This window comes from Schistocerca gregaria, chromosome 3, assembly GCF_023897955.1.
Source record: "Schistocerca gregaria isolate iqSchGreg1 chromosome 3, iqSchGreg1.2, whole genome shotgun sequence".
NCBI classification, from domain to species: Eukaryota; Metazoa; Arthropoda; class Insecta; order Orthoptera; family Acrididae; genus Schistocerca; species Schistocerca gregaria.
Window position 1 is genome coordinate 599,847,089 of NC_064922.1, and position 60,948 is coordinate 599,908,036.

The window sequence follows — 60,948 nt, forward strand, 5'->3', positions numbered from 1 at the left end:
TACAATGCAAAATACACATATCAAAAAAAGGTTTGTATCTTATCGCTTCCAAGAGTTCCGGAATCTGTACAGAAAACTGGAATAGAGGTGAACATAAACATCATTTCCGCCCTTTTTACTGCTCATGAAAACCACACATTGCATGATCTACCACCATACAATGAGACCTTCAGAAGCGGTGGTTCAGATTGCAGTACACAACGGTGCCTCTAATACCCAATAGCACGCCCTTTTGCATTGATGCATGCTTGTATTCGGTCCGGTATACTATCCACAGTTTCATCAATTCATTGGTCCAGGTTGTCCCACTCCTCAATGGCGATTCGGCGTAGATCCCTTGAAGTTGTTGATGGGTCATGTCGCACAAAACAGCCCTTTTCAATCCTTCCCAGGCATGTTCGATAGGGTTCATGTCAGGAGAACATGCTGGTCACTCTAGTCGAGCGATGTCGTTATGCTGAAGGAAGTCGTTCACAAGATGTGCACGATGCGGGCGCGAATTCTCATCCATGAAGACTAATACCTCGCCAATGTGCTGCCTATATGGTTGAACTGTCAGCCAGAAGATGGCTTTCACGTATCGTACAGCCGTTCCGGTGCCTTCCATGGCCACCAGCGGCGTACGTCGATCCCACATTAGGCCACCCCAAAAAATCAGGGAACCTTCACCTTACTGCAATCGCTGGAGTGTGTGCTTAAGGCGTAGAGCCTGACTATGTTGCCTCCAAACATGTCTCCGACGATTGTCTATTTGAAGTCATAAGCGACACTCATCGCCCTTGGGCGGCCTGAGCGAGGCATGTCATCGACAGTTCCTGTCTCTGTGTATGTCCTCCATGTCCGCATAACATCGCTTTGGTTCACTCCGAGACGCCTGGATACTTCCCTTTTTGAGAGCCCTTCTTGGCCCAAAGTAACAATGCGGATGCGATCGAACCGCAGTATTGACCGTCTAGACGTGGTTGAACTACAAACAACATGAGCCGTGTAACTCTTTCCTGTTTAAACGTCTGGAACTGATCGACTGTCGGACCACAACGTCTAATAGGCGCTGCTCATGCATGGTGGTTAACATCTTTGGTCGGGTTTAGTGACATCTGTGAACAATCAAAGGAACTGTGTCTGTGACACAATATCCACAGTCAACGTCTGTCTTCAGGAGTTCTGGAAACTGGGGTGAACCAAAACTTTATTTTATGTGAAGAATCTGATGTGGCTTCGGCCAGGCTTCAGTCTTCCACAGGCTACCTTAGTCTGCGTTTGGTAACTAATAAAATATGGATCGAGTTAGAGAATTTCAGAAAAGGTAGGAAATTAACGAGAGTATATCGAGATAAGTTTATGAAACCAGAGATAGTTAAGAGCTACAAGGGAAGCAGTAAGCAACGCCTAACTGAATATGAAAAGGGATACAATATGAGATTAATAGATCGCCTTGAGTGATGGAAAACTAGACAGACATATGAGACGCAGCATAGATCATTAGCTACGGCGGCTAAAATCCAAACCCGTCCAGCCATACTTAGGTTTCCGTGATAACTCTAAAACACTTAAGACAAATGCCAGTATGGTTTCTCATAGAGGGCGCGATAGATATGCTTTCCCAGCTCGAGTTTCTGTTCCGTCTATAACGTGCTCGTCATAGACGGGACGTCAGACTCCATTCTACTTTCCTTATATCCACACCCGCACATTCCTGGGATTTGTCACTCCCCCCTCCAACAGGTCAAAAATTAAAAATTGCCGTCATTTCGTGGGATACAGGTCCCTATTAGGCTATGGCTAAACCATTTCTCCGACATATCCTTTCCTTCACAGTGCCAGTCTCACAAGGTATCTAGGGAAACGTTACAGAGGATAGGAAGGTAGAAGAAGAGGTAATTTTGGAATTAAAGCTGGAAGGGTGTGGCGTGAGTCAATAATTGATAACTCAGTCGCTATACCATTTGCCCACGAAAGCAAAGGTCGAAGGCTAAGGTACCAGTCTAGCATCTACAATTACACCAATATTCCGGGCCCCCCTACGCTGTTCCAAAGCGAGTGACGCATGGGAACAATGATTGTTGGTAATCTTCTGTATTAGCTCTTATTTCTCGAATTTTCTGATCGTGGTAATATCGATAGCGTATGTGAGAGGAAGCAATTTTAATATGTCGTCCGACTGTTCTCGAGAAGTACTCTCTCGAAATTTAAATAGTTAACCTCACCTTGATGCACAGCGTCTCTCTTGTAGCGTTTGCTACTGGAATTTGATGAGTATCCATGTAACGCTGTCGCATCGACCAGCCCGTGACGAAATGCGCCGCTCGTCATGGGTTCCTCTCTATGTCTCCTATCAGTCTAAGTGGTATGTGTGGTATCGATAGCTACGGTGCCACAATGTAGGTACAAGTTCTTAGGTTGACACTACGACACCGACACTGACGACAGCGCCCTGTAGCTCCAGATTCTATCCATCTGTTCGCGAGCTGACGGCCAACCAACATTGTTTCATCTTCTTATTGGACTACAGATTTTGCCTGTGTTAGCTTTAATACATCCGGCTTCGTACCTACGTGCTCATCTTTACCAGAGGTTACGTACATGTCATTAACCAATATTCTCTTTTAAATGCACTTTTAAGCTATAAACCGTACCGACATTTTTACCTCACCTGCTCCTACTCGCTTTCTACATTAGGCCGTCCCTTCAGTTTACAGGAGCACACCCACGCGCTGCCTTCCAGGCTTGATATGCAACAGTATGGGTCCCAAAGCATTTCGAGCCATTTTTTTCCCTTAAGATTCTTCTTATGAATCTCCCTGGCATCTGCTTTTCCTACTGTCTGCTTTGTGATGTCATTCAACTTAATGTCACTTTTGTAGAAAAAGCCGTAATTCTTCCTGAAACTTTTATTATCGAACAACCAAATTCGACGCTTCATTAGCATCGCCTTTAGAACCCTATGCGAGAAACAAAAAGAGATGTTATTTTGCACGTAGGGGCTTAAAGATGTCGCTAATGAAGCGTCGGAACTGGTTGCTTAAATAATAAATTTTCTAGGCAGGACTGCGGCTTTCGGTGTCCTTCCTCTATGAGTTACTGATCAGTAGCAGTAACCCACCCATATCTGTATTATGGATACACAAAAATTAAGGTCGCTTTGGATAGTTACCCGTACACATTGTACGTTAGGTACAGTTCCCAGAAATTTCTTGCCAATAGTGTAGTTGTACAGTAGCGGATAACATTTCCTATGTATGCTCAATATGTTGCATTAATTTGCCTTAAGGATCAACTCCCAACTGAAATCTGCTGGGAAGTTTTAAATGTATGCTGTCAGTATTTCTGAGCAGTTCAGCTGCGTTTCAGGAGCTTTTTTATCGATGCGCGGTGTTAAGAGTCTAAAAACAATGTTCATTCAAGTACACTATACTAAGCCATTCTACAAAAAATTTTGAACAGTTGCAGTTTAGTTCCACACCGAAAGTTTTGAAACTTTATTTTACAAATACAATTACACACTTTCAGGTTAACGGGCACAACTTAAGGAGAGCCAAATGAAAATCGCTTTCAGCATTCTTCTTCCGCTGTTTCCATTCATACCAGGAAGATTAACGTCTATTCTAGCGTTAGCAAAAGCGGATTGTAGGTCTGAAAGCATTCACCGCTTATTCAAAACCACCCAATACATTATTATTAAATAAGTACTGGAATGTTTATTATATATGCACTAGAGTGTCCAAATTGACAGTAACTCATAACCGTCTTCACTATTGACAGGACAAAGTGCTCAGTAGTATAAGAAGGTAGTCTTTTACGAGATAAAATTTCGAGCTTCAATTTTACAGTTTACATACAATCCGTAACACTCATGTAGAACCAAAGAGCACATACGACGGGGAGTCAAATGAGAACCATAAAGTGTTTTTTTTTTAACTTCTTTTATTGGATGAAAGTGGAACAGAAATGTATTATTGTTGACATGGGCTCCCTGTCATCCAAAACACTTCCTGTAGCGTGTATGAAGTGCCCTCATTCTTCTAAAAAAAAATTTGTCCTGTGTGTGGCAACTTGTGGACCGCCTGCTAGATACTTTAATGGGAAAGAAATTTCTTTCTTCCCACTGTCTCTGAGTGGTCCAGACACACTACTAATCACTCGTTGTGAGGTCTGGTGAGTTCTTCAGTGCCTCGTTCTGTCAGTTCTAGGGTAAGCTGACATGCTACTAACACTTAGCGAAAGTTGTGCAGTTTATGAATGACGTCATGTACTGAGCCATGGTTAATGTTTGCTGGGCCATGACTAATGATCAGATATTTCTGCTATTTCACCCAACATCACAAGGCGACTTTCCATCACAATGTCTTCAACTGCTGCATTAGACTCTGGTGTCACAACATGGTGTACCCGAATAGCTGGGCGTCTTTCACAGAAGTCACGAGGTTTCCGATGTTTCTACTGCACTCCTACACAAGCTGCAGTGCCATACTGTACCTTTATTCGCCGATGGATTTCAATAGTTTTATTACCTGAACTGCTCCGAAAATATATGTCAGAACGCTGTCTTCCTTGGGGCATGCCGGAAGTGGGGCAGCCATTTTGAAATGGTGTTGTGAGCGCATTTCGCTTGTCTGTTGTTTGCTTCCATCTATGAGGACATTGTAACAGCATTACAGATGCACAGATCGATGGGCCGAAATGTCGATTTTTGATTACAGTTTTAAGGTTTCCATTTGGTTCCCCCTCACAATTAAGGGTTTACAGAAATAACATTTTGTTGGTCGCATTTTATACACAGTTCTACTAAAATACATTTACATGAAGGGTGTCCCAAAAGAACGTATAACCTTTTTGAAACTAAACATGTCTTTAATGAAAGGGGTTAGAAATACAATTTTAGTGGTGTTAGGTGCCTCATGGCCCAACATAAAGTGCTAAATGTTCAGTGGTGTCCGTCCATCACAGAACACCGTTGACAACGACTTACGACTGAGCGACATGCCAACTTTATGATTGTTTCCAACGGAATAGCGTCACACGCTTGCTCAATTTTGCTCTCTAAGATCATCCAATGTGTGTGTGTCTCGCAGCGTAAACTGTGTTCTTGGCAGTACCCCACAGAAATAAGTCAAGAGGAGTTGAATCTGGAGATCGAACGGGATACTCCACACCCTCTCTTCATCCTATCCATCTGGCTGGGATTGAGAAATGTCCTCACATCCAGGTGAGAGTGAGGTGGCGCACCGTCCTGTTGAAAGTAATAATCTTCATATCAAAACACAACGCTAAGACCAGGTGTTATAATTTGCAACATTTCCAAGTACGAGTAGCCCCTGATAAATGGTTCAAAAGGCTCTGAGCACTATGGGACTTAACAACTGAGGTCATCAGTCCCCTAGAACTTAGAACAACTCAAACGTAACTAACCTAAGGATATGACATACATCCAAGCCCGAGGCAGGATTTGAACCTGTGACCACAGGGGTCGCGTGGTTCCAGACTGAAGCGCCAAGTATCGTTCGGCCACACCGGCCGGCTGCCCGTGACAGTGTTGTCAAAGACGTACAGCCTGATTAACCCTATAGAAGACAGACCACACTAGACTGTTCTCCTGGTAGATTAACATGCCACTTCCTCCGTTACGTATTGATTCTCCTTGGCCCAGTACGAGCAATTATGGCAGTTAATAGTTCACTAAGTTTAAAAGCCGCTTCATCTGACCGAAGAATTCGATCTCGGAAACGTTCTCTTCTTCAGATATGTTAATGAACTAACAAACTTTGCTTCACCTCTCAGGATCATCCTCGTTAAGAGCATGGAGAAGTCTTGGAATGAAAGGCTTAAAGTTCTGACACCGGAAAATTCTATGAACACTATTCTGCAGACCCCAGTCTCACGAAAGCATTGGCTCATAGGTTTCTTCGTGGGTCGTGTGTATGCCTGGATTACTTCATCAACAGTGTCATTGTCTTATAAATTATAGAATCAGTCGTCTTTTTTAGATTTTATTATGCAAATCAAGATTTCGGCTAGTAGCTAGCCATTCTCAATGTGCTATTTTTTTATTCTCAATGCATAAAAAAGTCCCTCTTGTTTGGGAGTGAGTCACAGTTCTTTGAATACTTTGAGTACCTTAGCACCCATTTCCGTTGTTCAAACGATAACGCCATGTTTACTGACAATACTGAAACAAAAGAAAGCATTTTTATGTTTTTCACCACCTCCTAAATTATTACCCGTAAAAATTGTATGTCTGTCTTCTGTAACTAAGGAGACATTCTGTTTCAAAAAATGTATACATTACTTTGGGACACCCTGTATTATTCGCATAGTGAATGAAGTTCATCTTTATAGGTACACAGGACACTTGCATGCCCGCAAGCAAGCATACAAACCCTCCCTCCTTCCCACCCACCCACCCACCTTTCCCATCCGCACAGACACTCACTCACACACAAACACACACACACATACACATACACATACACACACACATACACGCACGCACACACACACACACACACACACACACACACACACACACACACACACACACAATGCTCATTGAGAGTCAGCCAAGGAAAAAATTGGATGTTTCGCTACAAACTAATATATAAACAAAAAATGTGTGTGAGCACTGTAATACAGTCATCAACCCTGGACAAAAATTCATCAAGAAGGAACAGATCACAGTATAGTACAAGGCGTATTAAATTCCCTCACGTAACTTTTTCAACAAAAATTTTGGCAGTTTGCATCACACAAATTGTCTGAACACATGTCAGGCAAGGAAATCAAATTCAGTGAAGAAATCTGAATAACGTGGATGACGCAAATGCAGTAAAGAGCAATTTCCACGGAATGTATGACATCAAGGAAAGCTGTAACTAAGGAAATCTCACAAAGAAGGAGGAAGAAAGCCCTGACAGGTATCAATCACGATATCACCACTCAGAACTGCACATACAGAACAACATGAAATACAAACATCGTGCGCCAATGATAAATAAATTTCAGTGCACACCTGATCGCAAAGTATGTAAGCTAGTTATAGTTGAAAGAACAGAGACTACACAAACTGAAATCAGCAGTATAGCAGAAATTTTGCGGTAATACATCAACATTTATGGTGATGAAAGTTTCAAGTGCTGTAATGAACATTGCTGAGTTCATTTCGTGTAATTTTTCTCAAGAATGTGACTTTTTAAAAAATTTTTGGGATTATGCTGCGAAGATCGAACTGTGCCCATTCTCTGATTTCAACAACGGAAATATTTTGAAGTTCAGGTGTTGTGACATCTTTTATTTTGCTATCCGTTGGCTTTAATTACTGAATTTGTTCTTTGTCATACTGAATTAAGTGTAATTTATGTTGGCAATCCACCTTATATCGTACAAAACATGTGCTGCCAAATGTTAACATGTAAGTCAGACACAAAGGGCGTAATGGCTGGAAGTGCAGATGTATCTACTGGTGACTGAGGAGGACATTCTGAACAACATTACAGCATTATTTACGTCCTTTGCAGACTAATAATTAGAGCTATTATAAGTAGTATGTTTTTTAGGGTGGGTAATACCTCGAAGTACATGGGGGAGTATCCAACCATTAATGCTCATTTTCGCCTGGGCAGCAGGTCAGGTGTTGAAGTGGAAGTGTGGACGAAACGGTTAGTCTCTACTGACAGGCATAGCTCACTTAGCGGTGAAGTTATAGCTGTGAAGGAAACCTGGGCTAGTAAGGTTTTTGACATGTTTGTCGGGAACTACTCAATGAAGAGAAAAAAATCAAAGAAACAACGAATATTGATGTGTGTATATATCCAGGTACTGTACTCAAAAACATCTGCTCTTGTACCAGCTACACCCTGCATATAAAACGTGAAGTGCCAACAGAATTCCAAGAATTCCACGTTTCAGATACACATGTCGTAAAAAGGAACAGAATAAAAGCACAGATTTTCTGCACTTATTTGACATCGTGTGTCTAGAAAAATAGTAATCCTACGTATTACTGATGTTATCCGAAAGTGGTAAGAACAAGAATATTTTGATTATTATACCAAAATTTCACCATTCCTTTACCTTTTGCGAGTTTTAGTACAATGTTCAACATTTTACTTGGATGTTCAGCATCTATGTATTAATGTCAAGAAAGTTTGTATTTACATCCAAGATTCACCATTTCCAAACGCTAAATAGTGTGCACATAAATGTTACCTGATAACTTGTAACCTCCCCCTTCCTAATGGACCTACTGCATTGTGATATAACTGTGGTCCCACAAGCCTAATGAAATTTTGCAGTGAGTAAGGCTATCGTTAGCGAATGGTGTGGCAGGTGGCAGTTGACGCTAAGTAACGAAAAGTGTGAAGTGATCCACATGAGTTCCAAAAGAAATCCGTTGGAATTCGATTACTCGATAAATAGTACAATTCTAAAGGCTGTCAATTCAACTAAGTACCTGGGTGTTAAAATAACGAACAACTTTAGTTGGAAAGACCACATAGATAATATTGTGGGGAAGGCGAACCAAAGGTTGAGTTTCATTGGCAGGACACTTAGAAGATGCAACAAGTCCACTAAAGAGACAGCTTACACTACACTCGTTCGTCCTCTGTTAGAATATTTCTCCGCGGTGTGAGATCCTTACCAGGTGGGATTGACGGAGGACATCGAAAGGGTGCAAAAAAGGGCTGCTCGTTTTGTATTATCACGTAATAGGGGAGAGAGTGTGGCAGATATGATACGCGAGTTGGGATGGAAGTCATTAAAGAAAAGACCTTTTTCGTCGCGGCGAGATCTATTTACGAAATTTCAGTCACCAACTTTCTCTTCCGAATACTAAAATATTTTGTTGGGCCCAACCTACATAGGTAGGAATGATCATCAAAATAAAATAAGAGAAATCAGAGCTCGAAAAGAAAGGTTTAGGTGTTCGTTTTTCCCGCGAGCTGTTCGGGAATGGAATGGTAGAGAGATAGTAAGATTGTGGTTCGATGAAACCTCTCCAAGCACTTAAATGTGAATTGCAGAGTAATCATGTTGATGTGGATGTAGATAACTCCAGATAGTTGGAGAAGAGTGTACAACATACTCTTCTGAAGGAAGAATCCACTCTAAACTTAAGTTTAATACTGATGATAGTTTTTAAATGTGTGAAATATAGTGCAGTTGCTCACGAACCGCACAGGAGTAGAGAGGGAAGGGAGTAAGAAAGGAACCACATAATATTTGCTACAAAAATCACTGATAATTCAAAGAAAACACGGGATAGCCAGAAAAAGGGCATAATTAAACTGTCAATAGCCCGCTAGGGCAATAAATCTCCAGAAGTTTAAGAAAGGTAATGACATAGATATCCCAGCAAACAATCACTGTCGTGGTAACAGAAGGTTATCACCCTTTTCCACAGCACAACAGTCTACACTATCGCAAGCGTAGCTGCACACCGCGTCGGCGGTAGCGCCCATCAAACACTGCCTCACCCTTTCGTAACTCTGCTTCCTCTCGGCTCGAAATTCGACAGAGACTCCCGATACGCACAGATAACAACAACACAGCTACTGCCATTTCGTGGTTGCTATCGATACATTGAAATAAAGTTCATTTGTCTATTACTCACCAATCTTCAATATTTTCGTTAGAATTATATACAGTCAGAAATAAATACACTACTTCATCGATTACTATCAAATATAGTTTCTGTAAAACAGTTTACAGCTTCATAATCAGAAGCACAGCACAAGTTATCAAGTGATATAAAACGGCGAAACTTTCGTGTGGTGAAAAACGTATTTTATCTGCAATTTCGGTGTTACAAATTGTTGAGCATATGACATCCTTTTATTGATCCACTATAAGAGGCATCACTAGAAAATTCGGAAATTCATCCACATGTACCTTGGCAAGCTGTGACTATGAGTATCGTAAAAAAATTACGTTTATCAGACGAACTTCTGTAGGATAGCGGAATTAAGTGCTCGCATCGAGGTCACCACAGACATCGAATATGCTTGGGTAACAGTTCCCTAATGTTTTCAGTCTGGGCTCAATGGTGTCTTTTCTGAAAGTATTAAAGGCATTATCTAGTCAAAATACTTAATTAACGCTACACAGCAATCGATCAATGAATACAATATCGACATTTGGTGGAGCAACACATATTTACAGTCCAAAGGGCTTTTCTTCGTGGCAGGTTGTTGTTAGTTGCTAAGTTCTAAACAGACTTAACATCTGTAAGTCACACCAGGATGATGTGTGCGTAATACTTGTCCCAAGGTGAGTTCGCTTCTGGTTGCTAACAAATCGAATGGCATGATATTCCTAGTTCTGGTAGTTCCTATCTCAACTACTTCATGTTCCGTATTCAGCACTGAAACTGCTGCACCATGCAGACGGCACACAACGAAAGTCTTTAGGCAAATGACTGGAAATTGACAGCAAGTCCACAAAATAGGCAGGAGTAATGCCATCTGCACTCTGTACACAAGGTTTTTCATTCAGAAATCACGTCCGAATCTGGTTTGCACACGAAAAAATCGAGGCATGCCTTATGCAGAAGTAGTTACATCAGTCACTACACATCGGGAATCGGCAGCTTAAGGATCGTTGCCTGTAGAGATTTTGGTTTGCCATTTTGCGATATTGCTGCCCTCTTTGACCAGAACTGAATTACTGTCACGTGAGAGTGAAACTGGTTGGTTCAGAAGGACCACAGTCAACGCCATGCAAAGTCTTAGAGGCTCCGCTCCCGAGAAGGCATATGGATCGGTCGGCGATCCGCATCTTGAGTCGCGTCTCGTATCTTGAGTCAAGAAATGGTCTTGTTTGCGGTGAGGCAAGAATCCACAGAACAGAGAGTACAAAGAACAGAAAGCGAGCTGAAATTCATGCACCAAAATTTAATGCACCTGGGCGAAATCAGCTATACTGAAACCCAGTAAACAGCCGTGCTTGCATCCAACGGCGAACGGATACGTTTCATTTCTACTGGTAATCGTGCACTTCAGCTATTCTTCTTACCTTTAAGTAAACGAATGTTTGATGTACTGTCAACAAACAAACACAGAGGTGAATAACTAGCGGTCCCCAAAAGCAGCTTACAGCAGTACTTGAAAAAAAAAAAAAAAATTAAAAAAATGAGTTGTGTGATTTGCTTGCTGTAAACAATAAAAGCTCATTTAACTATAAAAAATACTTTATGTGAACCAATCAAAGCTACATCAAGTCCTGAAGGTAGTTTTTCGGTGGAGGTTTTCCTTCTCTTTTAAAAACTGAGAACTCTGGTTTCACATTAGCGCGTCAGCTTCACTATTGTATATTTTATCTCTCATTCGACAGCGAGGAAAGTAATCGGCTTATGAAACAGATTATTTTGCAACTTTTAGTTTCGTATCACACCTTGCTGATCGAGTGTCTGTTTTCAATATGGTTCATAGCTGCTGTGATTTGCAGTGATACTTCACGTTTGGTGCATTTTAGGTGACACGTTACTGTATACTAAATGTAGCTAAGGTATGGTAGTTGTTGAAAAGTTGGGAGGGAAGCCACATCTCATTACAGTATAGATAAAATAGATGTTACAGTATTGTATTTTATTTTGCCACGTGCAGATAGTCTGCAGCTCACAACGGTCCCGCACCTACTCGTCCGAATTTATGACATATACAGGGCTTGGTAACAAATGAAAATTGACAGATGGGGAAGCTCAGGTGGTCAGGCGTTTAAAAAAAAAGAACATTCTTGTCTGGCCTCGGGAGAAACATGAGCCGCTTATTGTATCGTAGTTTACAAGCATTGATTGGTACAATAGTAAGACTGTAAAACAGCAAGCTGAGGGTCGCGGTTTGGAGTCCGTCGCTGTAAACTATTTCATTTTTATGTTCTCAAGTTTTACGTCACTTACATTGCAAAATAAACAGAAATAGTGTTTAATAAGTAGTAGTTATTAACAATTCCATAAAAGGCATGAAAGGGACAGCAAACAGAAATTTAGGATTCCATACAATTTTCCAAGAAGCGATAGTAAGCCGTTCACGAGAACTTAGTATATACAGGGCGATTGAAAAGTCCTTGGACACCTTCATAAGTTGGTAGATTAAAGGGAAAATTGAAATGTGATGTTGGTTTCACGTGGGGCCGCAACTTTTGGAGTGAATGTCAATCATGTCCGCCATCTTGAAATCCGCCATTTTGGATTCAAGTCTTTTTTTAATGAGAAGGAGGTGTATGACACATCAAATAACACATGCGTGAGCTCTGGAATTGAGTGGTGTAATTTGTTTTTCTCCATCTTGTACTGTTTAGATGTTATTAATGTTCAAAGTTACCTCGATTCCGACTCATGTCTCTCTTTGTTCCAGGTGATATAAAATAGGTCTGACACGTGAATAGAAGATCTAAATCATCCTTATATCAGAGGAAGGCATCTACCGAACAATAGCAGCTGATTACAACAGACATCACCCAAACAGAGAACCGGTATCGTACAGCACGGTGGCTCACGTGATCACCAAATTGCGGGAGCCGGGCTCTGTTCACGATAGAGCACGTAGTGGGCTGCCAAGGACTGCCACCAATGAGGAAACTGCAGCTGCGGTTGTTGTGTCGTTTGTGAAATGTCCTAGACGAAGTACCAGTCTTGTGGCCGTAGCATGTGGAATAAGCAAAACCTCCGTTATCCGGATATTGCACATCAATAAGTGGCATCCTTACAAGCTGCACATGCAACATTGACTTAACGAGGATGACCCTGATCTTCGGTTGGAGTTCTTCCTGTGGGCTACTGAACAACACGAACTGGCTCCTTCGTTTGCCAAGGACATACTGTTCAGCGACGAGGCGTATTTCACTTTGAACAGATGGGTTAATCGACATAATTGTCGATACTGGAGTGACGCAAATCCGAACTGGGTTTCCCCAGTTCGAGAACATAGTCCAGCGAAGGTGATGGTGCCATGCGGCATATGGGACACCCGTATCATTGGGCCATTTTAAATTTACAACACCTTAACTGCTCCACAGTATCTGATGCTGCTGCAGGACCTCGTGTTCTCTTCCACACTGAACGCTGATGGCATTTTCCCATCTTATTTTCAGCACGATGGAGCCCCTCCACACTATGGCATTGGTGTCCATGAATGGTAGGAGGAACAACTACCAGGGAAGTGGATTGGTAGCCGTAGTCCCGTTAAGTGGCTGCCCAGATCCCCTGTCTTAACGTCCCTTGATTTTTATCTCTGGAGACATATTGAGCAGATAGTGTACGCTCAGGGCATCCGTGATTTGAGACACCTGGAGGAACGCATACAACTCGTCTGTGACCAAATTGTCGGAGACACTCTCCTCCGTGTGCACTCAGAGTGATTGCGGCGACTGCAGTTGTGCACTGCAAGGGATGGTCAACACGTAGAACATGTGTTGTAGCAGTCGGCATGAAGGTAATTTCCCAACTTTGAACATTAATAACATCTAAACTGTACAAGATAGGCAAAAACAAGTTACACCACTAAATTCCATAGCTCAAGCATGTGTTATTTGATGTGCCATACACCCCATTTCCCATTAAAAAAAACCTTGAATCCAAAATGGCGGATTTCAAGATGGCGGCCATGAATGACATTCACTCCAAAAGTTACGGCCCCACATCAAACCTATGTTCCCATCATCACATTTCAATTTTCCCTTTAATCTTCCAGCTTATGAAGGTGTCCAAGGACTTTGGACTCGCCCTGGATATATTACATGTTTTCATTATTTTCGAGTTGATAATTTACACTTGCAGGGGTGACATTTACCTAAAAACAGGGGAAGCAGTAGTTTTCTCGGCATGTTGCAAACGTTATAAAAGTCGCAATTTCACAATTACATCGTTACATTAAAGTATTTATAGAAAAACAAACTTGGCTTACATTGACAGAAGGTACTCCCTCACCGCAGTTTAGCAGCAAACCACGCGTAATGCATCATGGCGCTAAACATATTCGATGGTAGCCCATGATGTGCAGCAGAAAGTATTTTGATGCGGTCTGCTCTGGATTTGATTTCCGTCTCTGACTCGGTGAGATAAGATTGTTTTCAAGGCTTCTGATCAAATTCGTTAACAGGACTACCGAGGTGCATTGTGACAGTCAATAACACTGCATTGTAACGATCCTTCGTCTTGAAAATCTCTTCGTATATTTATCGATATGTTTGTCCTCCTTACAGAAGAAATTGGTTCTGTACGTAGGTCTTTAACACAACAGAAAAACATTTTCTGTGTAGGGGTGTATATGATTCGCAGACTTGGAGAATTAATGACGACATTCCTGTATTTTGCTTTCTCCTTTCCTAATGATGCATTTAATGAAAATAATGGTAAATACATTATATTGAACAATAGTTCGGTCTAGTTTCGATGTAAGGAAGGCAGAAGTTGAAAATAAAAAAAAGATAAAACCGTTTTTTCATTGTGTCTCGGTCCCGCGACCCTTTGATTACCGTCCTGTAGTTCGACTGCGCCACCGGCAGCCTAGGAACTAAAGTAACTTAAAATGGCTCAGGCCTCTCCCGACACGCTCCAAAAATACTATTTTTGCTTAACGCTAGCCCATCTGGAGCTCCCTCGTCTGACACTTTCACCTGTGGTCAAACCTTGCGTATACCATAATTTTAGAGGAAGTCTGTGAAGGCGGGTAAATGGCGTCCCCTTGGAATTCGTGAACATTTTGCACACGCGCGGAGTGACCGCGCAGTTAACGGCACCGTGTTACGGACTACGTAGCCCCTCCCGCCAAAGGCTGGAGTCCTCCTTCGGGCGTGGGTGTGTGTGCAGTTCTTAGCATAAGTTAGTTTAATTTAATTTAAGTATTGTGTAAGTCTACGGCCTGATGATCACAGCAGTTTGGTCCCTGAGGAATTCACACGCATCTGAACATTGTTGAACATTTCGTGAAAGTTAATGCACGTTTCTCAAACTAGTGATCGCGATTTACCGAAGTAAATATTGCTGGATGAAACTAATGAGGCAGAAGACATTTACACACTGGAAAATCGGAATACAGTATGTCTCACATTTAGGACATCTACATCTACATCCATACTCCGCAAGCCACCTCACCGTGTGTGGCGGAGGGTACCCTGAGTACCTCTATCGGTTCTCCCTTCTATTCCAGTCTCGTATTGTACGTGGAAAGATGGATTGTCGGTATGCTTCTGTGTGGGCTCTAATCTCTCTGATTTTATCCTCATGGTCTCTTCGCGAGATATACGTAGGAGGGAGCAATATACTGCTTGACTCTTCGGTGAAGGTATGTTCTCGAAACTTTAACAAAAGCCCGTACCGAGCTACTGAGCGTCTCTCCTGCAGAGTCTTCCACTGGAGTTTATCTATCATCTCCGTAACGCTTTCGCGATTACTAAATGATCCTGTAACGAAGCGCGCTGCTCTCCGTTGGATCTTCTCTATCTCTTCTATCAACCCTATCTGGTGCGGATCCCACACTGCTGAGCAGTATTCAAGCAGTGGGCGAACAAGCGTACTGTAACCTACTTCCTTTGTTGTCGGATTGCATTTCCTTAGGATTCTTCCAATGAGTCTCAGTCTGGCATCTGCTTTACCGACGATCAACTTTATATAATCATTCCATTTTAAATCACTCCTAATGCGTACTCCCAGATAATTTATGGAATTAATTGCTTCCAGTTGCTGACCTGCTATTTTGTAGCTAAATGATAAGGGACCTATCTTTCTATGTATTCGCATCACATTACACTTGTCTACATTGAGATTCAATTGCCATTCCGTGCACCATGCGTCACTTCGCTGCAGATCCTCCTGCATTTCAGTACAATGTCTGACGAATGTTTCTTTACGACACATCTGAGCCGTTCTTTATCATACGAATATGATACATATAACGAAATATCACAGAGTAAACTTATAGATGTGGGCCTAATACAAAACATTTGTGTAAATTAAATTTAAATCTTAATCATTCTATTTGCTTCATTTTAGGTAATACTTACGCGTTATTTTCTGGTCGAAAACATGAATGAAAATTCCAGCACTGATGCAAACATGAGATTGCTGCAGAGTGTTGAGTAACGGCTGTCGCTCTTGGAAGAGAAGTTATCAGTTCACAGTACCAGAAAAGAAAAATTACGGTATGAAATAAAACTGCAGCAAGAAAAAGCCGATAGCTTCATTATTATTTTCCTTGCCGCTTACTTTCGTAAAAGTTTTCATTTAGTCTGTTAGATTAGTTCTGTTTCTTAACTATGTCCTTTTCGAGTCGAGGTAGTAAGTCGCTGTCCTTTCGCATTTAGTCGTTTGCAGCATGTTTTCGAACGCAGCGCTCGGCTGCCTACAAATCAAGGATGCGTCCTCTGGTTCCCTTTCTGTATGTTCTCTATTCTCTGACTACGCCATCTGTGCTTCGCTTTGTGAGCTCGGCGACTGCTGCTGGGGTTCCCTTTCCGGCGGCAGAGGCACGCGGAGAAGCGTGCTCACAACGACAAGGGACACACACGGCCGCTACGTCGCCTTTCCAAACGGATCACGATTTATGTGTATTGTGTCGCTGTGGAATATCCTAGAAGTGGAAGCTCCGAGGAGAACAGACGACAAACAGCTGCTGACGTAATGCTATGGGGTGCCACGGGCTACACAACGCGATCACCTCCGGTTCACGTAGCCGTTCACTTGTGCGGCGTTTATGGCACATCGGGGCCAGCGGCTGTGCTGCATCATCGAGGCCTGCTTGATGACGTTATGTGAAACACGATAACTTATGACCGCATGTCGCTCTTTCTGTTCTGAGCTACCTCGGTGTGGAAGGTGTTTCAAATCGAATATTGTCTTCGCTAGCGCGTTCTAAAGGTCTTTCGCCCACTGAAGCATCTGCTTGTCGGACGCGTGGAATGAAATACCTTAACCTCTCATCCAAGCTCAGTTAACTGACGCCCGACTGGGTTAGAGATATTGTCACTGATTTTTGTTCTAAACTTCGCACTCTACTGATTCCCAAACCACTTACAGATTTAATGAAGTACTGTTCCATCTTTATTGTACACTATAACGTCACGTGTCTGCCAATAAGCAGTATTTGTCTGAAGCTGATTTAATGTACTGTTGGAAGTAAGCTGTCTTGTACAATCTGGAATTCTAAAAGTTTGATGATTTGATGTGTCTGACTCATTCTCATCACTTGCTGCAGCAGGAGATGTAGCTATGCTATTTCGGTCTGGATTTGTCTCTGATACAAGGACCGGACGGAATGTGGAAACGCGCGGCCGCTACAGTCGCAGGTTCGAATCCTGCCTCGGGCATGGATGTGTGTGACGTCCATAGGTTAGTTAGGTTTAAATAGTTCTAAGTTCTAGGGTACTAAAGACTTCAGAAGTTAAGTCCCATACAGTTCAGAGCCGTTTGAATCATTATTTTTTTTTTTTTTTGTGATGCAAGGTTCTTGGGGTTGGAGTGGAGCATTAGGAACAGATGTAAGAGGAAATTGATAAATGATAATTTCCAGGATCTCCAGGTAGGCAGAATTGCGAAAATGCGTTATTATAAGTAATTTCAACGTGATTGTAATGTAGAGAGGCTTATTCTTCGAACAGAGCTTAATTTTTGGCAGAAAAACTTATTTTGCTGAATTCTGAATGGGACATGTTACGTTAAGTTTTGAATTTTATCAAGCAATAATCTGAGGCTTTGAAAATCATAAAGAACGTCATAGTCGATTATTCATGCTTTTGATACCTGTTTATCTTATGGTGGGTCAAGTTAATCTGTGATGTAGGCCCCCATTGTAGCTACGAACATTCACGAAAAGCTGTCTCCCTATTTTCTGTGATAGTCACTTCAATGTGGGATCGAATAGATTGTAGTTTTGGCCTTAATGGTTACCAATGCTCATTTTTACTGTAGTTAAATGACAATGAATTTAAATATTTCCACAACCGGCAATTTGTGTTTGGAGTTTTCTGTTTACTGTGCAATAATCGACTTTTGTGTTCAGTATCAACATGAACTCTGTTGAAACTGTTGTAAGCACTAAGACGAAAGAAAATCAGCAGGAAAACATAGCCACAAAGGAACTGGGGTCACCCAGACCAGCTCTGTTGGCTGAGAAAGTGACGAAAAGAGATGAACGTGATTGCAACCGAACAGTTAACCAAGAAATATCTAATAAGCGTTAGTTGTTATGTGGGTGCAACCTCACAATGTTCGATTTTCCGCCAGGGAGTTAACTCGTTAATAATACATTTGTTAGGGATACTTTACGTTTGTCCGAATAAATAAATTGTGAAAACTCGCACTTACGCAAAAATTCGAAACGGAGAGTAGCGAAGGCTTTAATATTATTTCATTATTTCCCTAAAGTGTATTTAATTAAATACGAAACAACAAAATTCCACATAAACAATTCTTTCTTTTTTCAGGCAAGCTATACATATCGTTATTATTACAGGCAGTGGCTGTAGCTGTATAAACATGTTATATGTTAGAAGCTTAACTGTTGTAAGCAGATACTATTAATTTCACACTCTCATATTTATATGTATTCAAAAATTTTAGAAAACCCAGAATATATGCTAACTATCCATTATTGTGGAGTACACAAAATGCCAGTTTGACCTATGTCACATGCCACTTTCAAAGATGTTGCAGTTTTTAACAGCCTTAATGCTGAACTTCCTGCTAAGTAGGTTAACTACGATATTCCGATAAATAGAGGCAGGTTTGGTGACTATTATTTTCCATTCTGCTGTCGCAAGACCACTTACTAGTTCCTTCTCTGTTGCTTATCTTTAACTAGGAACTAGTGTAACTTGTGGCACCTTCACAACGAAGCACTACATTTCCTTGCGATGATATGATATCAGCTGCTAGTGGCAGCCAAGGAATTACACTCTGTCTTTCCTCCCCCCCCCCCCCCCTCCCTCCTCCACCGCCCACAGTCAAGGCCTCAACGCAGTTATAGGGTCTTGCAGCATGGCAAGTATTGTGTTCGTCCCACTTCCACTGCCGCAGCAAGCATTTACAGCTATTTTTGTTTGAAACCTAAATGAAATAAAGTGATATATAAACTGTGGCTTAGCATCTGCATGATACTGATACAGATTACTGCAGTTGCTGAGAGATGCGAAAATGTGACATGTGTTTCCTAGATATTGTCTCGAACAGAAACTACAAAGCGTGCTGGTATTTCTTTGGAAAAGCTTAGCGTCACAGCTTCTGCGAAGTACGCCAGTACCCCTTGCAGAAATACCAGATCCCTGAGACAAATCTTGGGAGTGGGGGAAGAAAGATTTAAATACGCGCGAAAACATCAACGAGACGTATACGATATAAAATGTTTCTTAGGTGCGCTATAAACGACAGGAGTGTGAGGCAAGATGGCTCTTCCGATTGTTTAATGAACTAAAAGACAAAAGGCCGTGGGTGAAAGTAGGTTGGACTGGTTGCTGGAGAACGTCTGCACAATGGTGTTTCAATTGACAGCAGAAGCACATGTGGTGCAAAAGTTGCCGAGTTGATAGCATACTCCTATCAAGAGAATATGGTAGTTTTCATGTATCACATTTCCTGTACTCCCAAATGGAACGATTCTTCTGATAGACGTTGGAGTCAACGTGTTCCCGTATCAGTAACCTCCCCAATTCAACATGCTACACCCCACAGAGTTCATTCTTCACGGGGCCAAACAAAAGGTAGACAGAAGGGGGCAGATCCAAGCTGTGGAGTGGATGAGGAAGAGCAGTCCAAAGAAGTTTTGTGAGCTCGTCTCGGCTGCGCAGACTTACGTGAGCTTCTGCGTTGTCATGAAGGAGAAGAAGTTCGTTTGCATATTTGTGGCGACGAACACGCGGAAGTAGTCTGTTATGTACCTCTAGCAGGCATGCATTTCGGATAGGTTTGCGCAACGACCAACCTCGCTTTTGTTCACTGTCAGGTCTCCGCAGACATTCAGCAAGCACCCATGAATATCTGCGATTCTCTGGTGTTCTACCAAAAGAAACTCAATGACACCTCGCTGTTGGAACTAACATCCGTTACAGACGCCAATCTGATAGCTACATATCACCACCACCGCGTGAAACTATAGCGGATGAAGCGGGAATATTTTCCTGGCCGGAACTACTGTTGTTAGCCAAGAAAAATCTGAATTGCATTACTTATTGAACGTCCCTTATAGATCACGCTCCACAGTGTTCGCAGCTACTTTTAAGTCAAATACGATGGCTCGAGAACACATCTTCAGATTTCCTTCAAATCACTGAATTCGGCTTACCCGACAAACAATTAGTCATTCCCTTGAATCAGGATAACGCGGTCACATGATCCTAAACTTACGCTGTAATTCATGAGAGTTAGGTGGTGGTTGTAATGGTGGCATATGTTTTTTTTTTTTTTTACTTGAACTTTACCTTATTACGTATGAAACTGTCTGATATTTTTAAAATCAGCGCTGACCATCCAACAAATCTGCAAGGAGTGGTGTATCATTTGCAATGCCGAAAATGGATTAAGTACAGTGTATTATAGTTCAAGGTCCTATGTAACGTTTTTAGATTACAGAACTTACGTTACCTCCTTATTTGGAGACCTGGTTAAGTCTGTTTTCAGATATACAGAATATGATTCATATTTCTGGATATTTGTCCAATGTTTTGCAGTCTGGCGAAGTTATTCCGTACATAAAGCGCGTTGAGTTTATATGTCGGTATTTAAATACGTCACCGGACTATGCTACAAAAATTAGATTCCTATAAATACCATAAATAACTGAAAAGTATTTATTAGTTTTCAATTCTATTTGATAAATTTTAAATATCCTCCCTTGTGATGATTTATTACATTACTCTCGCTTATGAAAAATTGTTCCTTAATTTTTGATTAGCGTACCAACATAAAATGTGATGATTTTTTTGGGCAACAACTAACAGTTTCGTCAATATCTTTTACATCTATAATAATTTTAAAATATTGTCATGTGTGAAACACATTAATTAACACGGATATGTATAACTTATATTCTGAATCCAGGTGGTTGCAGAAGCTTCAACAGCATTATCTGTTTCATATATCCTGCTACTGGCGCCGAAGTCGCCAACAGTTGCTCTCTAAAGTCGAATCGACGTAAGTTTATCCCTAACAGCTATTACTGCTGCTGCCAATTTCCAAGTGCAAACTGTGAACGGCTGCTGGCGGAAAGAAAAGCTCCGGCAAACTGAGGAATTGCCATAAAGGTGTTCACAAAATCGAGCTACGTGATTCTATGACGCGAAATAGCCGCCTAGACCACTGCAACTGTCAGTGAGCTTATTACTCCGAAGCTTTTGCGCCTGTGCTGCACACAACATTTTCTGATTTGAGTGTCTTATAACAAAGAGTTATTAAGCACGAAGTTTTTATCACTAAAAATGTGACTTCTTTTCACGGCGAAAACATTAGTGATATGTTTACTGGCTTTGACGATATGGAAATCAAAAGTGGATAAGTCGAAATTAAAGAGCAACACTTCAGTCTCATTAGAAAACCACCAGGGACAATTACACATCTCCATTAAGGTTTTCTTCGAAACAAGAGCCCCGGACACAAACGCCAACTGCAAGTTCTGATTTCATTATAAAGTATTCCTCTTAAGTGCTTTCTAAAACTATTGCTGCGGCACAATAGACGCTGAAAGCAATTTGGACTAATATACCGGATAATCAAAAAGTCAGTATAAATTTGAAAACTTAATAAACTACGGAATAATGTAGATAGAGAGGTAAAAATTGACACACATGCTTGGAATGATATGGGGTTTTATTAAAACAAAAACAAAAAAAGTTCACAAAATGTCCGACAGATGGTTCGTCGTTTGGTGATTATCGTGGTCTCAGCCGCCACTTTCGTCATGCTTGGCCTTCCAGGTCCCCAGACCTCCGTGCGTGCGATTATTGGCTTTGGGGTTACCTGAAGTCGCAAGTGTGATCGACCGACATCTCTAGGGATGCTGAAAGACAACATCCGACGCCAATGCCTCACAATATATCCGGACACGTTTTACAGTGCTGTTCACAACATTATTCCTCGACTATAGCTATTGTTGAGCAATGATGGTGGACTTATTGAGCATTTCCTACAAAGAACATCATCTTTGCTCTGTCTTACTTTCTTGTGCTAATTATTGCTATTCTGATCAGATGAAGTGCAATCTCTCGGACATTTTGTGATCTTTGTATTTTTTGGTTCTAATGAAACCCCATGTCATTCCAAGCACGTGTGTCAATTTGTATCTCTCTATCTACATTGTTCCGAGGTCTAATCAGTTTTCAAATTTATTCTGACTTTTTGATCACCCAGTACTACGTAACATTGTTAAGGGGTAGTTTATAAGTGGTTGTTAAAATATCTTAACCGACAAGGACCGCAGTGTAACGCATTGTCCAAGATGGTCGGTTTCAAACTTCACAGGAATTGTTGCTGTCAATGATTGCAAGCCATGTCGGCGTTTCCGAGCGAGCATTGCAATGGCAAAAGGCTGTTGCTCACAGAAGTATGTTTTCACTGAATCAGACAACTCAGAAAGTGGACGGTAGGTGACTGAACGCATGAACTGTGATATGAATTTGATGCAAGGTGTCGAATACACCGACTACCCAATGACGATTGAAACCCGCAGTGCGTTAAGTGCAAAGTTCTGGCCGGAAGGGGGCCAGTAGTGATTTAGGGGTGTCCCATAAGTTGTTGGTTTGACGAACACTCAGGCATCCTACAGCACCTCCAATGGCCTGTAAACTACATCTCATAGCAATTATTTTTTTCTACATGGAACAGTGGATGAAACTTAGTAAGTCAATCAACTTCTGTGGAATTTTGTAGCTCTTCGGGATCTGGTCAGGTGTTTCAGCTGGGTATGGCACACCGGAGGAAATCTGTGTCATTCTTGGGCGAAGAGAGTCATTATAAAGGCTGGAGACCGCATAACACGTCATTAACGGAGCAGGTTCTGGGGTTTGTAATGATACTAGTCAGCACCGCTTTCTTGTCACGTAAAGGAGAGTACGACGCTCGCATCAAATTAATGACACGATCCGACTGAATCAACATCGTAGCTTTTATTTATTTATAATTCTTATAACACAACTTAATCTTAAATCTATATATACATATATAAATGAAAATCAATTGTCGTCACATGATTGTTGTCATCAGCTTAGAGCGACTTGATCGATTTCGTCGGTTTTGTTCTTTTGTTGCGCTCGTTATTGTCAGGACAAGATTTGTATGAAAGAAAGTCTTGGGAAAATGTAACGGGAACGTCGGAAATTAACATCAATTCCAGCATGTATGAAAAATCATCAGTTAGGAACGGCTGGATGGATTTGGTTGATTTTTGTTTTTGTTTTGTTCGTAATTCTCAGGACAAAGTTTGTATGAAGGAAACTTTCATGAAAATTCCGCGTAAAAGTCGGAAATTAAAACCAGTTGTGAAAGCTCATCACTTGAGAACGGCTAGACCGATTAGTTGACCTTGTGAATAGTACGAAATACGAAATAAAAAAATTATTTTCTTCAGTTTGACGGTGCTGCTGTCACGATTTCTCAGAAAATAGTTGTTTGACAGGTGTATATATAATACACAACAAAGGGGATAAGTTGTTACGGAAAATCTCAAAAAGTTCTTGACCACTTTACTAAAAACTTTTACATGGTGCTTTGACGGTCGTCCGGATGGACATAGGCTACATACTTCTGTAATACACATAATATCTACATATATATGAAAATATTAAGGGGGAAGCGTTGTTACCATGAATGTCGAAAAGTTCTTGACCGTTTCAGCTACAATTTTTACGCGATACTCAAACATTAACAGGGAAATGCATAGTAGCGAGGGGGACGGAGGAGACAGACAGAGAGACGTGGAGAAGGCTATGTACAGAGAGATGGCAGGAATAGGTGTACAGACGGAGATGGCGGATGCGAAGTTGGGTAGAGTGAGGGTTTAAGAGCACATTTGCATGCTGAGCTTTTATTAGCAGAGAAAGTAATTATAAGTAAAGAAATAAAGACATTATTTGAGCCTTAGATTTAGTGCACGGCTTTATAAATATTGTATGCACCCGTATGAAACATTTTAAGGCTTTTGACAGTCGTGTCTGTGGCGGAATAAGAGCACCTTTTGTTTTCTAGCTCTTGTCCAGCTCGGAAGTATTTTGGCACACCGCAATTAACACCACATTATTTTATTAATACATCCACGAGTTGCAATCAAACGGCACTTGCAATTCCGCAATGGAAGTCTCAATTTAAGTGTCGCTATTCAGTTCTGTTTTATGTCAGAATATACTGTTATTAATAACCTATGAATGTTTTACTTTTTATCTTTAGTCACTGTAAGATTGTTGGGTGACTTCGCATAGCAAAAGATTCCGTACTTGTAAAGGGTACAGTCGTCCTGCTCGATCCACCGTCGTCCTCGGATGCTGTCTTATTACGAATTCCAATTTTAATCAAAACACGGTTAAAACTTTTACGAAAACCATGTTCAAGCGCCGAGAGCTTGTATGTACTTAATATTCATTACTACAATTCATTGTATTGTTTCGAACAGGGACGAACGAGCTAAAATTAAAAGGGGGATAAGAATTTAGGATATATATAAGTGAAATTCCAATAGACACTTAACAATTACAAAGCATTGACATGTTCGCTACTTTTAGAAAAAGAAAGAAAAGAACCAGTTAACATGAGATTCAGTTTTTAGAAATCTGTAATATATTTTCATACTTCATATTTAATGCGAAATTCTAATAATATTTGAAACTGCCAGAGTCATTCTATAATTTGTCCTGTATAATAATTTGACGATATTTGTAAAGGGAATAATTTATTGTGTATTAATCTCTTTGGATGTAAAATATCGATTTATTATGCTACTGCTATTTCTTGCTACTTCTTGTAGCTTTCTTCTTCTTAAAGTTAGTAATTGTTAAGTAGCTGTCATGGAGTGGTAGTTGTTATGGAGTTGGCGCATGAATTAATAGCTCAAACGAGTTGAATGTCCCAGAATGGAGACGAAATGTGACGTGATGAAAATAAAACGTATCCTGAAGAAACAGAAACCTCTAGTGAAAACTTTAAGAGAAAACACTATCGCACCGTCTACATGATTATTTTTTTCTCCTATCCATGTTTCCGACGGGCCATAGTTAGAGGGATAGCCATAAGAACCAGGTCAGTGCTTAATTTTAAGTATTATTTCGAACACTCTACTCCCTTAAAATGGCTGCACAGACATAGTGTTATTCTACCTAGAAAGTGCAGAGGAATAACAGGTGATTTTTAGAATTAATATGGAGAGGGGTTCATGAATGGGTGACAATTTTTTTAGCCGATGAACCTATATTCAATGCAAAGTCGATATCGTGTCGACTCACTGGACGAGGGCAGTTTGCTATATTAAGTGTGCACGTCCCCATTCCTCTATGTTGTTGTTCTGAATTCGAAAAATTAGTGTGACGAAAACAAATTGGTACAAAATTGAAATTCACACTGATCTTACATGATGGTTGCACTACATAATTCTGCACATAGTTCCCAAAAGTGTGCATGGGACGAGTGACAAGAGTTGGACTCGTTAATCCTATAGGCAAAGATTGTCACGCTTCGACGCTTCATGAAGTGAACATCTTTGCATTTTTCACCATTACGAAATACTTAACAACATTTGCAGTCATTTTACTGCATTTTACCGAACTAAATATCATCATATACAACAGATATGAAGACCCGAGATTGCAACTAGCATTATCGACTAATTACTTACGTATGTCATGAAAAGCAAGGTTTCTGTTACACAATGCTGGGGCAATCCGTACTACGGTATACGTAAGCGGAAGACATCAACCATCTCATGGATGGTATCAGTTTGTCTTCGACAAACTCCCTAAGTGGATTTATTGTTTAACGTCCAATAGCCGACGAGGTTTAAACGGAGCACAAACTAAGACTGGGAAATGATGTGAAAATTGATAGGCCGTGTTGTTCTCATAGTAAACGTGCCGGCATTAGCCCTATTTTGTTTCACGTGATCATAAAAACCTTAATATGGTTGGTACTGCTATACTGATCGAGTGACACGTTGGCAATAGCCTTTATTGTTACGTAAGAAAATATCGGGTGTATTGTGCTATTCCATAGATAATGGCTTTTTCTTCAATATTTGAAACGCATTAAGCTTTATTTTCTTTTGTCGTAGTTTCCAACTATTTCAGAAGCTTCTTTATTGTTACTATCTTCCTTAGAGTCCTGACCAATATGGATAAATATTTGGAGAAGAGCTGTTCCGTTTAGCCAAGTGGTAATGCCGGTGAAGATTTCGAGCAATGAATATGATTCTGGGACGGACGTGGAGGAAAGAGGACGTATAAAAGAAGAGGGTAGTAGGCAGATTTCAAATTCAAATGTCCGGTATTGAATTTCCGTTAGGGCCCACGGCTTTTTATTGTCTCAGCTATGGAAAACATTTAGCGAAAATTATTTCCTATAAATATAATGGTTCGGAAAGCACGTTAAACTGTGTCTCTTCAACAGTTGGCCGGATAAGTCATTTCAGACGTCAGGTAAAAAGCAAGACGTTTCTATCATCAATACCTACGCTAGCACAGCACAATGGTGTTCAGTCCTCCTGAACTGTTGTAGACACTTATTACTACTTCGTTTTATAATCAAGTTCATGTGTTGTGGTACATGGCTCCTTGATTAACACAATTCACTGGTTATACAAAACTCAAAACTCGAAACAGTTCACAAGCATGAGACATGAAAATGATCATTCTCGTCAGCATGAGGCAAAGAGTATAAAGGATATCGCGTGGTAGGTCTACGTCTTTGATACTTTACGTCTGGTTGCATAATACCGTAGAACGAAGGAGTGCAACAGTTTGGAAGCTTGCCCATCGATGGAAAATTTCATTTTTCAGTGTACACTTTAGGTAATCTGTCAATGTATATTTGTATTAATTCTTAGAATGTGTCTAAGATGATAGGAAGTTAATCATAATCATCATTCGACAAATGTTTTCCATAGCTGAGAGAATAAAAAATCGTGGGTCCTAACTGAAATTCAATACCGGACATTTGAATATGGTTGGTTCTGGCCTAAGTTGCGATCGGATGCGTCTATCTGGGAAAGCGAGTTTAGACTGAAGAAATGGCAACTGAACATCGCGGATGACAAATTTAAATCTTAGCTAACTGTTTCGGAAAGCCTTTGAATAGGAGGTGTACATGGAAGGATAAAAGAAATATCTTATTGACTACCTTTTGGTGAAGTGTAGAGGACAGTAAGAGTTATCCATGTGCTGACATTGCCCGTAAATTTGTGGCAATGAAATCCCAGTGGCCATTCGAAACCTCAACGAAATCATCTGCAGCATTAGAAACGAGATAAGATCGAGAAACCAAAACCTAAGGCTACCTTAGTATAAATTACGAAAGTTATAATAACAATGTACGTAGTAACTAGTGCAGAAGCTTGTAGAAATTGTTTTCTAAAGATATAATAAATGTAGCAAAGAATCACGAAATTGCCAGCCGTGGATAAAAGACGAATGAAGGAGAAAACCTAAAAAATTTAACCCCGACAGCCACCACTTCCTCGGAAAGGGATTTAATCGAAAAAGTATGAAATCTAAGAAAGAACGGATGTAGATAAGATGTAAATAGAGAGATTAGAAACTGAAACAGGGTAACGTAGATCCCGGCATACCAACTTATAAACAATCCCTTTAACGAGACTTTAGGGACGGAAAAAGTAGTCAGCTTATCAAGTAAACGATAACACGAACTGACAGAAATTATACTCAGGAATGCTTTGTTTGTGGTGTCTCGCGAAAAACGCCAGGGAGGGCTCAGCGAGAGCGCAGCGCGTTTGCCGGCTGTTGCCGCTGCGTCTGTCGGTTGTTGATATGCGAAGTTTTTGGACACCAAAACCACGGGAGCGCCCCTGCACTGTGCGACTGAGTGAAGTGGTGTTTCCTTTTGAGTTTGTCCATCAAGTTTAATCACTTCAAATATTGTTGCTACACGTCATTATTGCAATAGCTCCGAGTCTGGGGGATTCGCTACCCGTAAGTCGCTGGGCCAAATACTCAGACAGAAGCACCGTGTGCATGTCTTCTATACTGTGCAGCTGTGTTCGAATGTTTTGTTTTGAGTTTCATGTCGAGTTTCCATGCGCTACGGCATACGCGAAGGATGTGTTTCTTGGGCTGAACTGTGCAAAAGCGAAATCACATGTTGAATGTCGGCTTGAATTCCTCCGAAAATTTCCCAATACGTATGTTCCCAATGATTCACCGACCCGCAGATCTGTGAAGAAATTTCAATGTACTGGACCTGTGTTATACAAACAAGACTTGGAGAACCTAGTGTTGTAATCTATATAAATTAGACGAGATAGAGGAGGCTTGGAAAGAACTCCAAGAAAATCTCTGCGCCCTTTGGCATTTCAGACTGCTGTGTCAACAGCATCTGCGCACAGAGCTGTACACAATCTGGAATTGGACCCATACAAAATAACGCTAATGCGTCAACTTCGGAACATAGATAATGGTGCTCGACATCGTCATAGCAACTGGTTGTTACACTCTCTGCCAGAAGGGGAAGTTGATCCTAAGAGACTTTATTTTCTGCTGCATTTCTCAGAGTAACTAAATTCCCCAAAAAAAAATCGACAGTGGAGCTCTGAAAACGCTCATGAATTACATCAAGAGCCTCTGCATGATGTTAAAACAGGTGTGTCGTGTGCAGTTAGTGCTAGACGAATTAATGGATCGATCTTTTTGCACGAAACAACGCGTTCCGATAGGTATGACGACAATATACTGCATCTTTTTCTACCCCCAGAACTAACACCTAAGGGAAACATGTTATTTCATCCAGTATAATGCAAGACTGTACGTCGCCAACGCTTCCATGGCAACAATACGAAGTGATTTTTATGACAGGATATTTGGCTGGAATCCTCGTTGTGCAGATATAAATCTGTGAGACTTTTATCTTTGCAGAATGTTAAAAGAGAAGGTGTATGCAATCAATCCCCATATGCTCGAAGAGTTTGAAGACAGGGTTCGGCTAGTCATTTCCCAGATTTTGGCAGTCAAAATTCGTCAAGTGTTTGCTAATATGTTCAGAACATGTCAGGCTGCTCTTACCACAGAGCGACATCATTTTGAGCATCTACTGCAAATAAAGGAAAGCTTAAATTAGTTATATGGAAACGTTCTTTATGTTTAACTCAGTGGAAGCGCGCTTGCAGGCAATTACAGGCAGAAAATGATTACTCTAGAAATATACTACAAGCTTCTACGTATCGTTGACACAGGAATTTTGAGGATAACATTGGAATAATTACTTCATTCACAATGGCATTCAAACAATTATTCTTCCCATTCTCCGTAGGTCATTGTAACGGGATACCTGATACAACGGGCTGTACCCACTAACATGCACCTCTCGGTGGTTTGTAGAGCGTAGCTGTAGATTTAGTGTTCGAGAATCGCGCCGTGGCGGTCGGCGGATGCGGTGTTGGCGGCCATTTGCCGTCCCGTGCGACCCGCGGCCCCTCCGAACCGTCTTTCGTGAGACACCCTGTAGCTGACCAGCAGCAGGTTGACCACTTAAAAAAGGCGACACTATTCAACATATGATAGGGGGTATTCAGTCCTTATACCAGAATTTAAAAAACGCCTTGGACAAACGTAGATGTGTATATGCCCAGGTACTGATGAGACAGTGGAACGCTTCGTGCACCAGAGCAAGCTCGTCGCTAAAGTTTATGCAATTGGGGAATTTTCATCAGATTTTGAAGTGAATGTCGTTGTTATAGTTCCGATAAAAGCAAGATCGGATACATATAAAAGTGCGGCACATGTTTTATTGTATTGCACGCATAAGAAAACAATAGTATATTTCCAACAAATGGAGGGGAGAGCTGAAAGTAGATTAACAGACGACGAAATTAGTTTTAAGAGCCGCTGGTGAACTCGAGAAGTTAATTTAGCGCCGTGGATGATAAAGGAGGGCTATTTTAGAAAAAAACAAACAAGAAAATATATATTGCGATAGTAGGTTTCAGGAAAGATTTTGATAATATCGAATGGAAAGACATTTTTGTTGGGTTCCCAGCTAATGGGCTTCTAAATCCTGTCTGTGCGAGTAAACTTAAGTAGTCACGGCAAACGTAATATAAGACGTCAAAATCAGGAATCTGACGCTGCAGGGTAAGTGATTACAACCACTCATATATAGTTTGTGTATCACAATGGCAGTTACGTAAATGAGGAATTATTTTTCTGTGTGATTGATTTGCCGTGGTGAGAAAATCGGAATAACACGATTCACTAATAAGAAAGGTGCATTAGACGAAAGAAAATAGTCTCATGGTAGCTATTGACTATAACATGCTCGTAAACAATATGAAAACTGAGGTAACCGTGAGCTATGGTGCTGGACTTAATCGATCGGTAAATTTCAGTCTTTGTCGAAAGACCATTTGGACAGATGGACTAATTTTACTAGATTGGGAACAGAAGAGACAAGGAAAGCACATGCCTGAGAGATACAGTGAATAGGAGTGCACATGGGGAAAGTGATTTCCACATGCATACACGGCTGCTAACGTAGAGTCCAGAGAGAGGTTCAAAGTATGCTCAGAGGAGTTGTATGGGTGCGAAAATTGAGCAGTGAGAAAGACAAGTGAAATAACTGAAAGCCTTTGAAGTATGGTGACAGGGATCGATTAACACAATTAGGAAAGAAGATATTCTGCAACGATCAACGAAAAAATGCTTTTATAAAAAAAGTACGAATGGAGAATAGAAATAAGATAAGTGCAATGAATACTGTGAGGGCCTCTGTGAGGCGGACGAATAGTATGTTGTGACAGAAGGAGAAATGGATATTGATTTGCGAGAAATATTGGATCCAAAGCAGGGAAAGTCAAATGGTTCAAATGACTCTGAGCACTATGGGACCTAACATCTTAGGTCATCTGTTCCCTAGACTTAGAACTACTTAAACCTAACTAACCTAATGACAACACACACATCCACGCCGGAGGCAGGATTCGAACCTGCGACCGTAGCAGCAGTTCGGTTCTGGACTGAAGAGCCTATAGCCGCTCGGCCCAGAGTAGAGAAGGATCTTTCGCAGACATCTGACTTTCTGTAACCACTGTGGGAACTCGCGAAAAAGAAAAAGAAAAAAAAGCGGTTATTCAAGTTTGTGTGTCGAATGTATGAGACTGCAGACGTACATATGACTTTCGAAAGAAGAACAGACCCACAATCTTGTAGTTAGCAAATGCACATACTTATAACAGATGTCTCACAGTCACTTTGGCAGCTCTCACATCCAAGTTGTGGATAAGAATAACAAGCCGAAATTCGGAAACCGTACTAAATAATTTGTTAAATGACGATCAATTTGTTTTCAGACAAGGAAAAGGCAGTAAGGAGGTAGCTGCGTCGTTGCATTTGATGATGGAGACATGACATCACAAAAACTCTGGACATATTAGGATTTGCCCTTCTACAAAAGTTGTTTGACAATGGGAAATCTTGTAAGATCTATAAAATTTTCGGAAAAATTGCTTTAATCTATCGCGAAAGACGGGTAACGTACAACATATGAAAGAACCAAGAGGAAGCAAATAGAGACAGTCTACGATTATACAGCAAGCCAGGCATTGATACAGCCTTTCTCTTCTTCGCGACAGAGGTGAAAATAAAAAGGAAGGAGTGGAATTAAAATTCAGTGAAACATCAATCGAAGAAATATTAAATTAATAAAGAATATCAGAAAACCATTACGCGTTGTCGGTGTTAATTATAAAAGATGTTAATTTACTCAAAATATGAGGCGGCCGCTGTAGCCGAGCGGTTCTAGGCGGCTTAGTCAGGAACCGTGCTGCTGCTACTGTCGCAGGTTTGAATCGTTCCTCTGGCATGAATGTGTGTGATGTCCTTAGTTAGGTTTAAGTAGTTCTAAGTCTAGCGGACTGATGTCCTCAGATGTTAAGTTCCATAGTGCTTAGAGCCATTTGAGCCATTTTGAAAACATGACCGTGCACACTTAGGACTATGACAACAATTAATAATACAATTTAATTTAGTGGCGTAAAACTATTCGACTTCTGTGATCACGTTCTGAGAATTGGTAGTAGGATAAAACAAAACCGCTACGACGATAGGAAAGTTGCCATGGAGAAGCTATAGATGTGTAACACTGTGTCATTGAATCATATAATAACCTAATAATGTAATGACTTCAATAATCATTCCTATCATGATGCATACACACTGAAATACTGTTCAAGGATTAACCAAAATAACTACCTATACAAATAAAATACTCTATTATTGAACTGAATGGATTGTATTGATTTAAACAGAATATTCCATAAAAATTTGTGTTGGAGTGGGAAAATAATTAAGTAATGAAAGGCTCTGAAAGTAACTGATGAAAGAAATAATTGGTTTATACTGGCCTTAACTCGAGGGTCTCAGAATGCGAACGCAAAATGTTACTGAGAAACTGCACTTTACAAGTAAGTACCACATACCTGGACTACTCCTGTGGCATTGCTGTTTAGTAACACACAAATAATTTCCATATCCATTTTTGTTCCTTTTATAACAATGGTACTTTAATGATCAGATATTGGCACATTTCTTCTTGAAGTACGTTCATAAATGTTGATCATCACAGAATGTACACAGTTTCACACAGAGCACTCGACGTTGCCACAACGAACAGGCTGCCACAGGCTACTACTCTCACGTTTGTTACGATAAAAAAGATCTCTGTCTAACGAATGGAGCTCTTGTAGAAGTACAACAAATGCTTTACGTACTTTGTTTCCATTTAACTTCCGTTTTACTTTTCAGGACAGTTTAATTTTTGAATAAGTGATTACACAAACAATATTATCCACTAGATTTGTCATGCTACTAATATTTCTGACACGTACTTAACAATGGCGCATACTTTGCAATTTCCTAGATCGGGTTACGAATTAAAACTGACAAATTTGCAAATAAAAACTATCCTTCGCGTTAATATTGCACAAGTGAGAGACTTCAGGTGTATGTTACATTCTTGACATAAGCGTATCATTTCAAAATGAGATTAGCAATACACTTAACATAAAATGTGGTGACTACGTAATGGACGAAGTGAAGGAATTCTGCTACCTTGGCCGCAAATTAAAGAGAGACGGGCAAGACAAGAAGGACATACACAGTTGAAATGAACAAGCAGATATAGTTTTTCTTACTTTAAGAAGCTTACTAGCATCAACTATAAATTTTAATACGAGGAAGATATTTTTGAGACGAGGAAGATATTTTTGAGAATGTACACCTGAAGCAAAGTAAATCTTAGACTGTGAGAGAGTCGGAATAGAACAGAATCAAAGAGTATGGTGTTACAGAACGATGCTAAAAGTTTTCTGGTGAGAAATATTACGAAAACGAACCGAAGAAAGACATATGTTGAGAGACCTAACTAGAAGAACTGACTGGATTATGAAACGTGTGTTAACACATTACAAAACAACTACAATCATACTAATGGAAGACGAGGAGGGCAAACACTCAAGGGGAAGAATGATACTGTAGCGTACCTAATAGAGTCGATGACGTGGGGTGTAAGTACTGCTCTGACACGACGCGGTTGATACAGGAGAGAATGCTGGTGGGTGCCACATCAAAGCACTGAGAAGACTGATGATAGAAAGCAGCCACTGAGTACTTCTTACGACTCCAACAAATCATTCCTTTGCTGGCACTCGTGCATATACTAGATAGATTTGTACTGTTCGTGGCCTGTTGTCATGTTCTTTCCTCATCCAAGCAAATAAACGAAATAGTTTGCCATGTCTACCAGTAAGGCTGCAAAGCTCTCTGTGGGCGTTAATGATGAGCTAAAACAGAGTCGTCCGCCCACCTCTCATCGCAGTGTACTGCACCAGAAGAGAGACTGGCATCGTACGTGACCTGAACAGCGGGTATTGTCTGTTCAGTGGCGTGGAGCGTCACTTGGAGATATGAGAGACACATACTTGGATGCTCTAACGCTGATCGAAAGAAGCGCATTTGGGGCACAGTGTTCATTTTGCCTTACTGAGCACCCAACGTGGCGGGTTTGTGTCTGTGTGGTAGGTGAATCCACACTGAGAAGGGGTCACCAGAGTGAAAATCAATGAGAACCACCCATTTAACAGTTCTGCAAGAGCCGACCGCTGTTTCAGATGCTCAGCCTCTTCTGAACACAAACGGATCTGTATCAGCGTCACTTCGCTCGATTCCTAGTATTCCATAGCATATGATGAATGTCAATGAAAGGAATGTTTGGTCTTGTTTAGGGGACAGGAGGAGGGAACATATTTTAAACGTAGCATGCAATTTCTGTTAAGATGCTGGTGGGAGGGAGAAGTGAGGGTTTATTTCCAGCTAACAAATGTTTCGCCTCAACAGCCATCATCCAGATAGGAACGTAGCTAATTTTGAGGCTGGATATTTTTGTTTATAGATTTGTATCGTACTTACGATACGGGATCTTAAATGAAAATCCCTGTGATAGACAACGCTCCACCACCACTCCTCACAGTGGTCGCTAAAGCATACTCAGATTTTACAGACAGTGAGAAGTGCCTGCACCACCCATCGGTCCCCAGATGGTGAAAGCTGAGTTTCCTGGTGTGATCGCTGTCTGCCACCAACCAGCAGTCACGTGTCGTTTATCGAATGCCACGGAATTGATGAGAGTGTCACCTTTGAAGGAAATTAAACATAGAAGAATAAGTTGCACCACGTTATCGACACAGTTCGTATCTACCTCTATTGTTCTCTCAGCTGCAAGGTAGAAACATGTTTCTGAGAGAGTTACAAGACATTCTAAATCTTGCTGACCTTGCACACGTTGATAATTAGCTACCTGTTGCATTTACCACTGAAATGCACCTATATAAAGCGTCTGCAGACGTCGTAGCATCACACATTAGGGTAGACCGTCCTAAGGTAAGTGTAGTGCCTCACGCATCCGAAGTGTATTAGTTATTATGGTAATTTTTCAGACTCTAATGATAGCACCGCAATGCAGTTGATTTCTTAATGTTTGACATCTGAAACTCCTGAGACACTTTCTTTTGGCAATCCCAATACGTGTATGAAAAAGCCGGTGATACCAAATACGCATTAGTAACAAGAAAGAAAGCTTTGGCGTAAAATTGTGATCTTAATTTGGCGCTCGCCGTTCTTTTTTGCGTAATATTTGACAGAGAATGAACACTATTCGTCTACGTTGATACGTGTGTGACTGGTCCGCTCCGGTATGAAATTACGTGGTGACACAATTCATTGTGCATAGAAGACTTCAGACTGACACACTGTTTCTTCTTTACTGTAGCTAGGTGCTTACTTCCACAAGTACACATTATTGACCATCTATTTCCCCTCAAAGTAAGATAAATCGACCTTTTTTAAGTGACAATTATTCTTAAAGTTTATTTGTTCAAAATGACTCTGTCCTTTCACTGCACTAGACAGTATGCAGATGCAGGACACCTCCGTAGTAGACACTGATAATTCGGTGAAGTCGCTACGTCAAACGACCGACGAATTCAATAAAATGACCCCTAGCCTCTCTGGGGAACATCTGGGAAAGTGCATATATTTCTGTTAGTTACTGAGGAGGGTGTACTGAATATCATTACATCAGTATTTACCTCATTTGCAGATTAATAATTATGGTTTTACAAGCTGCAGCATTTTACGTTGGGTGGCAGATGCGGCAAGCCCTTAATGCTGACTTTCCCCTGGACAGCAGGTCAGGTGTTGAAATGAGGGCGCGTGCATGCATAAACTGTTACTCTATACTGAACTGATAGTCCATCCTGTGGTGCAGTTACAATAGTGCAGAAAACCTGCGCTAGTAAAGTATACGACATGTGTGAGGAGAAACTATTTGACGCAGAGAAGAAGCAACCGCTACACTGATTGGAATATATTAAGGTACAACACACACAGACACACACACACACACACACACACACACATACACACACACATACACGTGTGCGCGCGGACAATAATTCCAACTGTGAACCTGTAATTGCCTGTCTATTTCTTTATTCGAATGTTCTCTGAGTCTCCCCATCCACCCCTTTCTCTGTAGAACCCACCCCTGCCCTCCATCTGCCCACCTCGTGCCTTCGCCTTCTACATCCATCACCCCGTTATCATTTCCATCCCAGTACGATGTTCATGTTTTTTATTAGCACAATGTCTCTTTCCATGTAGTGAGTAATACATGTAATAAGTTTGGTTGTAGTCGATCATATAGGAATACATTCTACATCCCCTGCTGACATACGAGCATATAGCACACATATACTGTATCTGATTCTCTGCCGTTTTACACTATATGACCTGTGATATTAAGATCTCACGTCATGAAACTGGATGACAAATTTATCAGCTTGCTGCAGTACTCATTCGCGCCATCTGGTTAACACACTGAACAACACAACCAACGGACAAGCTGCACTTCATAATTTTAAACGGCTGAGAGACTACAAAATAGAGAATATAAATAAGAACAGGTCTTTTTCGAACAGTTTTACGCCGGACTTTCTTGTTCACGCCGGCACCGCAAGTAGAAAGAGAGTCCTACTCCCACAGTATTTTTGTACCATAAAAGATTCATGATCCTAACATATTTTGCTGAAATTGCTCCAGGGGTCCTGATATATGCTTGAAAGTAATCTTCTTTTCATTGCAAGCCGTGTGGGATGTAGGTGGAACTTAAACTCTCAGTGCTTCTTCCCCGGCGCTTAATACTAATAAACCGTCGTTGCTTTAAAGAACCAAATTCTTTAGCATAAAACAGCTTCAAACTTCTGATTACCTTACAAGTGTGTTAATGTGTTAAATATGTGACGTTAGGTGTGAAAACAAGAAAAGTTTAGAGAACGTTTGAAATTATGTTTGAAGTATGTTGGAAGTCTGCAAGTGCTCCCGTTTTCAAGCACCGAATGGGCATAGTCTTGGATATGTTGCGCTCCGACTTAAGAAAACGTAATTTTGAAAGCAACTTGTCGTATCTCATGAACTGTGCGTCGTATAATTATTTCATTTTATTCCACGAAGAAGGTGAATGCAGTGAGTGACAGAGTATGTCCCTTTCGTTATCTTGTGAGGGTTGGTTCTGAACCCCAGAGTGCTTCTTTCCACATAGAAAGAGACATGTGTACCAAATTTCGTTGAAATCTATCCAGCAGTTTAGTACATGATGAATACCTACATTGTTGTTATATATATCTGAGCTAGTGTTTTTTAGAGATGGAATATGTAGAATATACAGAGAGAAGCAGCCAAGACAGTTCATCCGCGATACGTCAATGACGAAGAAATTTATTCAGGTACAGTTTTCGCTAAGTTATAGCTCATTATGTGTTGAATTATCTGCTGCATGCTATTCATTTGTAAAATGGTTCAAATGGCTCAGAGTACTAAGGGACTTAACATCTGAGGTCATGAGTCCCCTAGAATTTAAAACTACTGAAACCTAACTAAACTAAGGACATCACACACACATCCATGCTCCAGGCAGGATTCGAACCTGCGACCATAGTTGTCGCGCGTTTCTAGACTTACGCCCCTAGTCATTTGTAGCTGCTGAATTATGAAAGCGACTTTACTTTTCTAATAGAACAAAATATTTCTTATGTGAAAAAGTAAAGTGCACTCAAAGAGAACTTGGAAGACACAGCACGTATAGAATGTGATCAAATAGTAACTAGAAGATACCGCCGCAAACACCGTCAAATACGGAAAAATGTCCTATAACCATGTACCGTTTAGAATCGATACAGACACCTAGCTCATGCATGATTAGTATCTTTACCTGTGAGCCTCAATCCTGTCAGTCGGTGCGTTGCTCGTGTTGCGATCAAACAATTTCTCATGACGCTATTCAGACTTTCATGACGTTACAACAATCGTAATGGTGGGTATGATTTCATTTAGACTGGTGGTGACCAAAATGTTGGAGCACCAATGCGGTCCTACGCAGAAGTCTATGCTGATCCAACTAAGCCCCCACGATCTGGTTTTACACACACTGTAAAAGAATTAAAGTAACAGAGTGTGTCTACAATAAATTACGCCTACTACGACGAACTGACGAGAAAAATGCCACTAACTTTTAACAAATCCACACGAAACTACGAGCCAGCCTGAGTGTGCGAGTAGAATCAATCAAAGAAGTGTTCTACGAAAAGCACGATACAATAGAATAAATTTAAAATATTTTGCTACATAGCACAGTGGTGACGAAGAAAACTACTAATCGTCTCTTTGTAACATTTGGTTTAAAAGGCTTGGCAAATATATCTTCAATATACTGTACTGACCGGTTCAAAACAGGCGTAGGCCGAGAGAAGTATGTAAACAAGGACCTTGGTATGTAAATTTGCTGTCGTTGCTTCCATAAATGACATAATTAGTTGCTGTTTTAATCACAAATCTGCAGTTCCCGAAGTACACTCTGCACCTTTAGAAGAATTATGGTACGCTCACTCCTGACGGCGGGACAGTGGATTGGTGAGAGAGGCTCTTGTTACTCTTCGATCAAGTTCTACACATGTTACCACGCAACCGTTTTCTTCGAAGGCTCTTTATAGTTACTTCGAGAAAATTATAGTTACATAAAAAAGGAAGTCGGTGACATAGTTTGAGAGCCAGAAACGGTTAAAATAACTTGCTTACTACAGAAAATTGGCAACATTGCCCGCTACGGCTTATTGAAAAATGCAAGATGAAATATTTCCTCCGAAAGCCATCACTGGAACTAGTTAAAGGTTCAGTTTTCAATACTGCTTTAGGTTGATCTATAACGAACAGTAAAATGAGTGAATAGTATCGACCTTAACGCGGACACGATAGTCAACACTAAATGTTCTATGCATTCTCTTAGGGCTAAGCCAATATCTCACATCTACAGTGATCTTTTTTGCTCGTTAATTTTGATGGGGTACTGAAAGCGATTTACGAAATATTCACAGGCAGTTACGAGATGGGACCTCGCGTGTCGACGCTCGCGTTGCTGGTGCTGCTGGTGGTGGCGGCTGGTGAGGCTCTCCACAGGCCAGGCCACGCCTCGAGGCACGGAGGTCGAGTCAGAGCGGCCCACAGGGCCGGCAAGGCGCCCCCAGGGACGAGGAGCAAGGGCGCCTCCCAGGAGCCGCTGCTGGTCACCATCAAGACCATCAAAGAGATCAAGTACGACTTCGGAGACGATGGGACGTTGGAGAAAGAACTGATAGCCAGCGGGCGCTACGACTCTAAAGCGGTCGTTGGATACGACGTAACACGTAAGAATTCCAGCTAAAACACGTATTTTTCATATTCCTTATTATTACATATTTGTTGTCTCATGACGCGGATCTCGTCAAGCAGGTGACATAAATTCATTAAAATCAGTAGCTTTGCCGTCGTTATTCCTACAGAAAGGAGCAAGATGAAGGTGATAAGAGAGTGACGACTGCCGGTGTCTGCCACAGTAGATTAAGGAATGAAAATGATTACAATGTATGTGAACAACTATAGATCGGGCGTCTTATTTCAGCGACGTAAATTTAATAGTTTACTAGTTTGCTCCCAGATCATGTGAGGTGCGCTATTTAGGATGTAATATACTGGGAGTGAGATATGGAATGTATGTAGCGAAACATGTCAGTGTGTCACAACGGGAACAATGAATAGCTATATATATCGGTGTGTAACAATTTGTGGGAGTATAAAAATAAATGATCCCTTAGACCCAGTTGTAAACTAAGTAGCCCGTAGACTTCTGTTCATTGGTCAGATACCTGAAAAATGCAGCAACTCGAGAAAGAAAATTGCTTAGAGAACTTTCTCGCTACGCCTCTTAGACTGTTGCTCTAGAGGCAAATAGACAAGACAAACAGGTGGTGACGACCACATAAAACGAAGGGCATCTGGAATGGTCAAGGGTTTCACTGAGTCACGGAAGAGCGTCACGAAGATGCTGAAAAACGAGATATGGAAGATGTTTGTAGACAGACGCAAGCTATTCACTGGACACCTGTTTATATTCTCGAAACAGTTGAAGTCTGTGATCAAGACATGTGTCACAGCCCGCCACGTCTCTGTCACATAGAGACCGCTAGGACAAACTCTACTTCAATAAAGTCTTTCTATGTGTGTAACCGTATCATATGTGAGAGACTACAAACATTTAGGATTGTGTTGTGGACAACCTTCCGCGTTATTAACATGTGTGGCAGGTACGGTATCCAGAAAGAATGTGGACTAGTTTACACGAGAAGATAAGGATACAATAGTATAAGGTATGCGACAAGAAGGTAGTAGGGACTCATCGACAAAGAAGAGTCCATCATGCTAGTAAAGAGTAATGGCAGAAACTATTTCTAATGAAATATACAGTGCTATGATCATGCCATTCATTCTCAGAGGAACTCGAATGATTTAACGAGGGTCATTATGGTAGCAGTCACATGCATAGGATTCTTCTCTAGCGTAAGTGTGGAAAACGCTTTATCGACTGGAAGTGCCTGTGTAGTTCTAAGGTTCTCGAAGGCAAATATATTGCTCTCAAGACTTACGTGGAACATAATTTTCCGCATGAAACCAACTTTATTGTTACAGGACATGTTTAGGTATAAATCTAAAATAAATTTAACTGCACTCACATTTGAAGCTGCTGTCACATGTATTCAGGATCATTATTATAAAAATGCAGTAAATGAAGCAGGCAAAAAGGAATACAAACGTCTCGAAAATGAGAACAACATGAAGTGCAAAATGGCTAAGCAGGGATGGCTAGAGAACAAATGTAAGGATGTAGAGGCTTATCTCACTAGGGGTAAGATAGATACAGCCTACAGGAAAATTAAAGAGACCTTTGGAGAAAAGAGGACCACTTGTATGAATATTAAGAGCTCAGATGGAAACCCAGTTCTAACCAAAGAAGGGAAAGCAGAAAGGTGGAAGGAGTATATAAAGGGTCTGTACAAGGGCGATGTACTTGAGGATAATATTATGGAACTGGAAGAGGATGTAGATGCAGATGAAATGGGAGATACGATACTGCGTGTAGAGTTTGACAGAGCACTGAAAGACCTGAGTTGAAACAAGGCCCCCGGAGTAGACAACATTCCATTGGAACTGCTGACGGCCTTGGGAGAGCCAGTCCTGACAAAACTCTACCATCTGGTGAGCAAGATGTATGAGACAGACGAAATACCCTCAGACTTCAAGAAGAATGTAATAATTCCAATTCCAAAGAAAGCAGGTGTTGTCATATGTGAAAATTACCGAACTATCAGTTTAATAAGTCACATCTGCAAAATACTAACGCGAATTCTTTACAGACGGATGGAAAAACTAGTAGAAGCCAACCTCGGGGAAGATCAGTTTGGATTCCGTAGAAATGTTGGAACACGTGAGGCAATACTGACCCTACGACTTCTCTTAGAAGCTAGATTAAAGAAGGGCAAACCTACGTTTCTAGCATTTGTAGACTTAGAGAAAGCTTTTGACAATGTTGACTGGAATACTCTCTTTCAAATTCCGAAGGTGGCAGCGGAAAAAATACGGGGAGCGAAAGGCTATTTACAATTTGTACAGAAACCAGATGGTAGTTATAAGAGTCGAGAGACATGAAAGGGAATCTGTGGTTGGAAAGGGAGTGAGACAGGGTTGTAGTCTCTCCCGGATGTTATTCAATCTGTATATTGAGCAAGCAGTAAAGGAAACAAAAGAAAAATTCAGAGTAGGTATTAAAATCCATGGAGAAGAAATAAAAACTTTGAGGTTCGCCGATGACATCGTAATTCTGTCAGAGACAGCGAAGGACTCGGAAGAGCAGTTGAACGGAATGGATAGTGTCTTGAAAGGAGGATATAAAATGAACATCAACAAAAGCAAAACGAAGATAATGGAATGAAGTCGAATTAAGTCGGTTCATGCTTAAGGAATTAGATTAGGAAATGAGACACTTAAAGTAGTAAAGGAGTTTTGCTATTTGGGGAGCAAAATAACTGATGATGGTCGAAGCAGAGAGGATATAAAATGTAGACTGGCAATTGCAAGGAAAGCGCTTCTGAAGAAGAGAAATTTGTTAACATCGAGTATAGATTTAAGTGTCAGGAAGTCATTTCTGACAGTATTTGTATGAAGTGTAGCCATGTATGGAAGTGAAACATGGACGATAAATAGTTTGGATAAGACGAGAATAGAAGCTTTCGAAATGTGGTGCTACAGAAGAATGCTGAAGATTAGATGAGTAGATGGCGTAACTAATGAGGAAGTATTGAATAGGATTAGGGAGAAGAAAAGTTTGTGGCACAACTTGACCAGAAGAAGGGATCGGTTGGTAGGACATGTTCTTAGGCATCAAGGGATCACCAGTTTAGTACTGGAGTGCAGCGTAGAGGGTAAAAATCGTAGAGGGAGACCAAGAGATCACTACACTAAGCAGATTCAGAAGGATGTGGGTTGCAGTGGGTACTGGGAGATGAAGCAGGTAGCACAGGATAGAGTAGCATTGAGTGCTGTATCAAACAAGTCTCAGGACTGAAGACCACAACAACATACATCATCTAGATCAGCAACCTATACTGTTTTATTGTAACGTACTGAGATATGAAGTGACTACTGATTAAAAAAATAGATGAAATGCTTATTTATGGAAGTTTAAACAGATCGACTACGAATGAAACTGCTTGAAAATTATTCCATCGTATTGTTGTATGTTGATGATACAGGTGTTTCTCTTTTCTAAATACACGGTTTTATACTTTATTTGTTAACATTTCTGTGTAAACTGGTTCAGACTGACACAGTAAGCCTAATTCATGTATGCCAAAGTGTAGGAGCCAACAAGCAATGAGTTCACGACGTCATCTAGAGCTAGACATGAAGGGAGAACCACAAGCAGGTAGCAAGAAAAAATTACTTTAGCGAGTACTCTACCATGGGCAAATTCAGTACAGTATGACGCCCTAATGGTCACGCTGCTGTTGCAGTGAAGCTCAGGACTATTTAGGCATCCGATTATAAAACACAGTATGAACGGCCTATGTTCGTCGTGTCGCAGTGGACGATCACCAGCGCAACCGCATAATCGTGACGACCCCGCTGGTCCGTCGTGGCATCCCGGTGACGCTGAGCACCATCCCCTACGACGGAGAGCAGAGTCCGCTCCTGAAGCCCTACCCCAACCTGGAAATCCACCACACCACGGAGGACTCCATCACCGACTGCAACACCCAGCTGGTGGACGTCATCAGAACAACGGTAAGACTCATGGGGCATGCATGTGCATTCATACTCCGCACACACGTTGCCTCTGTGCTGAACTGTTCTTGGCGTGTTGATCCTTATCTCGTTCTCTCTGCCTTTTCCTCCCCTTTCCTACATTCTTCCCTCATTATCTTTTGTGACTGAGTTATTATTTCCACTTCTTCCAGAGAGATAGAACTATTTAGTTCTCAATAACTGTTTCCAATTGCTTCTGTCCTCCCTTGTTAGAATTTAGTTCATTTTACAGTAACGTTACAGTGTGCAAAAATGTGTATGATAACATTGAAAATGTTCCAATGATTATGTTAAGTATTGTAACTATTTTCCATATTTTTATTTCTCATAATACGATTGTGTATAACTCTAGTTACATACGTATCGATACATCACCTGTGCCGACCGCGGTGGCCGATCGGTTCTAGGCGCTTCAGTCCGGAACCGCGCGACTGTTACGGTCGCAGGTTCAAATCCTGCCTCAGGCATGGATGTGTGTGATATCATAAGGTTAGTTAGGTTTAAGTAGTCTACGTTCTAGCCGACTGATGACCTCAGATGTTAAGTCTCATAGTGCTCAGAGCCATTTTTGGTGTATCGCCTCTAAAGAAAATAAACAAGAGATCAAATATTTTGCTCGATAATGAAATAATCTTCAGGATGTGACAATCTACTCGTTATTGGTTGAGAGCTTCTGCTGTCGTGTATGATCTTGTGTATATTTTAGGACACTTTAACTTCTACTGCAACAGAAATCATCTACTTCTTACTTTTGCTATTGCTTTAGTTTGTATTTTACCTCAATATGAACTTTGTTTTGAAATCGATCATTTTGTGAAAAGAGGTTGCATTCCTTTCAAAAATGTCTAACATTTTCGCTATCTCAATTACAGTCAATAGCTTATCAATACTCTTCTTCGTCGTTGTTGCTTCTCTGATTTTTCTTACGATTACTTAAATTGTAGACAGCAAACTTGATAAACCATAAAGACTTACGAACTAAGGACAAGGTGTAACAAACTGCAGAGAGAATAATGCTCTCCTCGGTACAGTAATCCACGATTCTCGTACAGGCATCTGTCTTCGTAAGTTTCAGCTGTGATTTCTTTCACTGGCCGTCTGTTTCAGAAAACTTGGGCGGATGATGACACACTATACGTCCTCGACAACGGTGCTCTGGACCTGATAACGAGTACCAAGAATGTGTGTCCACCCAAAATCGTCATCTTCGACTTGCGGACTGATGAGGTCATCAACTCCATAGTGATCCAGAACGCAGCCTGCAACTCATTTTACTCCTATTTGTTGGTGAGTATTGATTCGAAAAGACAGGTCATTTGTAAATAATCTTCGTTTTCTGCCTGAGAATTTACTATAAAATTAAGATAGTTTTGCGACGCACTAATAATGTCCGCTTTCTGGCTAGTAGTCTTATTCACCACTTCAATAATTACACATCTCATCTTGACAAAGCACATATTTTCCACGGCTTTCCTCTACTTCTTCTCTCTTCAGGTTTGTATCTAATGAATGTGAGAGGTAATAAAAATTACACATCCTGCTGATGTTTTCATTTCATTAACGATTAAATAGCTGTTATTTCATTTATAGTATCATTATTCGTAATTATGACCATCCTAGTACGTTCATTTACTGACCCATGACTCATTTTCATTGAATAATGAAGGGACAGACACTATGTTATAAAATTTTAGTCGCGTCTGTTTCCGTATTTTGCTGTTCAGGCACTTGTTTTCAGTTCCACATGTATTTGACAGTGCTGCTACTTCTTCTTACCAGTGGGCATATTGTATGGAGTGTCTCCCTCTTTCCAACAAAGAAACGAAGAGCTGATATTACGAAAACGCTTATATTTTATGAATTCAGCAGGAATTCCTTGTACACCCCGAGGCTGTCCACTGCGTTGTCGGTTCGCTACAGCATTTTTGTCGACGGCCAGCTAAAAGACTACGTAACTACAATCAACCTACTGGACGAGTACAAACTAGGTTTTATGTAAACATTGCAGCACGTCATTTGCCTTAATAAATGCAAACGATGTCATGAAGGTTGCCATGGATACACAAGAGGCACCTATCATGTTCATCTTTGACGTCAGTAAAATCTTTGACATCGTCAAATTCGATATTTTACTTGCCAAACTTAGCAGCATTAACTTGTAGGAAAGTGCAGTGCAATGTTTTCTTTCATACATTAAATTTCTCCAGCAATGCATCATGTCCGGTACCATAATGTCACAATAGAGGTAGGTAGTATCAGGCATTGCCCAGGATTCTGTATGCCAATGAAGTGTATGCGGTTTTCTCCTAATGCAAATACCACATGTACGGTGATGACCTACAGCTGTATCTACGTGAAAAGCCAATAACCCTGAAGAGAGGTAGCGTAAATTTCAATACCGACCAGCGTGCACTGTCAAAATGGGTGCAAAATGTAAGACTGAAGCTCAACCTATAGAAAAATCTTTGGAGTACTGGCTGCTCTTTCTTGGCTGTTAAGCCGGAAATATAGGGAGTCGCTACTACCTTTTACACTAAATGGGACAAATGTCAACTTATATCCCCCAGCAAAGAGTCTAAGCGTAATGAAAGATGGAAATCAAAATTGGAATGAGCAAGTAAGTGTAATGTTCAGCATGCCCTACAAAAATTTAAAAAGCTGTTTCCTTTTAGCCCGAAAAAGAAACTTGTACGAACAGTTATGCTTTCAGTTATAGGTAACACCGATGTTATCCTGTAAGATCTTTCTCGGGAAAACTCGTGCACCTAGAACTGATTGTGAATGCCTGTGTTCGTTATATTTGTGATGCTCGATAATTTGATCATATTTCAGCATCATATACCCAGCTATCCTGGCTGCGTGTAGACAACTGCAAGTATTTGCACATCCTCTGTCTTGTCCACTGTCTTAGCAACATACACTGTCCCTCATGTCTCTTCTCCATCTTAATGCCTTTGTTTGAACAACGTGGCAGAAACACCTGTTCCCAGCAGCTCAAAATCCTTTTTATCCCACTGTAGTTACTCTAGAAGGCGGATGAGCAGTGTGTTAAAGGAGATACACAGAGATGAGTTTGTGTTCAGGTGGACGCGTGCCCAGATGGTTGCCTGACGGCCTACAGCTCCGACACCAGAGGCAACGTACTCTCGGTGACGGACCTCACCACTGGAGCCTCCAAACACCTGCAGAGCCAGTACTTCCACCCCAAGCCCGGCTTTTTCTTCACGAAGGCGGGAGGTCCAGCCTACTACCTACCGGACGGCATCGATGGAGTGACAGCCGATGAGAGCTGCGATGGCAAACTCTACTTCCAAGCGTTCGCCAGCAACATCCAGGGCGTTGTCGACAAGCAGGTCATCCGAGATGCATGCGACGGGGATGTGTTGGACATCAAGACGCAGGTAACGTCACTTGTTTTCCTCTGTCACACACAGTATGCGAAACACATCCACATGGAGCGAATACTTTGGCGATGCAATGCCCAGATTCTAGCATACGTATACTTCTGATTCTGGGAACCTCAGTGAAATACATTTCTTCATTCAGCTTATCGGACTATTCCGACTGTAACTGGCTGTCATCAGACGGTTTTGCACTGGTCTTTGGCTACGAAATTTAACTTTTTAATCTATAAGAAGCCTATTTAGTAAACGAAAGTACACCAACACTTAGTTACAGGAAGCTGCCCACGTTGTATGCTTACTGAGGAAGTTAACTTTGCTTAAAGCACGCATTGTAACCTTTGACATTCCACATCTTTGGGTGTGGGTAAGAGATATTTGTACTGTGTTCTGTTTAAACCCCATTACGGCTGCGAGACTGTAAGAATTTCCATTGTCCAAGGGAAAGTCACGGTGTCATTCGTGATGTTTACAAAGGAATCCTTATAAGCGAATATGAGTAAGGGCGTAATTTCTGCTCTGCATAAACACCTTCAAAGGGAGGTTCTCTAAATTTACCCAACGGTGGTTCTCGTATTTCTTCCAAGATTCCCATTCAGTATTCATAGCATTTCTGTTACACTCTAATGAGACCTACACTAAATGTTTTGATTGCATCATGGCGTCTATATAATCTCGCTTGATGTCTGCCCTCAAGCTGACTTCCTAACGACTCCCAAAGCAGGGGCGTTACTCCAGATTTAGTTGCAGTAGGCTCTTGTATGCGATTTACTTTACTAAAGCACTGCATTTCTGTACAATCTTCCTAACAAATATGCCTTCCATCTGCCTCATCTAATACTAGATTGGTGTAATAGCCCATACTCATACTGCTTCTTAGAATTAATACTAAATACTTTTAAGATGCGACTTGCTCATGCTATTCGCCACTAATCCTGTAATCATATACTATCGCGTTATTCTCGTCTATCAGAGGCACTCGAAGATTGCTACTAGTTACACCAAGTGGAAATTTTGTCGAAGTGTTTCTGCTATTTATTACAACCGCCCAACGATCGCGCTTGATGAGTACAAAGGCATCCTCTGTGTATAATCTAATAAAATTGCTGATCCTCTCCGATAAATTTTTTATGCACATTCGTGTACTTGAATCACATCCGAAGTTACTTCCTTTTCCATGGGACATTCACCATCATGTACCATGTACTGGATTCTGTTTAAGAAACATTCATCCAGTGAGTCATACATTTGAGAAAATATTAATTACGGTCATGGAAAATGTAGTGTAACCAAAAATATCACATACACTAGCGTTGCTTGGTATTACTATGGAAATTCGGAAGTATATGGAGGAGGTAAAACTTGTTCTGTTATCTATTCGTAACTTCCTAATTGAGACTGGTGGATCTGTTTCAGGTTGATCTGCCAGGAGAAATATCAGGGCAGAGCGGAGTAATAGCGGTGGATCCAAAAGGGACGTTGCTATTCTTCCCCGTGCTAGATGAACTGGCTGTCTACTGTTGGGATACGAGCAAGCCTCACGACCCAAAGAACTTCCGCTTGATCGTTCAAAATGATGAACATCTACAGTATATCAGCAGCATAAACATAGACACAAAAAATGAAAGATTATATGTAACGAGCGATCGATTAACGTCCTATCTTTCAAATACCACCAACTGCTCTGAAGACAACTTCCAGATTCTGTATATTGACATAAAGAACATAGAATGTTAGTTCTATGTGCAACAGTTTTGTTTTGTGATTTCGAAGGAACTCGGTGCCTCAGCAAGATCCGTCGAATGTAATTACAACTGTATGATATATTGAAAAGAATGAAATATAAAGCCAGCAAAAATTTAAGTCGAACTTAATTTATTCACTTTTAAAACTTAGAGTAAAGCAAATTAAAATTCAATACCTTGGACGTAATAAGTGAAAATTATAGTCACTTGCGATAATCACTTAAAATATTAACTCTTACAGTTGCACTGAAGCACACTAACTTAAAATAGAAATAAATGTATATTTACGATATTTTGATCTCTTCCATCACAAAGAAAGGAAGAGAAACTACGATTTCTAGTTCTGTTGCCATCGGCTGTGTCCTTTTATAACGGCCGTCCCGTCATTTGCCAGAAGAAACTTTGGGAAATTACAGAAAATCAAAATATCGATGGCAGACTGGCGATCTGAACCGTTACACTCGCGGATGGGAGCCTCTTGTGCTAAGAAAAGTAACTGGCAATGAAATCGTGTCGGAGTCAGCATCAAATGACGGTTCTCTTAATTTTTTCAATAGTGTTTCTCGAAAAGAACGCCGCCTTCCCCTCCAGTGAATCCCATGTGAAATCCGAAAGCGTCTCCGTATCACTCAAGTGTTGTTCGGACCCACTGGCAACAAATGTAGCAACCGGACTCTAAACTTCTTCGATGTCTTCCTTCAAGCTGACCTGTTACAGATCACAAACAATCGAGCAGTGCTCAAAACGTGATACAAGCGGTCCACTTTACACGTGAACCACTCTTTCCTAAAATTCTCCAAATAACCAAAGTACATCATTCGCCTTCCCTATCACACTTCTCACACGCTCGTTCCATTTCATATCGCTTCCCAACATTGCGCCAAAGGTAATGAAACGACTTCACTGTGTCAAGGAGGACTCTAGAAATACTGCATCCGAACATTATACGTTAGTTCTTCCTACATTTTTCCACATTTAGAGATAGCTCCCAATCATCACACCGGCTAGAAATTTTTTCCAAGTCGTCTTGTATCTTACTACAGGTACTCATCTTCGACACCTTACCGCACGTCACAATACCATCAGCAAATAACCGCAGATTGCTGCCCACCCTGTCCACTAAATCATTTATGTAGGTAGAGAACAACGGCGGTCCTATCACACTAACCTGGGGGACTCCTCACGATTACTTTGTCTCTGATGAGCACTCACAGTCGTAGAATACATACTGGGTTCTATTACTTAAGAAGTCATCCATTTATTCACACATTTGTGAACTTATTCTATATCCTCGCACCTTCGTTAACAGCCTGCAGTGGGACACAGCGTCAAAAGCTTTTCGGAATTCTGTACATATGGAACTACCTGTTGCACATCATCCATAGATCACAGTGTATCATGTCCGAAAATGGCAAGCTGAGTTTCTCATTAGCGATACTAGTTACGATAACAAGGTTGCCGTGTTCCAACCTTGGCATTTCCAATTCTTGTTTTTAATATATTCCGTTCCAGTTTTACTTTGTACGATACACGATAGGCTTTTTACACTCAAAATTACCATCCTTCTCCATTCATTCATTATAGATAACCTACATATAAGTAATATTGTAACGAGAAATGCATAGCTGATTACAACGACAGACGCTGAAGGGATCTGTAGCTGTTTTCAATTGTTTTTGATGAAGACGTCAGTTCTGTGCTATACATACATTCTTAGAGTGAGATGAGAGACTGAAGCGTCAGCACCATCACCGTGATAACCCATTACGTCAAACGCGTGACCGTTTTATGCCTATTGCGCTCTTAAAATCATGGCGACGTTAAACTTCAAAATTCACTTGACACAGAACGAGTAGAACTGTTAGAACAGAGTGGAGCTTCGTGCCATCGCCGCACATAACACTGGTCTGAACAATGTTAACAGAGAATTTCTATGATAAGCCAAACAGCTTAACCAGTTGATATCTTAATATATGACTCAGGGAAGTGGGGTGGTCTTTGTCTCAGTTCTAAGCAAACCTAGCTGACAATAGGTGTTCTAACAAATTAGCTGTGCGGTGCTGCAGTCTTACCTCAAACTTCTTTTCATATACGGAGTGTTCGAAACGTCTCTCCGCAGTGCCGCATGGTTGCTAGCAGCGCGTGCCGTATTTGTTCCCCTGCCTGGGTTACTTTCCTTCAAGTGGACTCTCCCAACATTCCACTGTTTCGTTTATCTCAGCTAGCGTCAGTAGTATCGTTGGTGTGTGTCATTACATGTTGAAGTGAACGTTAAAGTTTAGTTCCTTTGTTTCGCTATTGCCACTGTTAAAATTCTAACCGTTGAAGAACGTGTGTTTTTAGTCGAACAAGTGTACAAAGTTGGCGGTAAATATAGTTTCAGTTCGTCAAACATTTAATTCAGTTTTCCCTGAGACAACACTCCCACATCGCGATACTGTGCGAGATTTGATTAACAAATTTCGAAGTAAGGGTTCAGTGACAGATTCACCGTGAAGTGGTCGTCCTAGCGTTTTGTTTTAGTATAATCTACTCGATATTTCCGATAAAACGTCCATGAGTCCGAACAAGGTAGTAAGAACACTCACCCTGGAAATCGATGTTAGTGTCGGAACGGCCCACACAGCTGTAAGGAAAAAAATTATAACTTTTCCCATACAAAGTGACAATCGTGCAAGAACTGAAAAGTACTGATCATGGCAAGAGACTGCATTGTGGTCAATGGTTCAAAATTTCGTTCAACAAAATGGAAGGGATATTCTTAATGAAACGTTTATCACTGATGAGGCATAGTTTAATTTATCTAGGTACATGAACTCGCAAAATTCTAATATGTGGAGTACTGCAAATACATTGCGTATTCTTGAGGAACCACTTCATTCTGTTAAAACAGAAGTTTGGACTGCAATTTCTAGACGTCGGATTGTGGGTCTCATATTTTTCAACCAAACAATAAACGCACAACGATATTGCAGTGATATTCTGTACCCATTCAAAGGAGAACTTGTGTTAAGGGAAATACTGAACGGTTATTCTCAACAAGATGGTGCAGCCGCGCATACAGCTCGCGTTTTAGTGTCACTGCTTGCTGATGGTTTTGGTGATCGCATAATTTCACAGGGACTCTGGCCTCCATGATCGCCTGACCTAACGGCACCTGACTTTTTCTTCTGGGGTGCAGCGAAAGCAACTCTCTTTGAAAGCTGTCCAAAATCCATCAATGAACTGAAAACTGCAATATCCACTTTCACTGCTTCTGTTACAGAAGAAATGTTACAGCTTTTGCTTGGAAACATGATTAGGCGAACGGAATTGCGTAACAGGGGGGACACATTCAACATTTAATGTGAAAATTTGTAAGTAAAAATGAATATTCAATAAATTAATAACTGGTATTTCAATAAGTTTCATTTCGGTATATTCACTGCGACATACGGCACGCACGTCTAACATACATACAGCACTGCGGAGAGACGTTTTGAACATAATTGAAAATGTATATTCTCTTCACTTTCCAATATCAACTTCATAGTCATCCTTACTGTCGTTTACAATAAGTCTTAATATAACAGATACAATCACAAGTCAACAAATGCTGTTTAATACGTCCATCACCTGCAACAGTAACTTCCTCTCTCTGACCTGTACATCAATAACTTATAAAAATCAGAATGACATGCTCACCTTACATATCTTCTACTTTCCCTGACTTGAATTTTGTACGATGGTGATTTAAGATAGGAATAAGATGAGGACAAAATTCTGAAATTTAAGGCTAGGAACATACAAAATACAAGTACTAAGAGAAAAATCATTTTAGAAGAATACGTCGTAAAGAACAATAAATGAAAAGATATTTACAAAATTCAATAACACGTGAATGATTTAAACAACAGAATTCACCACACTAGGTTAATATGTTTCGTGATGTCTATGAGCACGATTTGCACAGGGCTATTTTGAAAATTTGTACCTCACATTTTGTACTGCAGTAAGAGGCATTGCTGATCTACACTGTTTTTGTAGCACAAGGAAGAGTGTAGTGCCTGTATCACATTTCAGAAGAAAATCACATATGAGAGTAGTAATTCGCACGATGAATGTAGGTAGACGAGTGTCTTTGTCACAAATAATCAAACTTTCTTTACCTCACTGCGATAATGTCACAGTTCTGGGTCATCGTGTGGAAGCAGACTCACTCAGACTAAGGACAGTTCTCAGCTGACAACCGCACACAAGCACAAACAGTAGAATATATGTGGTAGTATCTGCCTGAAGCAGACTAAATATTGATCACTCCAAAGCCATCTTGTTGTAGCGAAGAATTACTTATAAAAATCTGTTACTGCTTGCAACGGTGAAATATGCAACCTTTGGTACAGAATATTTCAGTTTATAATCAGTAAACATATATCTCCAGTCCTGGCAAGTCTCAATCATTTGTGGTGATTGGTCAATTAGTTACAATTTGTTACATTAGTGTTATGATATCGTTTCATTCTTATGTAATGTTTATGTGTTATAGAAAGAAACAGCAGGTTAATTCTACAGAAATCAGTATTAGTTACGTTTGGGGTGCATGTAGCTACAAGAATAATTGTATCAAATGACATTACTTACATTCACTATTGTTATCTAGCCACATCTTTCCAAAAACTTGCCTTTTACGCTTATAAACACGAAATGCTTCGACCTGGCATAAAAATTAACTATTAAAAGAAACAAGGTCCCTATGCGGAAATAATTAGTCATTCACACTTTCTCCACATTAATCATCTTTATCGTTGCCTCATCGTATTGCAGTATGCATCATCTAGTGTACCTAACCAACATAAATCTCATTATTCTATTACAACATTAATCACATTCGCTGTGTTCGTCTCAATATACACATTAAATAACAATTTCCTGCTTTGTTTCCGTCCACTTATTTCCCATACGCAACACCTCATAGCTATAATTGTAAATATTACAGTTTAGTAAATACAACTTCAGTATCTCGCAGAGAAAGAACCTCACGACAGAGTAATCAGAAGATGAGTAGAACATTCTGGATGACTGGAGGCGTCTACAATAAATCATTCTTCTGACGTAATGTAAAACAGAGACATTACAACAGTGTCATCAAACCAGAAACCTTACACGCTGGTTAGCGATCGGAAGGATGCGCTAGTAAATGTCAAGAACTAGAGAGAAGAATCAGCATAAAAATCCTAGGTTCATTTTGTCGGAAGAAAGATACAGATTGCAGAGTAGACAAGACATAAAACAGGTATCTAATACAGTACATAAAATGAAGAAACGTTGACAGAAATTTTATGGGGATATCAAGCGTTTGCCGGATGCCTGACAAACTAAGCAGGTCATGGAGTGCACAGAAAGCATTAAGCGCATGCTGTGGATCACTGAAGTCAGAAGGGATGTTGGCCTATCAAAGTGAAATATACAAGACAGACAAACATTCAGTCACGAAGTACTCATATCGGAAGTGAGCCAGGATACCAAAAAATTCAATACAGGACTGACTAGAGGAAAAAATACGCAATGAGAATATGAAATAAGTGTGGTGCCCGAGAAAGTTTCGGACTAAATGGCCACTTAGCCTGGCCCTCTAGCGGCCTATCGTCAAAGTCTAAGTACTTCCATACTCAGGGAATCAGTTTAGGGGTTGGAAGGGAGAGGGGTGGATCCAGGAATCCCGCACAGCCGTCTGTGGGAAGAACTTAGTGGTGGTGGTTTGCCAGTTGTCTTCCTCCGACGTCTTATGAAGTGTCAAACATGTATCTGTGTCTTATAGATGACGTTGACAACCTAAGGGCCTTCTTCAAGGAACAAAGCCGTCGTCTTGAGAAAACATAAAATTATTCGTACAGATATAGCATATCCCATCTTGGAATAACACTGTAAACCTTAAAAGACCGTAAAACAGCTAATAGTCTCGGAAAATAATGAACCCGTTATCAGAACACTATAATGACTGTCCATGAATCGATACTTCATGAAAACACAGTCATCCCTTCTTAGAAGTCGAGGACTTTCTTCTTGCATGAAAATAAAATTCTATGACAATAACAGAACTATGGAACACTACCACGGTTATCAGTCCACCATTACTGTCGGGACACAGTGCTGGTCTTTTCGTTGGCACTTACTACCTGGTTTAGCTTGTATCACCCAGTGTAGTTTGTGCAGACAGACGCACCAAAGACATATCGACGTTTATTCAGAATGTAAAATGACTATGACTACTTGTCCCGTTAGTCAGGCACAAAGCGTTGATTTTCGTTGCTGGAGAGAAGGACCAGTTCAGAGTCAACATATTCTCCAACAATTATAGTTCGCAGTTGACCTGGCTATAGTTGTACTTCCCAGCACTTTCCATCTCCAACTGCATATTTGGTTCTCATCTACGAAACTGAAGATTTGTGTGGAGGAGGCCATTACTTTCCATAAATGACAATAACGTGGGGATTTCAGGTGAAACCGGGAAACTTTTCCTTTTGTGGTTATGGAGTCGCTAAACAGAGGATACCAGTCGTTAAGTGCTTTGGAGGGAAGTAATCGAGCGTGTGTATTCTTCCAGATTCTATCACAATTCAGCGATGTTCGTTTTATTATGGCTGGTTGTGGCTGCGCATCATTCGTCATTGTTCTGTACATGTCTGCTGTCCTAATTTCCAAGATTTCGTGCCCCAAAGAGCTCTTCTGGAAGTAATATTCGTAAACTTAATTGAATATCTTTATGTGTTGTGACTGGTCCGACGTAGCTTTAAGATGTTTGGCACGAACACTAAAAGTATATGATCTGGAATGGTTACTGATGTTCCTCGTCCTGCTAATATATGGGTAGCGCAGGAAAAGACCTACAGTGAAGTTTGCGTTTATGGGTACCTAAACCACCACCGTGTTGGAAAGATAGGGGGGTTGGGGGGAGGGGGGAGACGGAGGGGGTTAATATTAATGAAAAACACCTTGATGATGCGGTCCCCTAAGTGATCCAGCCATCAGCATAGTCTTGTAGCACTGTTCGTTAAGTGTGATAACTGATACCTGATAAACTACAATCCACGCAGGGGAAAATGGATAGCAAATATATCTAGGTTCGAGGATTGTACATTTGAAGGTATGGTTAATGTTAATTCGTGCGGTCGTGTTCTGGTCTCAGTTCTCTATGGTTCTAACGCCGGAAATGCATATCCTATTTCTATCTACTGTACTATAGATTTTTCCTTATTTTATTACCTGAAGATATGACATTTCTGTGACTATATATTGTAATTGTTTTACTATTTGCATATGTATATTTATGCATTTATGTCGATGTATAATTGCTTTGTTCGGTAAATATTATTTGTATTTTTACGCTGAGTCTTGCCTAGGGAAAACTATGGTATCGAACTATTACATCGATAGGTCGCGTGAAGCACCAAAGTGTGTAGGATCTTTAGCAGTGTCAACTCTTCGGCGTGGAGCGCGGGCAGAGAGGGTCTGGCTGGAGGAGGGCAGTGGAGCAGATGTGTTGTGAGACGGTCCCGTGAGTTGCCGCGCTTTCAGGGTTTGGCAGCATGTAATTGCGCTCGACTTGCTATGTCAGTTTCTGACATGGTGTCGCGGACGGGAAGCGTTAACTGGCACACATCAAGAGCCCGTTTCGGCTGGAGCCCGTGTCGAGAAGAAGGCGCGCTAACATACAGCTTCTGCAACAGCGATGGCCGACAATGAGTGACTTTCGCCACCTCCTCGATCGACGACTTCAAACCTTCAATCAACCAACAAGGAAGACTGGTAGCATGTAAAGTTTTAGAACTGTATTGCAGACCTCAGCTTTTCAAACTGTTAAATTTTTCTCACTAATTACAGGTAGCATGAACCTTTGTTGCTCATTGTCCCAATTGCATTACCAAGCAGGGTTCGTTCCTTTTCCGCAATGAACCCGAGTGTCTTTGAAATTCAAACGCCAGCATTAAGGTAGTATCATCTGATCTCACTGCTTTAATTTCAAAGTTCAGTTAAGGTATTTATATCTGGCTACAATTTTAGATTACACAAGCACAAATTAAGAGTTCGAGTTTTGTTATCGTACTTAAGCTTACCTGTGACAGCACCTCAGCTTGGTACGTACTAAATTTTACTATTGTTAATTGTTCAGAATAATTTTATTCGAGTTCAAAATTAAATCCCTCATTTCTAAATTGCGTAGATTCAAGTAGCTTTTGAAATGATTGTTGAGGTAGCCCAAGACTAACCTTAATTTACTGAATTTCGTAGTTCTTCAGAAACGAATCCCACTATTAATTTCAGTCACTAAATTAACTTTCAATTTTCCGGGTTTTATTAATTCTTTTGCTAAATTAAGTCAGAGTGTAGCGAAATTTATTACTTCTGACAAACTTTCAGTTTTCACACTACACGTGTTAACCTTCAGATGCCACGCTTCTAGTGCTAATTATATGTGCAATAACCTTTCTTTTTCAGTTACTATAGTAATTGTCCATAGGACTGGCGACCGTAATTTCCCCCAAATCTCAAATATCTAATTACCGCTAGTTAATTGTTAACGTAAATGCCGCACATTTACTTTCTTTATTAACTTTACCCCTTTTCAAAACTAATTTCCACCAGTTTCATTTGCATATTTCCTTTCATTTGGATGTAACCCTTTCCTCCCTCTTTACCGACAGATTAACTTCGGTGACGATTGCTTCTCCCCAATTTCCATTAGGTACACGCAGTTTAATTTTTCACTGTCATTAAGGTCGATAAGTGAGGGAGAGGTTACACGTGGCGACCTGGTGACAGGACAATCTTCGGATTTGAGGTTGTTCTGGACACGAATTTTGCATTGTGCAAATCTTGTAACAAAGTACTGGTTACGAACAGCACGTTATGTCAACGAGGAGAAGTAGTGGAAGGAATCCTAATTAGATTTGAGATTTGGCATTTATATTGAAAATTGGTGAAATGAGTGAAGGCAACAATTACCAGAATTTGGTAGACTTGGGCACGGAACAATCGGTCGAACAGTGGGAAACGCGCACCGCCGAACCCATTTTTCTGGGGAAGGCGGCTAGCATGAAAGACGCGACCGCCGAAACGCAACAAAGAGCAGAAATGGAATTTCAAACTTTAGAAAATGTTTCGGAATCGGAAGTGAAAAACAAATCTGAACCCCTTGATGACGAATACGGAGGAACAATTAAAGAGGAAGTCACTATGGAAGTAAAACCGGTAGTTTACGGGAATTTAACTGATTTATTGAATGTTTTTATTATCGAAATTAAGAGCCAATCGGCAGAGATTAAAGCTCAGTCAGAAAAAATGGATAGGAAGCTAGACAATCAGAACAAAGCTATTAATGTTTTTAATAACAATGTTGGAGCTGTTAACACAAAAGTTGATAGAATCAAAGAAGATACTGATGTAATTAATACCGAAATCGATAATATTAAACAGGAAATGATAGGCGTTCAGGCGGAAATTGCGAGCATAAATACTCGTTTTGATTCCGAAATTAACAGAATCGAGAAAAGTGTAGGAGAAGCAGTTGCTCCGATCATCGAGAATAAGGTGACGGAACAAATTCAATTAGTGAAAAAAGAGGATCAACAGAAGGTGGAAACTCTAAAGGCTTTAGTATCCGAAGTAGATACTAAAGTGAGGAAGCAGGCTAATACCTGCGAAGAGAAAAAGAGGGAAGTGGAAACGCTTGCGACAACCACTTGCCAAGTAATTACGAGAGTGTCGCAATTAGAGAAGAAACTTGACGAAAAACAGAGCTATGTGCCAATCTGTGCACATAGTTCGGAATTGTTGACGGAAGAGGAGCGGTTCGACTCCTTGAAAAAAGGTGGTATACACGCGACGGATTTCAATAAAAATTGTGAAAGAGTTTTACCCAGATCATAGACTAATGAGAGAAAAATTAAAGCGGTTATTGATGTGTTGGCTGGTGATAAAGCGTTGTGGCTTAAACCTCAACATTACGAACCTGGCTTTTGACGAGTTTAAGGATTTGTTTCTGGCTGAATACTGGTCAGAGCAAAAACAACAAAGTGTCTGGCGCGAATTTAAAAATATGAAGCTAACCTCATGATGCATAGCAATACGTATCGCCAATGGGAAATCTGTTAGAATCTGTTTTCCCAGATAAGTGCTCTAGAGAGCACTTTCGCGTATTGGCACCACCAAAATAGCCTATTATATCGTCAAGCTCAGCTGCGCACTTCTGCTTTGCAGCCAGCAAGTATTACACAATTCTCTGTGAATTATTAAAGGCGTTCCTTACCAAATGGCCGCTATGAGACTTTGTGTAGTGTTTCGTAACGCAGAATGTACTTTGTTTAACGTTTAAAGTAACTTCCGTAACACAAAATCGTACCCCAGCCAGAGAATTTTGGATTTTCTAAGACAAATAGCTTAAATACATTTTAATGTTTTGCGATTGAGAGGGGACTCGGACTGTGCAGCCCGTCTGTGAGTTACATACGAGAGGCAGTAGGATGAAACAGTACTTCAGTAACGTACGGTTTACTTCGGAGCGTGACACAGATAGAGATGGGGCTATTTTTTTTCTTTTTTTGCATTTGGGAATTTATTGATTAGCGTTTTTATGTTAAATGATTTCTAAATAAAGATTAGCTTAGGGTTTCACGTTCTGATGTTATAGACGGAGCATGAGTTCTCAAGGTTTCAAGCATCGGGAAGGCAGCGGCCGTGCCCTTTCAAAAGAACTGGTTTAGGAAAATCAAGGGATACCGGATGCGGATTTGAACCGTCGTTTTCGCCAGTGCGCGAGTCCAGTGAACTAACCACTGCAGCGCCTCGCTCTATATCTGATTTCGGTACTGAATTTTGGCAAACGAGGGAGATTACTGGGTTTTATGGGTCGAAATAGGAGGCTGATTGGCTGTTCGGCCAATCAGAAAAGAGGTCTTTTATGTTCTTTAGTGCCAAGATATAATATTGCGTTTTTGTCTGAGGGAGCTCTTGCATATCTCTTGTGACGCAAGGTCGTGTGCCACGGAGTTCTATTCAGTTTTGTTGATGTTGTAGGTTTTGACTGGTTGTCTATGCCGTTTCAGGAAATTTCGAGTCTTTTTGAGTGATAACTGAAGCAGTCTTTCGACGGCTATAAACTCTGCGAGCATGCAGGACATCAATAATCGCGAACATTCATAGTTCTGAAATGTGTTGAACTGCACAGTATTTGAGTGTGCATTCAAAACCATTAAACATCGTTTGTATTTACAAGCTACGATGATTGCCCACAAGCAATGTACCCCTTTTTTTCTCAGCCGGAAACAATGCTTCGAATGCGAAATACTTTGTATGTATTACTTGAAGTCTCCTGAGAGAGCGCGCCAATTTTCCCTCAATTCCATTTGATAGCGTAGCTACAGGACAGTTTCAAAACGGCGTCTGTATGTGATATACGTTACAAGCAAAGTGTCGTCATTGAACTTCTTACTGCAGAGAAGGAAACTGTGGAGAATATTCACAAACGCTTGTGCAGAGAATATGGATTCAACCGGAGTGGCCGAGCGGTTATAGGCGCTACAGTCTGGAGTCGCGCGACCGCTACGGTCGCAGGTTCGAATTCTGCCTCGGGCATGGATGTGTGTGATGTCCTTAGGTTAGTTAGGTTTAAGTCGTTCTAAGTTCTAGGGGACTGATGACCTCAGATGTTAAGTCCCATAGTGCTCAGCGCCATTTGAACCATTAGAGAATATGGAGCTTCGGCTGCGAAGTACACGCAGTCGCTGGGCACGGAGGGTGACGTCATCAGAAGGCGGTTCGGCGGAGCTCCACGATTTGCAGCGGACGCGGCGGCCATCCACGGCCGTCACGCCTGACACAGCTGACGTAACCCCTCGGATTTCCACTTTTTTGGGCCGTTATAGGATGCCATTCTATAAGATATTTTGAGGACAAAGAGGAGGTGATTCACAGAGTGAAGCACTGGCTCTGCCCACTAGGACAAGGGTTGGTACCGACAGGTCATTCACGTCCTATTTCGCGCTGAGGAAGGCCATAGAATGGAAGGGAAATTATGGGGAAAAATAGAGTGTGTAGATGAAAGACCATTCTTTCGTATGTGTAATTCTCATTACGTTCAAAAAAGAATCGTTGAAGAAAAATAATGCGGTGCATTACTTTCTGGGCAACCCTAGTAATTTTTCAGTTATTAAAGGACTTGTTCTTTGAATAACAGGTAGCGAATACAGAAACGTAAGCTGGATACGTGAGAGAGAGTGTTAGCGTTAGTACAAACTATAAACATTTTTGTGCTTTAATATTTGCAACTGAGTGTTAGGGCAAACATGGTGTTAGAATTTGTGTATATAAAGTGAAAACACAGCACAGATATAGTAATGAAGAATTTTTGTAATCTAGCAGTTACAGCT

The 60,948-nt window shown here is 40.8% G+C and overlaps 1 protein-coding gene across 1 annotated transcript; it reads left to right on the plus strand.

Moving 5' to 3' along the window:
• The first annotated feature begins 35,027 nt into the window (after positions 1-35,027).
• LOC126353960 (protein yellow-like) lies at positions 35,028-48,657 on the plus strand. The gene is made up of 6 exons (XM_050003264.1): positions 35,028-35,052; positions 39,099-39,407; positions 43,178-43,377; positions 44,506-44,685; positions 46,482-46,799; positions 48,216-48,657. Exons 2-6 carry the CDS (start codon positions 39,110-39,112, stop codon positions 48,534-48,536), a joined length of 1,317 nt encoding a protein of 438 aa, XP_049859221.1. The 5' UTR covers positions 35,028-35,052; positions 39,099-39,109; the 3' UTR covers positions 48,537-48,657.
• The last annotated feature ends 12,291 nt before the right edge of the window (positions 48,658-60,948 follow it).

What these genes read in the sequence shown, in the direction of transcription:
- LOC126353960 (XM_050003264.1), top strand. Translation starts at nt 39,110, where the DNA reads ATGGGACCTCGCGTGTCGACGCTCGCGTTGCTGGTGCTGCTGGTGGTG. An exon ending in CGTTGGATACGACGTAACAC is followed by an intron (nt 39,408 to 43,177) that starts GTAAGAATTCCA and finishes GTCGTGTCGCAG; the next exon opens with TGGACGATCACCAGCGCAAC. An exon ending in CATTTTACTCCTATTTGTTG is followed by an intron (nt 44,686 to 46,481) that starts GTGAGTATTGAT and finishes GTTTGTGTTCAG; the next exon opens with GTGGACGCGTGCCCAGATGG.